Source organism: Triturus cristatus, chromosome 7, assembly GCF_964204655.1.
Source record: "Triturus cristatus chromosome 7, aTriCri1.1, whole genome shotgun sequence".
In the NCBI taxonomy this organism is placed as follows: Eukaryota; Metazoa; Chordata; class Amphibia; order Caudata; family Salamandridae; genus Triturus; species Triturus cristatus.
In genome coordinates, this window is record NC_140590.1 from 1,128,218,174 (window position 1) to 1,128,290,262 (window position 72,089).

Here is a 72,089-nt window from a genome sequence, read left to right on the forward strand (position 1 = left end):
ACTCACGGGTATTACAGAAGGTTTGTCAAGGGGTATGGCAGCATTGTTGCACCCTTGACAGAGCTGACTTCCAGGAAGCAGCCCAAGAGAGTGATTTGGACTGACACCTGTCAGAGAGCGTTTGATGCCCTGAAGACTGCCATGTGCATGGCGCCCGTGCTCCTGCCACCCAACTTCTCAAAAGAGTTTATTGTGCAGACAGACGCTTCAGAGCATGGTGTGGGGGCTGTTCTATCACAGATTAATGAAGAGGGCCTAGATAAACCTGTAGCCTTCATCAGTAGGAGGTTACTTCCACTGGAACAGAGGTGGAGTGCAATTGAGCGTGAGGCATTAGCTGTGGTCTGGGCACTGAAGAAGTTGAGACCATACTTGTTTGGGACTCACTTCCAGGTTCAGACAGACCACAGGCCCCTCAGATGAATGATACAGATGAGGAGTGAGAATCCAAAGCTGTTGAGGTGGTCCATTTCCCTACAGGAAAGCTACCAAGGGGGTGAGCAGGGGTTATTTTAGGAGTGTAGCCCCTTACCCTGACTAGACGCAAGGGTCCCTATTTGTCACAGGTACCTACCTATGCCAACTAGAGACCCCCAAATCTACAAAGATGATAAGCAAAATAAATTGTCTTCCAGGGACGAAACAGAATGCTTGCAAGTCTGGTGTGGAAAAGCAAATCTGAGTCACCCTTTGATACAGAACCTTTTCAAGTGGTGTCAACCAAACGGCACATTATGACTTCCCCAGCACCCTGGGAAGTCTGTTAACAGAGACTCTTTTCACTTTCAGCATTTGATTCATCGTTCACCAGATCTTCATGCTGAAGGAGGGACTGATTCTGAACCACCAGTGACTGCTGCTGCCTTTCCACCATCATAGCAGATCTTGGGTCAGGTCCAACAATGACTGTATGTTGGAAAATGAGGCAATATCTGTGAGGCCTGCACAAATAACGTGTCACTTTTGTCCTTCACTGGGAACCAAACACCCTAGTGGAGTGCCTGACTCTCAGAGGGTAGTATTGCAGAGCAGTCTAAGGCTTACTCAAAGGAGGTGGTGTGGGCTAGTAATCCCCATTACAAGAGCTCAGAAATAACACTCAATAATTGATTGTACAGTCTGTACTTTGCTTTATAAAAGTAAGAGTACATTTATTAGACACGCACACTACTTAATACTATGCACCAATTTACAAATATACAAAAGCTGTTGGAATTACTCGGTGACATTGCATAACATCTCCACCCCTCCCGCGGGGAGGGGGTCTAGTACCACCACTCCCATGATTGCATATCATCTTGCCCCCTAATGCAGTGGGTTGACACAACCTGAAGCGAGGGCCTTGCCAACTGGCACCATCCCAGTGGCGACGCACCCCATCATCTCAACAAGCATTAAAAATAGGCACACCTGCCCTGGGGACACATAACCCTGACTCTGTTGTGGCCCATAGGTTGCGCAAGAGAGCACTGCCATTCCGAACGGCAACCAACCACGGTCGGCGGACATGACGGGAACTAATATTCACATGGGGCATTGCGTGCTGACGTGCGTGACGTCAGCACGCTGGACGCTCAGGCGAAGAAAAGGAAACATCCGGCTTCAGTCAGGTGCTGGTTATTTTGAATCCAGGTCGGAAGTACGAGCGGAGAACAGCGTTCTGGTAGGGGTGCTCTGCACCAAAACTGTGGTTCTTTGCTGACTTCTGTCGTTCGGTGTTCGTTTGTTTTCTCTGTGGTACCAAGCGAGGTACGCCTTGTCATTCAGGGACCAAGTACAGTGGCCCCGTTGGATGCCGCGTTGAGGCGTGCGGGGTCGCAAGTTCCGTTGAACTGTGTTGGTTAAAGTCCAGCACTCCTAGCTAAGGGAAGCATAGCCTTGTTTGTCCCTGCCCTAATTTCTGTGGCCCCGTTGGATGCTGCGCTAAGGCGTGCGGGATCGCAAACACCGAGGTACGGTGTTCGTTCCGGTCATTGCTCTCAGCTGCCCAAATCCGCCCCTTGACATATAATAGGGCGGAGGGCTGCATTAACCTTCCGAGTGCGATATACTCGCGGTGGTGTTGTTGGCATACCATACAGTGGAGTATGGTCGCATCAGGGAACGTATGGTTTCGTCTCTGTATATCGTAAACACTGCCAGTTGGTATTATAACAGTGTGACAGAGGTTCGTCTTGAAAACCTGTAGGGCGACCAGGAGAAGTATCCTGTTCACGTGCCCTGCTGCATTTTATGTGTGTTCGTTTGTACTCCATACAGGGGTGGAAAGGTGACTGCTGGCATACGTCCTTCCCCCCTGTACAGAGAAGAATCCAGAACTCATGGTAGGTCCTGTAGCTGAGGGGATATACGTGGGGTGCTAGTATACTACGACCTCTGCTGATTAGTATCCTGTCTGTAGGGTTCCAGTTGCCTTGCGATCAGGTCCTTCCAGTCTCCTGTTCCCCGAGTACATTCTTTCTTTTACAGGTAAAAAAGGGGGAGATAGGGAAGAACGGGGTGATAGAGAGATAGGGATTGATGTAACCATTGCATGTTGTTCTTTCTCTTTCAGATCTCCCTCCCTGCTGTCCCCTTCCTTTCCTTCCCTCGCCTGATCACCCTTCTGTGTCTGTTCTATATCTATCAGACCAAGGGGTTATCGGGAGGTGGACTCCTTACAGCATCGTGCGACTCTGAGGACACTTGGACGGCGACAAAATGACCGGCCCACGGATAACTGTCCTCCCAGTCGCACGGTGGGATGGCCACCTTAGAGGGTGTAATAGCTGCGTTGGCCTTGTTGCAGGCTGAGGTAGCGGCTTCTAGAACCGAAACAGCAACACTACAGGCGCAGGTAGATCGCATGGAACGCAATCCCTTTGATGCAGGCTTACCCCGCGCCACCCCTACAGCCCCCGTTGTTGTGGAGATTCCCACGCCAGTTCCATTAGCTACCCCTGAAAGGTTCAGCGGGGAAGGCGGGAAGTTGCAAGTCTTTCTCACACAAGTAATGTTACATTTTACCTGTAGGGCTAGGGCGTTTAACACCAACCATTCAAAGGTTGCCTTTCTTCTCTCGTATTTATCTGGGGACGCAGCTCAATGGGCAGTCCCATTGGTGAGAAGGGACGATCAACTCCTATATGATTGGAATGCCTTTCTGGTGGAATTCGAGAAAACATTGAACCGTCGAGCCGCCACGCTCTCGGCCGATAGAGATCTGCTAGAATTGCGACAAGGCAATAGGGACGTTATCTCCTATATTAACGATTTTAGGAGACTGATCACGGAAACCGAGTGGCCAGAAGAGAAGCATCCGGCTCTTTTCCATCAAGGGCTAAGCGAAGACCTGAAGGATGTGGTGGCGCAGATCGACCCGCAACCTGTCACCTGTGATGCGCTCATCAGTTTGGTGTTAAGGCTGGATCATCGCTTAAGCATGAGAAAAGGGGATCACAGACGGAGGGAGAGACCAGTGCCTAGTGTGGAACCTACTAGGGCAGCAAACCACCAAGTTTCCTCAAAACCCGAGCCCATGGAAATTGGAGCCGTCCGTTCCCCTCTCACCTCCGAAGAACGGGAGCATAGGCGGAAGAGAGGCCTATGCTTGTATTGCGGACGGAAGGGGCATTTCATTCGCGAATGCAGTCTGCGGCCCAAGGCTCCACGACAGGAACAGAAGGCTGCGGTTACCAGAACCACCCTCTCAGAGGCGGGAAACGCTCCAGCTTAAAGGAGGAAGAAGGGAACCCTTTGAGCGCACTGTACATCCCTTCGTTGGAAGACTTGAAGACCAAGGAAAGAAACCATTTTTATGTGGACGTACACATTTTGGTGCAAGACATGTGGTTGCCAGTCCGGGCGTTATTGGATTCTGGGGCCACGGGGTGTTTTATGGACCAGGATCAGGTGGTACGGCTCGGAATAACGTTACAGGAGAAAAGTATGCCGGAGATGGTGTTTGCGGTTGATGGAAAAATGTTGGATTCAGGACCGGTGAGATACCATACGGGACCCTTATCGGTAAAACAGGGGAAGGAGCACCAGGAGTTGATTTCCTTTAATGTTATTCCAGCACCCCATTACGGATTGATACTGGGGTTGCCTTGGTTACGCCTCCACAACCCTCTCATAAATTGGCTCGAAAAAACCCTGAGGTTTACATCCGACTACTGTTTAGCTAACTGCAACATTCCCACAAGAAACCCTGCCACGTCATTGGCAACTTGTTACCAGGTGGCGACCGCTGTTGAACAAGTCGTAACATTACCTGAGGTCTATAAAGAATACGATGATGTCTTCGACGAGGACAACGCCGAAGTCCTGCCTCCTCACAGGTCGTACGATTGTCAAATAGACCTGATACCTGGGGCGGTCATTCCCGCGGGACGGGTGTATGCCCTAACAGAGCCAGAACATAAATACCTCAGGGAGTATTTGGATAAATATTTGGGCCTGGGGTTTATAAGAGTATCGAAATCTCCAGCAGCGTCGCCTCTCTTCTTTATTCCTAAGGCCAATGGCGAACTTCGCGCGTGTGTGGACTACAGGGCATTAAATGCCATTACCGTGAAGAAGTATCCTCTACCGCTAATTAATGTTCTGCTGGAGCAGGTAAAAGAGGCAGTGATCTACACGCGCTTAGACCTGAAGGGGGCATACCATTTAGTCCGAATGAGGAGAGGGGACGAATGGAAGACCGCGTTTAAAACCAGATTCGGGCTCTATGAGTATTTGGTTATGCCCTTTGGGCTGTACAATGCCCCCGCGGCCTTTCAATTCTTCCTAAACGATGTGCTCCGCGAATATCTTGACCACTTTGTCATAGTGTACATAGATGACATTTTGATCTACTCACAGGACACCAGGGAGCATACGCAACACGTAAAAACCATCCTTCAAACCCTACGAAAACACCACTTATTTTGCAAAATCAGTAAGTGTGAGTTTGGGGTGACGTCTGTAGAATTTCTAGGGGTGAACCTCACGCCCTGGGGACAGGAAATGTCAGAAAGGAAGGTACTGGCAGTAAAACAATGGCCTACTCCCCACAATCTCAGAGATGTACAGTGTTTCTTGGGGTTTGCCAATTTCTATCGTCGTTTTATCAACCACTTCTCAGAATTGGCAACCCCTCTCACCCAGCTGTTGCGCAAGAAGTCGGTGTTCCAGTGGACCGCTGGTGCCCAAAAGGGTTTCGAAGAGCTAAAAGAGGCGTTTTCTACGGCCCCGGTGTTGGCTCATGCACACCCGGAATATCCATTCATCGTGGAGGCCGACGCTTCCGACACAGCGTTGGGAGCTGTGTTATCCCAAAGACACGTCGAAACAGGGCAACTGCATCCAGTGGCATACATGTCACGAAAATTGAATCCCGCTGAGTGCAATTACAACATAGCCGAAAAAGAGCTGCTTGCCATCAAAGACGCCTTCAGTGAATGGAGGCATCATCTAATGGGTGCCAGACACGTGGTTACGGTCTATACCGACCACAGGAACTTACAGTTCATGACGGCAGCGAGACACCTAACCCCCCGTCAACTGAGGTGGACTCTCTTTTTTGCGGGACATAACTTTCTAGTTACTTATCGGCCAGGAAAAGCAAAACAAAAAAGCAGACGCTTTATCCAGGCAAGCATCCCAGGCCACTCTCCCTAATCCCCCTAAAGGAGCCATCATCAGCCCTGAACACGTGATAGGGGCGACGTGCACGGATCCGTTCTTGAGAAGTGTATCCCGGAACGTCCAGACAAACAGACGGAAGAACTGGCTGAGAAGCAATCCTAGCTGGAGCTTGATACATGACATACCGATACAGGGAAAGCAGATACTCCTGCCCATTCGGGCCTTACGTCTTCAAGCATTTAAATGGTGTCATATTCTACCCTGCGCAGGTCACAATGGCAGGGAGAAAACCCTTGACAGAGTCCTGAGGCAATTCTGGTGGCCTTCGGTACGGGAGGATGTGGGCACGTGGGTAAAGGAGTGCAGAGTATGCAGTCAAATGAAGGCCTCACATTCCAAACCAGCAGGTTTGCTACAACCTCTCCCCACTCCTAATCTCCCTTGGGAAAACATTTCAGTGGACTTCATCGTGGGAATGCCTTGCAACAAAGGATGTACCGTTATCACGGTCATAGTGGACTATTTAACAAAGATGGCACACTTTGTAGCCTGTGAGAAACTACCCACGTCCGGACAGTTGGCACATCTACTTTTAGTTAACGTGGTCCGCCTTGAAATGTCTGCCTCGGAGGATTGTCTCAGACCGCGGGGGCCAATTCACAGCAAACTTCTGGGAAACCTGGTGTTCGTCGTTAGGGATAGAGTCCAACATCTCCACTAGTTTTCACCCGCAAACCGATGGACAGACCGAAAGGGTCAATCAAACCCTTAAGCAATACCTAAGGTGTTACTCCAGCGCTTCTAAAAACGATTGGGTGGACTTACTATGGTTGGCAGAAGTGGCGTATAATAGCGCATCGCATGCATCCACCAAACTTACTCCTTATTATTGCACATATGGTTTCCATCCTTGGTTTTCGCCCTTCCTTAATCCAATACAAACAACAAAGGTTCCAGAAGCGCAGAGTAGAATAGAGCGCATACAAACCACCTTACAGGAGGCAAAAACCAATTTGCGAGAGGCTAAGCGCAGATACAAGGCTTCCGCCGACAAAAGTAGATGGCCGGGACCAGTATATAAAGTGGGAGATTACGTGTGGTTGTCCACAAGAAACATCCGGTTCAACCCCAAGTACATAGGTCCCTATCGGGTGGTGAAATTGGTGAATCCGGTAGTGGTTAAACTTTCTTTGCCCTCCTCCTTGCGCATTCATCCGGCTTTTCACGTGTCCCCCGTGAAGCCAGCTCTGGTGAAGCCAAATAAAGCCCCTGCTCCAGTCATTGTAAATAGCGAAGCAGAGTACGAGGTGAGAGGGGTTCTGGATTCCAAGATATATCGCTCCAGGTTGTGGTATTTGCTGGCCTGGAAGGGATATGGGGATGAGGAAAACTCTTGGGAACCAGCTTCCAGTGTCCACGCCCCTGCCCTGGTGGCTCAATTCCACAAAAAATATCCTAAGAAAGCTTGTTTATGTCAGTGCTCTTCGGGGGAGGGATGTACTGTTGTGGCCCATAGGTTGCGCAAGAGAGCACTGCCATTCCGAACGGCAACCAACCGCGGTCGGCGGACATGACGGGAACTACTATTCCCATGGGGCATTGCGTGCTGACGCGCGTGACGTCAGCACACTGGACGCTCAGGCGAAGAAAAGGAAACATCCGGCTTGCTTCAGTCAGGTGCCGGTTATTTTGAATCCAGGTCAGAAGTACGAGCGGAGAACAGCGTTCTGGTAGGGGTGCTCTGCACCAAAACTGTGGTTCTTTGCTGACTTCTGTCGTTCGGTGTTCGTTTGTTTTCTCTGTGGTACCAAGCGAGGTACGCCTTGTCATTCAGGGACCAAGTACAGTGGCCCCGTTGGATGCCGCGTTGAGGCGTGCGGGGTCGCAAGTTCCGTTGAACAGTATTGGTTAAAGTCCAGCACTCCTACCTAAGGAAAGCATAGCCTTGTTTGTCCCTGCCCTAATTTCCGTGGCCCCGTTGGATGCCGCGCTAAGGCGTGCGGGGCCGCAAACACCGAGGTACGGTGTTCGTTCCGGTCATTGCTCTCAGCTGCCCAAATCCACCCCTTGACATTTAATAGGGCGGAGGGCTGCATTAACCTTCCGAGTGCGATATACTCGCGGTGGTGTTGTTGGCATACCATACAGTGGAATATGGTCGCATCAGGGAACGTATGGTTTCGTCTCTGTGTATCGTAAACACTGCCAGTTGGTATTATAACAGTGTGACAGAGGTTCGTCTTGAAAACCTGTAGGGCGACCAGGAGAAGTATCCTGTTCACGTGCCATGCTGCATTTTATGTGTGTTCGTTTGTACTCCATACAGGGGTGGAAAGGTGACTGCTGGCATACGTCCTTCCCCCCTGTACAGAGAAGAATCCAGAACTCATGGTAGGTCCTGTAGCTGAGGGGATATACGTGGGGTGCTAGTATACTACGACCTCTGCTGATTAGTATCTTGTCTGTAGGGTTCCAGTTGCCTTGTGATCAGGTCCTTCCAGTCTCCTGTTCCCTGAGTACATTCTTTCTTTTACAGGTAAAAAAGGGGGAGATAGGGAAGAAAGGGGTGATAGAGAGATAGGGATTGATGTAACCATTGCATGTTGTTCTTTCTCTTTCAGATCTCCCTCCCTGCTGTCCCCTTCCTTTCCTTCCCTCGCCTGATGACCCTTCTGTGTCTGTTCTATATCTATCAGACCAAGGGGTTATCGGGAGGTGGACCCCTTACAGCATCGTGCGACTCTGAGGACACTTGGACGGCGACAGACTCAACATCTCATACTGACCATACAGTATGCATCTCTACATATTGTGGCTAACAGTCTGGGTTGTTCCTCCCCTAACGCAGTAGCAAGAATACATGTTTGGGCATCACTTTAAACCAGGTACTTATCATAGATGATAACAATTATACGGCATTGCAATTAAAGCTCCTACAAGGCATCAGAGTTAAAATCACAGGATTGCGCAAATACAGCCAGATACCCTAGCAGGAATGTCTGGCAGCATAACCCCATTTGACTTATGAGATCACCTTACACAGGTACTTCATATAACACATGTGACTTTCAATCCCTCTAAAAGAAACAACATTAGTAAATGCATTTCTGGTGCAATTACACCTCTTCACCTCCAGGGAATGCCCTCTTCCAGACATCCCCAGCAAAGCCTTCCACACATCGAGGCAATCCTTAAGGCCCCCCCCCCCCCCCCCCAGCTGCAGAACCAAAGTTCCAGCCCAGGGGAAAGTTGATTGGTGGCTGCGCCCTTGAGGGGTTGTTTCTTTTAAGTCCCCATGAGACTTAGGGAGGCTTTCCTCTTCGTGCTGGCGGAGGCTGTGTTGCTCCTGCAGCTCCCCCTGCACCCTTGCACACCAACAGCGGTGGCCCCAGTTTTTGTATGCATGGCAAGGCATTATGGGGCACTCCTTCCTTTCTCGCTACATATTATAGCAGCAACTCTCCTGCTGCTCTGGGGAGAGCCGCGCTGCCCCCGGCAGCCTCACACCGCTTCTCCTGGCTTCGGTGGGAGGCCCGGTCCCACCCGGACCCCCAGATAAGTCCTGCAGCTCAGGGAGCCCACCCCCAGCTGCTCTTTATGTTCTTCAGGGCCTGGTCCCACCTGGGCTCCTCGCACTGCTTCCTTGTTCCAAGCGTTGGAGAGCCACCTGGGGAGCCCACCGCAGGTGGTTTTGCCAGCTCCCCGCTCGGCCCGCACCCTCTGGTGCAGCCGCGGGGACCCGGAGAGTAGATTTCGGTCTGGCAGACACAGAGGCGGCCTCACTCTTGCAGGTCTTTGGGGGAGTATGATGGCACTCCCCCCGCCTTCCCGCTGTCGTGGGGGAGTGCGGCAGCACTCCCCCCCCCCTCCTCCTCCTTCACTTCGGGGCCCAGGGATGGGGTCTCCAGCCCCAAGGGGACTTCTTCCCTGGGATCGCAACGGCACTCCCCGGCTTTGCTTCTGGGGGTTTGGGCCCGGAGTTGGGTTCCCGGGCCCCAGAGACATCGTTGCAGGGGGCGCGTTGGCGCTTCCCACGCTCCTTGGATGCCGGTGGCCAGGGTGGGCTCCTGGCAGCCCAATTGGGCCCCTTCACGTCGCGCTCCCCAGCTTTCGTCTACTAGCGGGGCGGCGCAATGGCGCTCCCCTTCCTCCATTTTCGGCGGGGGCCAGGTTGGAATCCTGGCACCCCGCAGGGCATTTTCAAAGAGAGCGCAACAGCGCTCTCTTGCTTCACTTCTGCTGGGGGGCAGCCCCCAGGACCTGACCCAACCCGGGGGCATTTTCTGGACTGGCGATTGAGCCCCATGCGCTTCATCAACAATCGGCCAAAGGTCGCCTACCTTCTGGGGGGCATATCTCGGCCCCCAGGGGACGATCTTTCTGATTTTGGCCTCTTCTTGCTCCTGGTGGCGCTCTCCAGCCACTGGGAGCACTTTCTCTCACCCTCTTGATCTCCAGGAGGGTGAATGCAGCTGGGAGCGGTCCTCACTGGCTCCCTGCACCAGCCTTTCACCTGGCCCTCTTCCTGTGCCTCTCTTCTCCTTGCACAGAGGCCCAGGCTTCAGATTACTTGTCCTGATCTCCCCTTTTTGCGCAAGTCAGGGTCCTGGGCAAGACTGGAGGTTCTTCCTTCCAGCTGCCCATGGTGCCAGGCTCCAGCACCAGTCGTCCTCAGCAGACCACACCCCAGAGAGAGCTCCTCTTCCTGTGCTGACTCTTTTTAAAGAATGTGGAGGGGGCTGGCAGGAAGTCTCTGTTTGCCCTATCACACAGCGACACATCAACTCTCTGCCACTGCTCCCTCCTTCCTGTCCAGGCCTCTGGGTTTGTTCAAAATGGTGTCGTCCAGGGGTTTCAGGCCACATGGTCTCTGACAGCCCCTTCCCCCCTCGCTGCCTTCCCTCCAGAGCAGCTTGGTGCCTGGCACCAGGTGTCAGCTGCTGTTGGATGGACCTGTAGCTCCACCCATCTTCTTTTATTGGAGTGGAGGCCTTTGCCATTGGAGTGCCTGTTGTGCAGGGCTGGGCCTCTCATTCTACAGCTTGGGGAGGAAGGTCATTAATTCAGCTTGGCAGGGTCAGCCCAACCAGGCCCTGGTTATGAGCTGACTCAGAGAAATATGACATTTCTGGATGACCTAAAAGCAGTACAACTGTGACTTTGGACTCTGCATAATACTTCTTCTCACATAAGTTACAGTGGACTTTAGTGCGTGTCTGGAATTTGTAGGCCCTAGGAAAGTAAAACTAGCCCATGTGCTCCCCATCATCATAGGAGAATAATGGAATAAACACAGTAAAGCACACTGACTTTCCCTCAAACGTTTCTTCCCATTGTAGAAAGCCTATTCCATGTCACCACCCAGTTCTGCATAAGTCCTGCCACACCATTCAACTTGTAGCTGCTCCTGGGCTGCGCACACCAGGAATCTCTCCTGCGCAGCCCTTACACTTGTGCACACGCATGTACACACGTGTCTGCATGTAACCAGCCCAGTGCCCCTTACTCTGGCTGCCGCCCAGTGGCCTACTCGCACCAGAGGGACACCAGTAAAATACACATGCAGTCCCTTTCATCATGAGTTCACTGTGGGTGAGTCCCAACTTATGAGAGTCTCCCACAGTAAAAGCTCAACAAATAGGTGTTCAAAAAGCAAAAAAACAGGTGGCTCAGGTGGTCAGAACCACCTTCTAACACTGCACCAAAGAGATTCAATGAAGAGATTTAAATGTATATATGTGTATATATTATTGTAAAATAGGTACATTTTTGTTTAACAGAAGGGGAGATGAGGTGTCTTGAGAGTTAACAATGACGGAAGCCTTTTGATTCCTGATTAAATCTGTAGAGCTCTGATGTAATTGACAGACTGTTTTGGAGAGAAGTTTGCTTAGAATGTTGATTTTGCAGTTGCATGCAGACGAATAAAGACATGTGATATGTTATGTTATGTTATGTTACTGCCATTTGTATAGCGCAACAGCTGCCCCAGCAAAGGGGCGTCTCGGCGTTGTCAGCAAGCCAACGAATGCGAAAGAAGACAGAAACTACATGCTGGGAAAGAGGTGGGTTTTTATGGCCTTCCTAAACATCAGGTAGTTAGTATGGTTTTGAATGTGAGTGGGCAGTGAGTTCCAAAGGAGGGCTGCCCTACTGCGGATGGAATGGCCTCCTGCCCGCACTCTCTGGAACCTAAGGACCCTCAGCAAATGCTGTCCAAGTGACCAGAGCTGGCGTGTAGGAACATAGGGGATAACCAGGTTAGCCTGAATACCAGGAGTGTTGAACTTCAGGGCCTTAAAAGTAATACAAAGGCCTTACATTCTATTCTCCTGACCAGCGGTAACCGGTGAAGCCGGTGAATTGTAGATGACACCGGACAGGACCTACGCAGGCCAATCAGTAGTCTGACCGCTGCGTTCTGGACCCGTTGTAGCCGAGCAATCTCGGCCTTATTTGCCCCCAAATACAAGGACCAGGCATAATCCAATCTGGACATTATAGCTGCCTGGATAATAGTCTGGCGCGTTGGAGGGTCAAAAAACCCCAATAGGGGTCTAAGCCCCCGCAAGAGCCCATATCAAGCTCTGTGTGTGGTGTAGTCATTTATGGGTACCCCAGCTGGGAAGACGCTACAAGAGGTGTTAGGTGGCACTGATAGCGAATAGAAGTTAGTCGTGGATGTAATGTGGTGTATATAACAGTTTGGGGCAATGATAGCTGTGGAAAAAGATGGTTGATGCACATAAGAATGGGAGAGGTGCACTGAAGTGTAGGAAAAGGTGTCCATTGGGCATCCAGGGATGTTGATTTTAGGGGACTAATAATGGGGATGTTGGTGCGTTCGTTGGAACTGAATGTTGTGTATGAGAACTGGGGATTTGGGAGGTGCTGATAATTCTATACCAGCACCAAGAGTATGTTGGGTGAACCTTAGGTTTGCATTGGGAGATGGGGTGTCCTTCGAGGCAGGAACTCAAGGATTTGATACTGATAAAAGTTGAAATATTTAAGGACACATGCCCTAATGTAAAGTTTGACGGACATAGGAATTCTGCAAAAAAGCTGCAAATCTTCCTTTTTTCCAATTTAGATCGTATTGACATCAGCATATCTGGAACTGGGTGAACAGACATCCTCCATTTTTGGCAGGTGCCCGCAATCCACCAAACTCTAAATACACCTCAACTTCTCTCTACCCACTCTATTTCACTCCCACTCTGTTGTCTTTAAGCCCTCTTCCTAACTTTCTCTGTACCTGCTCCATCTACACTTAGTCCCTCTTTCCTTTCCCTCTCTTCCCCCTGCTTTAATAATCTGTTACTAACCGTTCTTAAATCATACCACAAAATGTAACTTTAAAAATGCACAAATGTAAAAAAATAACTGAACTAAATAAACTCTGCCTCTGTAGAACATAGCTGAATAAATCATGTATATTTGGTTGTTGAAAAGAGTGCATCCAATTTTCCCACTGCCGTAAAAATGACAGATTTATCAATTTAAATGTACATTCAGCCCTAACCAGTAGAAAAAAGGCATCCTTGTGGAAAGGTGCCTGAAATCTTTACAGTGGTAAGTACACTCTTCACCCTTGGAACAGGGGTGGGAGCACACCGCTTCACCTCCCAGCAAGGTTCGCCCCGGCATTATGGTAAATGCAGTCTTATGTTGCTTGCTTTGCTAAAATATTTACGAGTGTTTCGCCGGAGTTGGCGCAGATGGTGCTGATCTCTAGACACGTGTTTCTGGTTCATCAACCGTCATCAGTAGAGATTACAGGCTTCAAATTTGGGGTTTGCTGAGAAGGCTGCCAAACATCACATTAGGTCAGGTACCTCTCACTGGTGCGCGGGGGCTTCTTCCACGAGCTCATCAGCTCAATGACTCACAGGAGTGCTTTTAAACAGGAACAGGGGTGGGAGCACACCGCTTTACCTCCCAGCAAGGTTCGCCCCTGGCATTATGGTAAATGCAGTCTCATGTGGAGAGGCACCTGCACGCCTTAAGAGGTACTGTGACCCGAGAATACTTTGGCAGCCTGCTCAGCAACCCCAAATATATGAAATGCCTAATCTCTACTGATGACGGATAATAATCCAGAAACAAGTGTATAGAGATGGCCAGCACCGATCTGCACCAACCTGGTGAAATACTCGAAAGAACTTTTTTGCAGGTATATATGCTTGGCGAACTGCATTCACCATAATACTTAGGGGCGAACCTGCTGGGAGGTGAAGCAGTGTGATCGCACATTTGTTTCCTGTACTCTTCACCCTTGCTCTGTCCCTTTTTACCCCGTTAGAGCATTTCTTCACTTTTTTCTGTCAGACCCGCCGTGGTGGTCGGTCTGCCACCGCAAGTATGGCGGTCCCAGGACCACCATACTGGTAATAAGCCCCTTAGTCTTAGAACTGTCTGTATTTGTGGTTGGTTTGCTTTTAGACTGTGCTTCATGCACTTTCTGATGCATCTCCACCTTTATGACAGATTCATCCTTCTCTTGATGCTCCTTGACTTCGTACACCATGTCCGATGTGGATTATTTAATTTTCTTAATGCATTTGTCTGTATGTTCTACACTCTTAGCAGCCTCTATGGCATCTCAGAGATCAGGATTGTGGGTAAGTAGTTTTCTTGATTTCCCAAATTGTTTGTGCACCTGGCAAGTTGGTCCATGATTTACGTTTCACAGAGTTCCAAATTCACAAGTATTTGGAAAGACCTCTTTGTACTGCAATGTAAGTATTTACTTTTTTATTTGTTTCTTGTATTTCACTGAAGAATTTGTGCCTTTCTAGGACCACATTAATCTTTTATCTGAAGTGCCCTTCTAATGTGGGATATTTAAGTTGGTACACATTGACTTCTTGACCGTCTTCTCCTTCTATAATGGGATTGTAAAATTTTCAAAGACCTTTCTGCCCTGAATGCCTAAATTATGCAACAGAATGTGTTGTTTTCTGAGCACAGAAAATCTTTCTCCGCCTATCGCAATCAAGTATGACTCAAAGAGTTTTAACCCCTCCTTTCAAGATAAATTACTTCATCAATGTACTGCAGATGTGGTTCCTGTAGTCCTCTATATATATAGAGTGAGCCATTTTTGCTATGCCTGACTTGGTATTTGGACAAAATATTGAGTTAAAAATATAGAGTCACACAAATATAGAGTTTTTAATATCATGATGCAGAAATATCGTGATGCAGAAATCTGGTTTACAAAAATGTCAAAAATATGTTATTAATATCATTTACAAAAATATGGTTGTAAAAAATATAGTTTTCTAATAATCTTTATGTAGTTTAGTTCATATTTTAATTGTATTTGTTATAAATTGTTTGTATAATTGTTAATGTTTTTAAATATAGTTTGTAATTTATAGTTATTTTTAAATTTAATTAAATTTGCTAATTGTAATTTATAGTGTTTATTGCAAGTTATGAGGTTTGTAGGGGTACAGGAAGTTAATTAATGATTCATTTTTAATCTATTAATTGCTCACTTGAGAATTAATTATGCAAATTAGGTCATATTTTTTTTAAGTTATATTTTAGGGTAAGGGTACAGGATGGGAAGTTGATTATAATTAATTCATTATTAATTTTTTATCATTAGTATGATTTTAGGGATTCATTTCCCAAAAATAAATCTAATCATGATTTTCTCACTTAATTTTTTAATGAAAATAAATGCATTGCCTACCATCCATTATATAAGGAGAGGATGTGGTGCATACTCCATTGTCCATTGTCAAGGTGTGCAAATGTCCTCTAACAAAAGTTGTGCCTCTTTTATTTTGTGAACCACAGTTATGATTTAAACTTGTGTTCAGTTTGGGGTTTCATCTTTGTTCACACCTCTTTCCATTAGGAGACAGCCCTCCAAACCATTATTGCACATAACATGTATTATGTCTCACTGGGAGACACTTCAAGATGGAAGACATCAGGCCATTAAAATTGCAAAATGTTTGGAATCCTCCAAAAGTTTTAGATCAGTCAGTCAAATATCTTTATTCGGCTGACTTGCAGCCATAAAAGAATACATCAGAAAAATATTTAAAAAACAGATAAAAAATATAATACAGACAATGTATGGTGCACTTCATGAAGGTGGTAATTCATAATCATAGTGTAACATAGGTGATTAATTAAGTTGTTAATTCTACGAAATAGCAGCATGACCTGCAAACAGCGTGTAATAAACTTTGTGATAAGCCCCTGTCCCAGGGACCAAAAAATCCAAAAGCAATTCATTAAAAACCAAGTAAAAGGAATCATTTCCCAACAAATTTACGTAAATTGACAGCTGTAGAGATATATCTGTAGACCATTAGACAAATAAATTCATCAATTAAAAGCTGGAGGTGATATAGAGCTGGCCGACACTTCCTGATATTTAAAAGTTTTAAAAGGGGAATAATAAAATTGCGCCTTGGCTTGGAATAACAGTTACAAAAAACAGGAAGTGGGGCGTGCTCTATGTAGATTTAGATTCACAAGGGTAAAGATCCAGTTTAGCATCACAGTAGGCGTTACGAGGATAAGAAAACAAAAGGTGCAAGATACCAATCCAAGGGATACCAATCACCTCAACATAGTTTTGAAAAGCCCGTGTAGATCAGCCTGGGGGATGTCAGTACTTCGCTCGTCTCCTGTGCCGCACCCGGACAAGTGAAGTACTGACATCCCTCGGGCTGATCTACACAGGCTTTTCAAAACTATGTTGAGGTGGTTGGTATTCCTTGGATGAAGTCTAACCCTCTTTGCATCCAGTACTTTGGCTGGCTTTAGCTGGGTTCTTGGATAACTATAGTATGGCTTGCCAATACACCACAATTGTGATGCGGACTACCCACCCCTGGGAGCTGCGATCAGGGCCATCAACCTACAGGCACCTATAGTTGGTTGCCTCCCACTCTACCCCTGTCCTGAGGAAGACCCGCAAGCTGAGGATGTAAATTACCCTCCACGCAATAAGTTGGGTCAGAACGTTGACATTCATCCCCAAACGGACCTGTACTATTTGTCACCTTCCTCCCTTTCAACCAACAGGTGATACCTCTCTGCATTTTTTCGGAAATCATTGAGAGTAACAATAAAAATGATTAATGATGGACAGGCAAGAACTAACTGGTGTTGATGCTACTTATAACCAGTTTCGATTTATAATTATTGTAATCATTCTCTATTGAACTATCTTCACTCTGTGAACCCCTCCCCCTTTTTTATCTATTTCACAAACGAGCACTGTTCCTTCACACTCCCCTCTTTGGAGCAACCTCTCGAATATTATACAACGTGGTGATATGTTTACCTGCTGAATATGTTGCTGTGATTAAAACAGATAGTTTCTTGAGGAACCAATGGGTGCCTTTGTTTCTTTTTGAAGGTGCATTTTTTGAAAGCTTCATATGTATTGAGTACCTTGTGCTGATCTCATGCATGCCTAAATTGTATTTTGAACTATAAACGTCTCATGACTTATTACGTGTTAAATTAGTCTAGGAGCAACTATTTTCTATACTACATGATACCCAGGTCCGCAGGCAATGATTGGGTTACCCCATTAGTTTATAATGGCCATGCTTGGAAGTACGTCAAGAAAATAAATGTAGTTTTCAAAATGTAACTATCCTATTGTTTCTAATTGCAGTAATCTTCAGCGCCCTGCACCAGGGGGCGCATAGATAACTCGTGTCAGCAGGAGCAATACAGCGTGTTGCGTAAACAACAAGTTTGTAGTTTTCTCATTCCACAGAGTACGGAGTATTGTGGTTAAAATTTTCCAAATATACTCTGACATGTTGAAAAATTAATTAAAAGAGGAGCAAGTGCATACACTCTTGCTACATCATGACAGAAGCTGAAAATTTCTCCTTAGGATCCCAGAGGTTCCCATAGCGAACTTTTGTTTTCCTTTGAAAATACAGTACCTGCAATGGCAAAACCAGGGATTTATTCAATCTTTGCTGATTTAAGACAAGACCTCATTGGTCACTATTTGTATTCCTTTGATAACTGTGTAGGCAGTAGAAGCATGACTCTGAATGTATCATTTTTCCACCCTAATTGTTTGTTTAATATATCAGTGTTTTATGTTTGGACAGCTTTGGAAATGGATTATTTCATGTAAGTGGTGCCTCCGTAGGAGGTAGTTAGATCCACCACATATTGTTACATTGCCAAAGGTGTTCCCATTGCCCAAGGGGGGTCAATGAATAGTCCAGCATACAATGTTGAATTTTAACACAAGAGGCATGGCAGCCATCTTGGAGGAGAAGGGAAACCTTCTACTCCATTGTGACTAGCCTTCACCCGTTCTCTACTTCTCATTTTGATATGTTTCCACCAATGTCCATATTGGGTCTTAGCTGCCACTGAAGCATCCTCGGCAGAGTATATTAGATCTAAACCAGGGGCACAAGCACCACCTTCTGCAGCCCCCAGCCCTGGCGACTGAACATTAGAAACTACTCAAAGGAGTTAGCCAGGACAGGCATCAGATGGAGTGTAAAAGTTAAATAACGATTGCAATTCTCACCATTAAAAGAGACTTACAATAATTAATTATTTTCTTTTGTTGTTGTATTAATCCATGATAGTTACAATACATTGCAGTTATATAATCAATGGTATAAAATGAACTTCAACTTCATTATCAATAAACATCCTAATAGTCCTATAAGAACAACAGACTAGGTAAAAATAGTGGTTAGCTAGATTGTCACTTACAGTACATACAATATTATTGAAGCTCTAAAATGCAAAGTGCAGGGTATAACACAGTTCCTTAAAAAGCGAATGCTTAAGTTTGTCAGACAACACATCACTCATCCATATAGGAGAGCACCGACCCCAAAATTTCCATACCTAATTTCCTCTTTCGAGCCCCTTTTAATGCATATAAACTATGTTTTATGCTGTAGCCATAAAGATCAAATATCGATATCTATAAGCCAGCTGGCCACATCCATTGATCTCCACTACCGCCAACAACACGTGAGCTGCAGCCAATTTTATTGGGCCCCCCAACAATTACGCTAAAAACATGTGCTCCCAAAAATTACTTAAGTGTCCGCATGAAAAAAAAATGTGCACAATATCCGCATCATCAGTTCCACAGCGAAAACACTTGCCGTCATTTACTCCACCCCACTTTAACAACCTGGCTGGGGTATAATAGAGGTTAAACAGTCTTATAGTGTTGTGCACGGAGATTAGCAGACATCAATAACCTCTCCGCTAGTTCAATAGAATATTCCACCCGAATACCTTGACACCCAAGCCTGTTGTCCCATTTAGTGTTGTGTCTGTCTAAATCCCCACCCTTAGTCTCTAATAATAAATTATATAGCGAACCAATGCATACATTTTCCTTACAGCTTCAACTACAGGATTTAGATCAACTTTCCATTGGCTTTTGCATAGGTAATCTTGAATTTGTAAATATTTTAAAAATTCGGATCTAGGAAGGTGATATTTCTCGGCTAGCATCTCAAAGGACATCAAACCCCCGTTAACATGTAAGTCCCTAATGCGTTGGATACCTCTGATCCGCCATCTGTCTATGGTCCTATCCCAAAATATAGGGGGCAAGAGTGTTATGGCTGTAAACGGGGTATATTGGAAAACCCTTCGCACCACTTTCCACATCTTGTAAGCTGCATTTAAAACCTTAAACCTGTTTTTTTTGTTGTAATAACTTGGCTCCAGACTAACAAATAGCCTTTTTTTGCATCGCTACCCAACAGCATTTGATACATGGAGGGAGCCTCGGCACTGCTAAACGGTCCTACCCCCATTGGTAAAATATTCATATGTTGCAGCATACACACCAGATAATATAAAGTATAATCGGACACTGCCCAGCCACCTTTCTCACGAGGTAGAATCATGTAGCGCATAGCTCTTCGAGGTTTCCCTTGTGCCCATAAGAACCCAGCGCATATTGACTGTAGTGCTTCCAGTTGGACACGAGAGATTTCTAGTGGAACACATCTAAAAAAATATAAGACTTTGAGTAAAATTAACATTTTGAGAACGTTGCCCCATCCAACGAGTGAGAGATGTAAACATTCACACCGGTCTAACTGCTTCCATACCGAAATTAAAATATTGCCCCAATTGACATCCACCAGTGACTTTAAACATGTCCTTATTATAACCCCTAAGTATGATACCTCACTCAGGACCCGTTGATCATTATAGCCGGCTTGATTTAAGCACAAGATTTGTGTCTTAGACACATTAAACTTGTATCCTGAAGTGGCTCCAAACTCAGCGCTAGCTGTTCTATCTTAGACATAGCCCCCATAGGGTTTGGAGTAAGCACTGCCACATAGTCTGCATATGCAAACACTCGATAGTGCTCTTGTTTCCAAATTACCGGCTCTATCCCTGCACTTTATTCCAACATCATTAAAAAGGGGTTAATATATAATGAAAACAGCAAGGGAGAGCAGGGACACCCCTGCCTTGTACCCCGTGTTATGTATACTGAGTCTGATTTAAGACCCATTATACAGATCTTAGCTGTTGGACGTCTGTATAAAACTTGAGTAGCTGAGATGAAATTTTGCTTAAAGCCAGCTTGTCGTTGTTACACCTTAGATTCTGCACCCGTTCCTGAGCCCCGTTTCGACAGTACACTACAAGATCCAGAAGGCTGTGGGAGGGGGGAGGAGGTTGTGTGCTCTTGTAAACATCACCTGATCTCATCACCTGATCTGAGAGGCGTTTATCTACCACGCCTCTGCCTGCTATCAGTGCTTGACAATCCTTCCTTTCGGATGGACCACGCCTCCCTGCAGCTGCTTCGGTCTACGCCTTGAATACCTTTGCTTCGTGTAGCTCGTCTGCTACTGGATGTGTGCTTGCCCCGTGTATGTACCACGTTTGGGAAGTTTCTTTCCGCAGTACATAACCTCTGTTACGTTGGTGCCTATTTTCCCGTGGCACTGGTGTACACGTATTGCCTTCCACGCTCCCTCTGGGTTTGAACCCGTCGGACGCCCAGCGTTTCAATTGCCGTCCCCGCCTCCTCGCTACCAATTGACTTCGCTGTCCTGCCTTTTTCCTCGGCGGCTCCTCAGTCGGCCGCTTCTGTTTCCTGAACTTTCTCATTTGACGTCAGGGTGTTGTGCGTACTCGGACTTGCTACTCGCACGCCCCCACCTTCTCCCGCCACCCTTACTGAGCCAGTTGTGCATTTGGGACCAACAGTGCTGTGATATTTATAACAACTTGTGCCCGGCACCACCGCGAGTGTGAGAGACTTGTGTGTGGCTGTTCTCTTATATTCATTAGGACTTTACACCTGACACCGGTGCAACCGCCAGTCTCGCTCTGTTTGGACTCTGGGACCTCCTATCATCAGAACGCTAGTGACTCTAAAGTCTGGACCTCAATCCACAAAGCCATCAGCCCTTCTTTCACGGTGAGTTTGCAACAGCACACATCCAGGGAAAGAGTTCAGGGGCGATTATAGCTACTAGGGATAGGGGGGAAAGCTTACACTTGAGTCACCTACATATGCACTTATTCACTGTTTCTCTCTTTTCTATAGGAACTCCTCCTGAGACCCTGCTTCCTATTCTCCTCTGCTGCTTGATGGTCCACACTGGCTCTTCTCTCCCAGTGGGGTAGTTTATCTGGTTTGGTTGCACTAACGAACTAGGTGGTGCCCTAGAGGGAGAGTAGAGACCTGTCTTCGCTCCCGTGGTTGGAACCTCTGCCTGGAACCTCGAGTCCTGACAGATTGTCAAGCCCACGAAAATCCCTAACCCCTGAGCGAAGATGGATAACAATGAAATACTGGGTGGGGCCATGGCTGACCCTAACTCAGTGGTAACCATGTCAGAATTAGCTCTGGTAGTAACTAACTTACAACAGGAACTCCAGTCAGTTAAGAATGATAATTTGCGTCTTACGGTAGAATTAAACTCCTTAAGAGACCAACAACGGCCCAGTACCTCAGATGGCGCCGTCAAACAAAAGAAATCGTACATTCAGCCAGCTCGTTTCCAAATGCCCTCATTAGGGGCTGACTCCAATGTAGGGGTAGTACCTGCACCAGCCCCTGTGAACGTCACGGTTGTGACTCCTCCTCACACTCCTCTGGCCATGCCTGAACGGTACTCCGGAGACAGCCAGAAATTTTCCGTGTTCATGAATCAGTGCCATTTACAATTTTTATGCAGATCTGCTGCCTTTCCTGATGACGCCGCTAAAGTGGCCTTCATCATTTCATACTTATCCGGCAACGCAGCTTTATGGGCAGTTCCGTTAGTGGAGAACGATGATCCTATTTTGTACGATCTAGCTCGGTTCAAGGACAGCATGAAGAACCTGTTTGCCCGTCATGCCTATATGCAGGCTAGTGACAACGAGTTGTTGGGGTTGAGACAAGGTTCAAAAGATTTGGTGACCTATATCACCACGTTCAATCGGTTGGTAGCCGAAACCCAATGGCCAGAAGAAAAGAGAACGTCTCTGTTTTATAGAGGACTGAGAGACGAATTGAAGGATATCCTCTCTCAAATTGTCAATCCCCCAGAAGACTGTCCTTCATTCATAGATTTGGTAGTTAAACTGGATCACAGGTTAAGTGAGAGGAAAGGAGAACGCACCAAAGGTGACTTTTCCCGTCTCTTGCTGACGCGTGGGGAGAAGAGGGACGTGAAGGAGGGAACAGAACCTATGCAAATAGGGGGAATACGTGGGCCGCTCAGTAAAGAAGAAAAAGAAAAACGACGAAAATTGAATTTGTGTCTATACTGCGGTAAAGCTGGGCACTACGCGAAAGACTGTTTGGCCAAGCCAAAGAACAGCGGAAGACCAGCAGAAAGTAAGAGTAGTCTATCGGTTCAGGCGGAAAACTAACAGACTTGGAGATACGAGAGACCTATTCTTCAAGTCCGATGAGTCTTTTGGTCTCGTCATATTTAGCCAACACCTCCTTGGTAACTCCTACACATTTAACTATATCTGTAGTATTGGTCTTATCTGCTAGTAACAAGACTCCCTTATCACTCATGCTGGATTCCGGAGCCACGGGTAACTTCCTGGATATAGATTTGGCAAAATCCCTTGGCATAGAGTTCATACCAAAGACTCATCCCGAAACAGTTAAGGCTGTAGATGGTACAGAGCTTTCATCTGGTAAAATCACTTTCCAAACACAGGCAATGGTGATGGTCTGTGATAACGGTCATACCGAGAACATTCAGTTTGACTTAATAGCAGCTCCTAATTTTGGTACCATAGTAGGAGTGCCTTGGCTTCAAAAACATAACCCCCTTATTGATTGGGTCACAAGAAAAGTCACCCTACGATCTCCCTATTGTCTTTAGCATTGCTATCAGGATACACTCCCTACTACTACCTCTGTTCTCTGTGCTCTCAGTTCTACTGATGACTTCGCGTTACCTGCGGAGTATCGTGAGTTCGCGGCTGTCTTTGATGAAGTTAAGGCGGTGGCTCTTCCGCCTCATAGAGCATTTGATTGCCGCATTGATCTGATTCCAGGGGCAGAACTGCCGGTGAGCCGAGTGTATGCTTTAACGGAACCAGAAAGCAAGTATTTACAGGAATACTTGCAGGATATGTTACAAAAGGGGTTCATTCGCCATTCTACATCCCCTGTTTCCTCCCCACTTTTCTTTATACCTAAGCGGGAAGGCGGGTTAAGAGCCTGCCTGGACTATAGAGCTCTGAATAAGGTAACAGTGAAGAACAAATACCCTCTCCCTCTGATTCCGGGGCTTTTGGATCAAGTTAGGAAGGCTAAGATCTTCACCAAACTTGACTTGAGAGGCGCATACCACCTTATCAGAGTGAAAGAAGGGGACGAATGGAAAACGGCATTCCGCACGAAATTTGGACTCTATGAGTACTGCGTAATGCCGTTTGGCCTTTGCAATGCCCCGGCGGCATTCCAGTATTTTATCAATGAAATACTGAGAGAATACCTCGATGTGTTCGTTATAGTATACATCGACGATATTCTGGTATATTCTCAGAACCCACAAGATCACGTCTCCCATGTAACAAAGGTTCTCCAAAAACTCCAAGACAACCATCTCTTTGCCAAACTCGAAAAATGCCTCTTTCATGTAGAGAAGGTGGACTTTTTAGGCTTTGTGATTTCACCTGCAGGTATCCATATGGATCCCGCAAAAACCAAGGCCATTACACACTGGACCAGTCCTGCCTCCGTTAAGGAGGTACAATCTTTCCTTGGTTTTGCCAATTTTTACAGGCGTTTTATAGACCATTTTTCGGAGCTCATCACACCCATCACCAGACTATTAAAGAAGGGAGTGGTTTTTCAGTGGGATGAGACTGCTGAACGTTCTTTCCAGGCCTTAAAGGATAAGTTCGTTTCGGCCCCAATTCTGAGGCATGCTGATGAATCACAACCTTATTACGTGGAGGCTGATGCTTCTCAATATGCAGTGGGGGGAGTATTGTTGCAAAGAGATCCCTTAACCGGTACCCTCCATCCTGTAGCATACTACTCTAAGACGCTGGCCCCCGCCGAACAAAATTATACGATCGGGGAAAAAGAACTACTCGCTATAAAACTGGGCTTTCAGGAGTGGAGACACTATTTATTGGGTTCACCCCACGTCATAACCATATATTCAGATCATAAGAACCTTCAGTTTTTCAGGTCAGCGAAAGCACTCACACCCCGTCAGATGCGATGGGTGTCCTTTTTTAGTGAGTATGACTTTGTCATTAACTTCAGACCTGGGGCAAAACATGGCAGAGCTGATGCTCTATCGCGCCTAGGAAAGGAATTCAGGTGCACCAGTGATGCACCAGTCCCATTGATACCTGCCAACAAGATAGTGGCTGCGGAGGACAGACGAGAGAGCGTACCCAGTCCTTTTCTTGACAGACTGATTGCAGCATACACCTCCCTCAATAAAGAAAAATGGTTACAAGACCCGATGAACACAATTGAAAACTCTTTGTTTTATCACGAAGGCTTGTTGAACATTCCTTCTATGGAGTTACAAAAGGAAATAGTTCAGTGGTGTCATACTCTCCCACTGGCCGGACACCCAGGAAGTGATAAGACACTACACTTGTGCCAAAGGTGGTTTTGGTGGCCAAATATGTCTGTACTCATCCACGAGTTTGTGAAAGCCTGCCCTGTGTGTGCCAGACAAAAATCCCTTCGTGGTGCACCCGCAGGGTTATTACTTCCCTTACCAGTTCCTCAAAGCCCTTGGTCTTCCATCAGTATGGATTTTATAACAGACTTGCCACCATCCCAGGGATTCACTACCGTCTTGGTAGTAGTTGACATGTTTACTAAGATGGCTCATTTCGTACCCCTTAAGAAACTACCCACAGCCAAAGAGTTAATAGACACTTTTATCTGTCATGTTATTCGGTTGCATGGCTTGCCCTCCATCATAGTTTCAGACAGGGGTCCCCAATTTGTTTCTAAATTCTGGCAGGGTATTTGCACAGCCCTTCATTTAGATCATCGCTTGTCCTCAGCATATCACCCCCAGACAGACGGGCAAACAGAGCGCACTAATCAAACAATGGAACAATACCTGAGATGTCTGTTGAGCACCGTCACAGGGGAATGGGTACAAGCACTTCCATTGGCGGAGTTTGCCTATAACAACTCCACTCACTCAGCGTCTAAATTATCCCCCTTTTTCTTTTCCTACGGTTATCATCCCCGTTTCTTGCCTTTGTATCTGCCTCCTTCTGTTGCTCAATTCCCTACAGTAGAAGAACATCATGCCAGGCTCACTAAGATATGGAAACAAGCGATACATGAACTCACAGAGACTAAGGAAAGAATGAAGAGACTAGCAGATACACATAGAAAACCAGCACCAGAATATCAGCCAGGCGATAAGGTATGGTTAGCCACCAAAAACTTAAGATTACCAGGACCACGTAAGTTACAACCCAGATATATAGGGCCCTTTGTGGTACAAATAGTCATCAATCCTGTTGCTTTGAAATTAGAGCTCCCTGGGGAAATGAAGATCCACCCAGTGTTCCACACTTCTTTGTTGAAACCGTATCTAGAGCCCTCATGTACAGAACCACCCCCTCCTCCACTTCTCATTAACGGAGAAGAGGAATACGAAGTTAGGCGTATAGTAGATTCTAGACGGGTCCAGGGAAGATTACAATATTTAGTTGACTGGGTAGGTTATGGCCCAGATGACAGGACCTGGGAACCAGCTGCTCACGTACATGCCCCTACTTTGGTCAGACGCTTTCATGCCTTGAACCCTCGAAAACCCAGACCAGTAAGAAGGCCTTTAGGGGGGGAAACTGTTACACCTTAGATTCTGCACCCGTTCCTGAGCCCCGTTTCGACAGTACACTACAAGATCCAGAAGGCTGTGGGAGGGGGGAGGAGGTTGTGTGCTCTTGTAAACATCACCTGATCTCATCACCTGATCTGAGAGGCGTTTATCTACCACGCCTCTGCCTGCTATCAGTGCTTGACAATCCTTCCTTTCGGATGGACCACGCCTCCCTGCAGCTGCTTCGGTCTACGCCTTGAATACCTTTGCTTCGTGTAGCTCGTCTGCTACTGGATGTGTGCTTGCCCCGTGTATGTACCACGTTTGGGAAGTTTCTTTCCGCAGTACATAACCTCTGTTACGTTGGTGCCTATTTTCCCGTGGCACTGGTGTACACGTATTGCCTTCCACGCTCCCTCTGGGTTTGAACCCGTCGGACGCCCAGCGTTTCAATTGCCGTCCCCGCCTCCTCGCTACCAATTGACTTCGCTGTCCTGCCTTTTTCCTCGGCGGCTCCTCAGTCGGCCGCTTCTGTTTCCTGAACTTTCTCATTTGACGTCAGGGTGTTGTGCGTACTCGGACTTGCTACTCGCACGCCCCCACCTTCTCCCGCCACCCTTACTGAGCCAGTTGTGCATTTGGGACCAACAGTGCTGTGATATTTATAACAACTTGTGCCCGGCACCACCGCGAGTGTGAGAGACTTGTGTGTGGCTGTTCTCTTATATTCATTAGGACTTTACACCTGACACCGGTGCAACCGCCAGTCTCGCTCTGTTTGGACTCTGGGACCTCCTATCATCAGAACGCTAGTGACTCTAAAGTCTGGACCTCAATCCACAAAGCCATCAGCCCTTCTTTCACGGTGAGTTTGCAACAGCACACATCCAGGGAAAGAGTTCAGGGGCGATTATAGCTACTAGGGATAGGGGGGAAAGCTTACACTTGAGTCACCTACATATGCACTTATTCACTGTTTCTCTCTTTTCTATAGGAACTCCTCCTGAGACCCTGCTTCCTATTCTCCTCTGCTGCTTGATGGTCCACACTGGCTCTTCTCTCCCAGTGGGGTAGTTTATCTGGTTTGGTTGCACTAACGAACTAGGTGGTGCCCTAGAGGGAGAGTAGAGACCTGTCTTCGCTCCCGTGGTTGGAACCTCTGCCTGGAACCTCGAGTCCTGACAGTCGTAGTACTGCCCATAAAAATTCCCACTCAACCCGGTCGAACGCCTTTTCGGCATCTAATAAAATCAAACTGAATTTACTCCCCACAGAGTTAGCTATATCCAAAAGGGTTACCACCCTATTGATATGGTTGGTCGTACCCCTCTTAGGTATAAACCTGTGTTGTCGAATTGACACCAACGGGGCTATCGCGTCAGCCAACGAGGATTTTTGCACAAATTTTGCTATCTGAATTTAATAATGATATAGGTCGATACGAACCCGGCTGTTCGGCAGGCTTATCTTTCTTTATAAAAACTATTATGCTGGCCTCATCTCAGGTCAAAGGGGCAGCTCCTGCTTGCGCCTGCTGAAAAGTGGTAAGCATATCGGCTTTAAGCTCTCCGAAAAAGGTTTTATAAATTTCCAGCGGGAGCTTGTCGGGCCCTGCTGCTTTGTCAAAGGCTAAACTATTAATGCCTCCTTCCAGCTCTTCCATAGTGATAGGTGCCTCTAGCATTTCTGCATCTAGCGAATCCACTTTTTTAGAGTTAAGACTCTGCAGCAGCGTTTCCCCGACCTATGCATCAGAACACTCCCCAGTATAAAGTGCCTCATAATAATCACCTTTAAAATCCCTACATTTGTATCTACCATATTTCCCCTAGCGTCTGCTACTAATCTGATTCTTTGAGCCGCCTTCCTTGATCACAACCTTTGAGCCAGACATCGTCCAGTTGCCTCCCCGTATTCATAACATTGGTTCCTGTTCATAGAGTGCGTCCTGGTTATTTCTTTACTGCAGTGTAAATTTATTTTGGCCTTACACGGGCTACCTGCGTCTGCAAATCGGAGATCTCCTGTCCAGCATTAATCCCCTGCATAAGTTTTCTTCCGCTATTATTAGGCTGCCTCATAATTCCTGTAGAGCTACTTACATCTGCTTTAGCTTATGCAGCCCAAAGCTAAAAGTCTCCCCCCTAAAATCTACCTTAAAAGCATCCCACACAGAACCAATCCTTGCCGTATTGCGATTTATGGCCAATAATTGCTTAATCCACACCTTCATATGTGCCAAATATTCACTATAAAGAGGCAACTTCCTGTCAAAACAGAATGTTCGCAGCCTAATTCCAGTCCTATATATTAACACAATGGGGTGACCCTGTGTTCCTAGGAACCTGGGTATTTAACGTATAAAGAACAATGGTTCCCTTGGGTAGAAACAATGCGTATTGTAGTTAGCCGTAGTTACTTCAGCATAACATATAATACATTTCTGAAAGCAAAAACATTTCTTGAACAAAAGGGGAAAGAGGAACAAGAACACAGAGAAAGGATTTTCATTGATTTATGTATCAGAATTGATAACATTCGATAAACAGAAACACATTGCAGAATTATATACTTCCAAATTCATACAGTGATACAAAAAAGTGAGATAGTGGTGCTCAGTGGTGATATAAATACATAGTGCAGTGAGGTGAGGGTGGGAGGATGTGGTTTGTTTTTGAAAGGCCAGATTCAAAATACAGTAACAAGTAAGTTAAACAAATTAAATAGTTGGTAACAACTGTGTCCTGCAATCTGTGCCACTATAGATCGTCGACGTTTCAACCCTATGGACGCTTGGTGGAGTGTCACAAGCGGGTCTTCATCAGGACTGTGGAGGAGGAGGCCCTAGGATTTCAAGGGCAGTCAAGGCAAATTGATTGGAGGGGTATGGTTATTCTAACAGGATGTCAACTGTGAAATGAATTGCACAGAAGATCAAAGAATGATTGTTTTCTTGGGCTGGTAACATGGAGTCCTCACGAAACACTGTCTTACTAATTTCTGGTGTGGATGTGAGTAAAAGGTATACCCGGGGTCTGACCCCCTCAATACTGCCCCTGCGTCCACCAAAACATGATCCCCCAGTAGAGACTGAAGTGCCTTAAAAACTTAAGGTTTCCTCCCACTATAAGATTTGCTGTCATCCTGTAGCACCCCTGGCTCAAGGTGTATGTTTAAGTCGCCACACACGATCAGCGGAGTGGGCCATAGTGCTAATTCCACATTCAGCCCTTCTAATACTGAGGCCTCATCAAAGTTTGAGCCATGGATAGAGCAAATTGTGCACTTTGAACTACCAATCATACATTCCACAATGGCCCACCTCCCTACTTTATACGCCAATGCTCTTCCGGTACCGTGTATATGATTTTTTGCCAATATCGCTACCCCCGTATAGTAGTGGATTGTTCTGTGCATACCAACACATTAAACCCAAACTCCGCCAATAGTTTTCTTTTGCTCCATGGGATGTGGGTATTTTGGACACATACCAGGTCTGATTGGAGCAGCCGTAATCCAGTCAAGACCCTTTGTCTCTTATTATAGTTGTTCAACTCGCAAACATTCAGAGAGCAAAACCGTATGCCACCACTTTTTTACGCCTATCCCCCATCTATTTTCCCCATATATTTATGCATAAGGACCATATGTCTAAGACCACTGAATTTCTTACTTAGTCTCACTGCACCATTATCGATTATTTTTACTAGTGCCCCCACCAGACCCCCTCTACCCCCCTTCCAAACACAGCTTCAGCCGAAGCCATTACCCACCCGCACCCTTCCCCAAATTGGAGGCTTGGAGACACAAGGCCTTCGAGATGGAACGAGCTTCTGCACCCCCGGACTCCCCTGCCCCACCACCTACCATGCATAATCAAGCATTCTCCACACACCTCTACTGTAAGCAAAAGAAGAAAAAAAAAAGCCATACTTTACAATTGCACCCCTATGCAACACAAAAAGCAACACACAAAGAAAACCGTTTGCCGCTGTATCTAAAAATGAGTCTTGATCCAAAAATACCTAACACACTTAATCAGTGTAAATAATCTATAGCGCACACCCCTTTTGGGTTTCTCCCCTTATCCTCTTTTTTTTTTCGCCCTTTCCGTTTTCTTTTTTTTTAACTACCCTTTCTCCTTTCCTAATACGTTTTCTTTTCTTTTTTTCCCATTCTTTTACAGAGAATGCAAGTACTCCTTAGCCGCTGACTCTGCTGTAAAGAACTGCACGTGCTCATTATAAATAATCTTGAGCTTGGCTGGGTTCAGCAAAAAATCTTGTGCACCCTTATCTCGAAATGGAGTTATAAGCTGGCGCAATTGCCATCTCTTTTCAACAGTAAGGGGGCAATAGTCAGGGCGCACTTTTCTTTTGATCTGACCGCGCCAAATTGTAAACTGTCTCTCTCGCCAGAAAGTTGTTAACCGATATTAAAATTGCCCTCGGTCTACTCGTATTCTGGCCTGATCTATTGCGCTGTGTGAAAGGGAACCTGTGCGCCTGCTGGATCTCCCAATCTCAATCCCATTGGGTTAACCCAGGGAAAGCCTCAGAAAACAGTTCAATAACAAATTTCCGTGCATCCTGCCTCTCAGCTCCCTCAGGAATGTCCAATACATGGAGATTGTTGCGCCGCAGCCAATTTTCCAGGTCAGTGATCTTTCAGGGGGTGTCATCATTTGCGGTGCGCAGAGTCTCCGTTGTTACTTTTCGTGCGGCGAGTTCATCCTCTAGGTTCGAGATACGTGTCTCCTCCCTATGGGCCATTATTCTCTGATAGATAACAGCCAAAGAAATGTCTTCAGGGTTCTCCATGATATTTAAATTAGATTGTGTCCCACTGGCCACTCCATTGGTCCCGGCCTCGCCCATAAATGAGTAATCCCACTGGAAAGAATCTGTACTCTCCGCTATCTGGAGGCCTGCACCTGCACTTGAGTCGCTCCTCTTGCGGACTTTTTTAGGGCTATTTTCTGGAGTACCAGGTGAATCGGTTCCCCATTCTGTGACCTCCTTCATCTGCCTGTTGCTAAACCCCTTACGCCCCATACTACGGAGGCCACCCCTCCGTTTAGCCTGAGTGGTTGAATCGGTCTCATCCCCCGAGGTATCAGAAGGGTCTGACATCGAGAAAAAGGGAAAGTCCCCTGGGTCACTCTCCTATGTGAAATCCTGATTGAAAGAGTTTTTTCCATTAATCCCCACATCAGTGCTCTCCAGGAGCAATTCTGTACTTTTTACGCCTTTCTCCCCCTCTTTGGATATGTCTCTGGGGGATGACCCCTGCTGTACCCTCCTTATCACATGTTGGGTCAGAAGAAGAATTCTCCCCCAGCGTGTCAGTTCCCATACTCTGTGTATTAGCAAATGTAATTGGTGTGGGGGGTAGTTGTTGCTTTATTTTCCCAGACAAAAATGAAGCGGTAACAGATTTCTTACCGAGTGTCAATTTTCTCGGCATTTGGCTCGGGTTTCTTCATCTCGGCTTCTCGCACTGCTACATTATCAGACGGCTCCATGGTGTTTCTCGCTCTTCCGCGTCCTGCCTTCGGGGGCATAGCAGCGCTGCATGTCTCTGTCTCTGACTCAACGTCGGATTTCCTTTTGTCAACACTCTATGCTTACAGAGACCGACGTGCGCATACCCGGAAGCCCGCCTTGCCACTGCCAGCAGTCGCCAGAGAACCACGCGGGGAGCCTGACAAACGCTCCATAGCATCCCAACGAGTCGCGCTCCTTACACCAGCCACACTCGATTCTTCTCCTAGTCCAGCATGGTGATAGCGGAGCTCAGCAAACCACAGCTAGCAGTGCGGTAAGTGGAGCAGAGGGGAGAGCTTCCGGGAGCTCGAGCTCACACGACCGCGCTCACGGCCGCCATCTTGCCTCTCATATTTAATTATTTTTCAGTGACGATAATTAATTCTTAATGAAGACGTAAAAGGGCTGAGACAAAAAAACTTGAGAATTCATTCTGCATCGTAAAAGCATGCAGAAGTGAAAACATGGCAATGTGAAAACGTATCAAAGAGAGAAACAGATATTATTTACCTATGCATGTAATTCCACGGTTTGAGAAACTAAACTTAATTAACATAGAATATGTGCTGACGATAACTTTTAAAATGTGTCAAAATGATATAATGTCTACATAATAAAGGCCCTGAAATGATCAAAATGCTTCATTTAGCAATGACAGATAGTATGAAAGTTGCAGCTTATTCTAGTATTGTGTGATAAAAACTTTAGAAGAAAAACGTAAATATTTTGTTTTCAAAATGAACAACAAGCTAAATATTTTTGATGTAGTGCCTAATATTGACATGTAACCTTTAAAAGAAGAATAAGGATTGAATTAATTAAGAAAACCTGAAATACAATTATTAATGTGTACTGTATATTAATCTTAACGGGGCAATGATTCAGCGAATTTCATGTAGGCCTCAGACGCTTTTTTTCCCTTGCTCAAAAAGGCAGAATCTAGCTGGCGCTATAAGAACTTTTCGTGAAGTTTCTTTCCAGTACTCCAGGACAATGGACTTACTATTGATTCAGCAACACTTTTGACAAAAATGTATCGATAATATTACAAACCCAGAGAGACCGTCTGGGAATAGACAGACTGTGAGTAAAGTGAAGTCTCTTACTTCCGAGGAAAGGATGAAAATAAAAATAAATAAATTTGATTATTTTGCAAAACGATTACTTAATGCTTCGGGATTTCTTAGTGAGGTGTTGATCACACCTTGAACAGCCCACAGTGGACAACCAATGGAAACAATATGGTATGATGGAAAGGATACTTTGTGGGCGTGCACCGTGAACTTTTGGAAGTATAATTGCCCCATGAAGGCGGAGTCGGGGCTGGCTGTCATTTTCAATTTCCTTGCCTGGCATGCTGTCAAACTGAACTCAGATTTCCCTCTAATGCCAAACCATTGAACTGAACTTTCCTGACTGATTTGGAACGTGCACTTAGCCGGCTGTTAAAATGAGTAGGAAATAACCTTTCGGCTGAAGAGTTAACAGACTCCTCTCTGCAGCACGCTGTGCTTCAGTCCTGCATACTTGGTTTGATGATTCAAATGCTGAAACTTGAGGTGTCCTATGTTTCTCTCTCATTCCTTTTCTAGACAATAAGCAAATGTATTTTCCTCTTACTGAATCTGTATGAGATTGTGTGGCAAAAATGGTACTAATGAACTGTTATTAAATCCAATTATGAAATGCGATTTCATGTTTCTGACCATTCAAATTGAGGCTTTAGATAATTGATGTCCATGAGCAAACATTATAATATTTGAGTCATTCTTGAAGTGAACTTAATTGTCTTAGGATTTATGATTTTGATGACAACTGTGGATTGAAGATGGAAATTTGAAGGTATTTGGCATTTCTTCATTTCAGGTCCTCTTAAGGAATTGCCTCACTTTCTCTAAGTATCCAAGCCATTTTAGCTCACAAAAAGATCCTTTGGAGGACCAATGTCTGATGATTATCAAAGGTGTATATTTAAAGAATAAATATAGTCATGTTATGCGCCCAGTGGTAGTATCTGAAAAGATGGTAGTGAGATGAAAGGTTTGCCCAGCTTTCCGCTGCCTTACCAAGCATCAGAGGGGAAACCGGAGGCCTTGGATGGGAAACCAGGGCAAGGACTGGTACAGGAGGGGGCAACGTGACTAAGAGGCCACGTTGGAACAGAAGAGTCTATTGCATAGAAGAGCGTTGGTACCAGATATGGCCAAGGAGCTGCCCAGTATTAACCCATGAACCAGCAGAAAATATGGCAGAAAAACCCTGTTGCCACTCAGCAACAAGACCCATGAGAACTGCAATCAAGATCCTGCATTAGACAATGCATGTGCTGGTACCGGGCCCACAAGTTTAAAACAGACAGAGAATGGGAGAACACCGAAAGATGAGTTGATCTCTTACACTAAGCACATGAACGATTGCCGGACATTTCTCCTTCAGGAAACCTCAGACGTGATCACAGTTTACATTGCTAGCTGGTGAATTTCTCCCTCGCTACAGCCCCGTTAAAGGCATGGGATGGACATGGTTGTCGATTCACAAACATGCCAGGGGCCATGTAAATGACATCAATCACCATGTGACTCCAGTGACATGACAAATTTGATCCATTATTCCGCCTTCATCCTCTCATCAGCCTCATATTTGCTGCTGAGGTACTACAGTAAGGTAACCCGGGAAAACTAAAGAAAGCACACGTCTTTTTTTGAGTCCAGTTTTTTTTCTGTTGCTCATATTGCTTTCATCACCCTGGAAACCAGGAGTAACAGCAGTGCCAGGGGTATCTCGGAACAAGCCAACAGTTACAGCGTCAACACTCCCTCTCCCGTCCGCCCCTAGCTGTCTTTGGATTCCTCTCACGCTAAAACAAGCCTCTCGATGTATGGTCTCATTCAAGCACAATGCTTAGTATGGGATAAAAGGACTCTTATCTCTGTTCAATTGGTATTAAGGTGTCCCAGAGAGCACCTGTTTTGCTGGTGATGGAGGGCAAACCCCTCTCTGGCAGGCCTTGCAAAGTATGAATGTTTATGACTCTAACAAATCACCACTCTTCCGAATTCTTAATCATTTTCAGCACTTCACACCAGAAATACAAAAGCTGTAATTAAATAAACATTGGCGTCATGAGGTAAACCTTTGTAAGCGTTCAGAAGTCAATTCAATGGCATCTCTGTAGGCAGGTAATTACTACCACCTCTATTGCAAACTATTACCTGTTTACTGTTAAGCCTTCCCTCGCAAGGCTTAGCTCATGAACCCAGGACCAGGTACATTTGCAGCCATAGTGCAAGATTTCTGAATGCTAATGCTACCTTTCTGGGCGTTACACAAAATTTGGACATTTTTTCAGTATGCAAAAGACAAAGAGAATGGATTTGACTATGCTAGTTCTCTTAAGAAATTGGCACTCCTAAATGTATGTTTAAAACTAATAGCACAAAACTAAATATGCCACAATGCAAGGGAAGAGACACGTCTGGTTGGAGCCTCTCTTTACTTCCCACTGTGACAGGCCACCTAAAGCATGAACATTTTTGCGAGCTGGATATCTGCCCGCCAGTAGCGTCTGGCATCTACAGGGGGAGTGGGGGCAGGAGCGTGCATAAAAAATAAAATAAATTGCAATTAAAAACATTTACCGGGCGAGTGCGACGTCCTCGCTCCGAACCTCCACAGGAACTGGAAGCTGGAGCCTGGAACTCTCTAGACCAAACAGGGCGCTGTTCTCATGCTGTGAGAGCAGCACCATGATTGAAGTAAGGCGCCTTACACAGTGCTCTACAGTGCCCTGGAGGCCTGCACTGACTCTAATCCAGCTGTCTTAAAAAAGCTGGATTTGAGATGTTTAAATGCGCATGTGTGGCTGGCCATCTCAAGCCAGTCGGCCAAAAAGACATGTGCACTTTAAACATGAGTTCATCCACAGTCCACCCTCCTCCCTACTGCTGTCAATCAGCAGCTATCCCGCCCCTTCCTGATGCTTGGCTCCCAACGAGGATTAAAAATAAAATGGGATTTTGTGGGGATTTTAAGTGGGGTGACGCTCCTCCGCTCCACAGGAGGAGCCACCCCTGTTGCTCCTATGCCACCCCTCAGAGACAGTGTCCCAGGCTTCTGTTGCCAGAACACTGTGATCACTCTCCCAGGGTTGCACTGGGAAACCAAAACAGCCCTCGAAATCTTTTTAATACGAGTCTGAACTAAAGATGCACCTATCGAGCAACTATGCTCAATCCGCTGTTCAATCCTCCCTGTAGAGTTTTAGGGTGGTCCATTCTTAAGGAATTTACTGAAAATATGGGACAGGACCTTGCGTTCAATATCCCTCTTTTCAAAATATACTTTCTGAAAAGCAATGGGGGTGCCAAACAGTGCTGTGTTCTAAATAAGTCTGATTATCCCTAGCCCATACTTCATTTTTGTTTTACTGGCATAATCTGCCATAATCTCAGGAAATTTGCATTATGAAAATGTATGCTTAGCGCCCAAGATTATGCCACATTACTCAACCTTGCGTAAAATCGGGTTATCTCAGGGAACAATCCTAATGTTTCAGCACAAATAAATGTGACCAACAAGGAGGAGCATTGAAACTTAACCAATTATGAGCAATATTTATTTAAAACAGGCAAGAATTAAATACCCTGAAATGTCATCTTGCTGTAGCCTTTTTACAAGAGCGGTCCATTTATGTTAGCTGTGAGTGCAAAATTCATAATTTTTCATTTGAATTTTCCTTTTGATTTACAGAGGAAGTGCCATAGAGAGAGACCACTTCCCATACACTATCAACCTCCTCTTCCTGTTCTTTTGACTCCACCCTGTACTTTGCCCACCCCTTGGCCATTTGATTTTGGAGTTTGGAGAAAAAGCATCACTCTTCCTTTATTTGCAATCTCTGCTATATTATTCATTCTTGGAATCATAACTTTTTTTGGAAGGTCAAGTATATTCAGTGCAGCTCTTTGCAAAATGTTTTTGTTTAGAGACACCACTATTTTTGTCCCTTTTGTCTTTTGTCTTTTTTCTTTTCATTTTGTTTGTTTGCTTCTTTCCCTTCAATCCAACAGGTTTTTGTTTTTGAAGAGGAAAAGCAAGGGGCGCCAGCCAGGTTGCAGTGTTGCCATGTTCTCTTTGTTTTCCATGTCTCTTTCTTTGTTGGCCATGTGGGTGACCATCATTTGTTTGGAACCAGCGTGTGTGTGTGTGTGTGTGTTTGTGGGAGTGTCTGTGTGCATGTGTGTGTGCGTGGGTGTATTTGTGTGTGTGTGTAGGCCATATTGTCTTTTTTCAACTCATTGTCAGTTTTGCTCATTTTTTGTTTTTTTCCTAATATATTTGTGCTTCTAACTGACTGTAGAAGTCTGTAGAACACAGTAGTTATGTTCATTAATTTTTTCAATGTTATGCTGCCTCCCATAGAGGAAACAAGGTCCCTGAAGTGACACTGGGTATTTATATATTCATTTATTTAATATTTGCCTACCTCCTGCCCCCTGTTTCCCACTGGGATCCCATGGGACTGGAGGGATACCATCTATTTCATTTTTTGTTTAAAATATTTTAATTGATTTTTATAAATCAATTAACTGTAAGTCAATAGCACAACTATTTATAAAGCATAGTATGGATTATTACCAAAACAGCATACAAATCTAATTAGGTATATCTACTTGATCCACTTGCAAAGACAGTCTAAGACAAGAGGCTCCGTTTTCACAGCAACAAATCTTAAAGCAAGTGGGCTCTGGAACTATGCTAATTCACAGGCCAAACATTCAGATTAGTTGCAATAAAATATGGTGTTTAGTACATGCAACAATCACATTTATTGTGATGGATATCCAGTACACATATTCAGCATTGCAAATTACATGGAATAATATTTTTCCACTAGCGACAACCTGTTCAGTTTACCTACCAACTGAGTGAGGGATATTCTAATACTCAAACAGAAGGGATATACCTGGACTTCTTTACCCACCTATGGTCAACACTCCCCCTCTGGACAAGTGATGTTTTTTTCCCTCAGAAAGACATGTCATCAGATTAGGCTTTCCACCAACTATTACTTTAATTAATATAATATATTTTGCCTGCCTCCCCCTTTCTCCCATGCTCCAGGGGCTCTGAAGTGACATCACAATTTTTTTATTAATATATTAATACTTTTCCACCTCCCCCTGGCTCCCATAAGGGCCCTATGAGCCATAGTGAGAAAGAGAGAAGTGTGCATTAGCTGAAAGTGGAGTCCAGAAACCTTTCTGCTAAGTTCTTCTGCTTCTGCTGCTAACCAGCAATAGAAGAAGTAAAGAAGATTTCCCCAAAGAGGCAGGCTTTTGCCAAGAAAGAGGCCCATTAGAAGAGAAAGTCTGTTGCCACCAATGGATTTAAGCCCTCATAATTTTTCAGGCAACACGGCATACCTGTTGCACCCTTTTCTGATTAGAGAGATGCTGAGACAAAGATCACTACTGAATCAACAATTGCAGCACTACCACCAAAATCAAAGCAGATGTCGCTCAGCGATGCAGTCCTGGCTGAGAGCCTTGAATCTAACATTTTATTGCCCCACCAGCAAATCAAAACTCCACAAAGCAGGAAGTTAAGCTTGCTGCATAGGAGTGGAATGTTGTGACTGTTGTTTCACTGGGCACTTCATCTTCACTATCTCCTCAGAGGAAAAGAAAATTCCCCCGCTCACTCATTTACAAGATTTGGATCACCAGGGAAACCAAGTGTCCACGCAGATGAACAATTGCAACTTTGAGGCCATACCAGAACTGCAGTGTTGTCTTTAACCACTGGACAGTGCAGGGGTAGTACTGAGTCCAAAAGCATGTCACAGCTGCAGTAGCAGCATCCACCAGTAGTAACACAGTCACCTGCTACTAAAACTACAGTAGCACCAGCATCACTTTCACTTCCAAAGTCTGCAGTGGGTTGGTTTATGAATGTTCCAGGACTTAAATCAATAACACAGGCACTGGCAACTTTGAAACAGACAATATCCACAACTGTGATGACAGAGAAGGAGAGATATAGCTACTAAGGATGACTAAATACACATCCACTTGGATCAAGAGCTTTTGACTTATTGATATGGGAAAAATTAACAGTGGCTAGAAATCAGTAGGCTGCCAAAACGTTTCTTGCACGTCATGCAGCCAGTGTATAACGGAGTGAGTATTTAGTGCAGCTGGGGGAATTGTCATAATCAGAAGAACCAGTCTTTCTCCCCCAAATCATGAAGATATTGACAATTATTAAAACTTATGGGGCTCCACAAGACATAACCCAGGATAGGGGCAATTTCTCAGACATCACAAGAATCCTTCAGATTAGCTATGCTTTCCAGACTAAAAAAACTAAAATTACAAAATAAGCGTCTGCTATCAAAAAGAAAAACAATACAAAAACAGGAAAAAGATTTCTTATTATACTTGGTATATAGTAAATGTAAATAAACTTAAATGCACCAGTGTGCATGGCACATATAGACAATCAAAGAAGAAGATACAGCCACTATTGATTTGGTGACTATGTGGTGCAAAGAGACGGAAAAAATATTAGTTCAGCCTTAGATTCAATCATAGATTGCAGAAAGCAATCAATAGTATTTAAGGGCCTTCTTTACAGTTTGAGGCACAGGTCACCCTGTCCCAAACATGACGGATATCCTGTCCGCTGTATTACAAGTGCATTATATCCAGTGATACTTGTATATGGCAGATGGGATACCCATCACATTTGTGACGGAGTAACCTGTCTGCCAAACTCTAAAACAGGGACTAAGCCAGCAACGGATGACTCCAAAACATTTTGTGTGAAAACAAGATGCCTTCTTCCCATGCCTAATCTTGCATTCCCATGCTCAACTGTGAGTGAAGATGCAAAGACAGCACAGTATGTTGTTTCCATGGAAAAAGAGACACATAGAAATTACATTGTCGTGGAGTCTGGTGGCTCAGGTGTGGTGGGAGACGGTGTCGAATGGAGCAGAGAGGTCCAGGAGGATAAGCGCTGCCATTTCACCCTGGTCGAGGAGGGAGCGGATGTCGACGGTGGCGGTGAGTAGGGCTGTCTTGGTGCTGTGGTTGCTTCGGATCCACATCGGAAGCTGTCCAGGACATCGTTACCTTAGATGAAGTTTGCTAGCTGGGTGTCGACGGCCTTTTCGATGATCTTGGCTGCGAATGTAAGCAGGGAAATGGGCCTGAAGGTGACGGTCTCGAAGGACAGGTTGATCATCTGACTTAGTTCAGGTGCAATGGCAGAGGAGGTTCTGTGTAAGATGTGGTGTGGGCAGAGGTCTGAGAGTGCTCCAGAGTGGGTGCTATTCATGGTCTTCAAGGTGTTTTCTGTAATGAGTGGGATCCATTTGAGCAGGGTCTGTTGGGTGGCATCGCATGGGAGGAGCTGGAGTGGTGAGGTGGTCTTGGTTGGTGAAGTTGTTGTCGATCATCTTAATCTTGTGGTGGAAAAAGGTGCTGAGTCTGTTGCAGGGGTCTTGGGAGGTTGGGACGCCTGTTGTTTCGCTGCAGGGTTTGGTGAATTCCTTGATGATGGTGAAGAGCTCTTTGGTGTTGTGTGTGTTGGTGATGATTCTGTCTTGGAGGGATTTCTTCCTTGTGTATTTGATGAGTTGGTGGTGTGCGGTGGTGGCTGCTTTGTAGGCGGCACGTGTTTCTGGGATTTTGCTGTTTCTCCATGTCTTTTTGAGTTGTCTGCAGGAGCACCTGGATTCTTGGAGTGCAGGGGTGAACCAGCTTGCTTTCTTGATTTGTCTTCCAGTGGCTTTCTTAAGGGAGGAGAATGTGTTGACGCAGTTTGTGATCCAGGGGTGGAGGTTGCATGCTGCAGTGATTGCGTCTGACATAGTCGGTGGTGGGGTGATGACGAGGGTGGAGGTGAGCTGGTCTTTGGTGACTTTGTTCTCGCTTCTGCGGGGGAGGCGGTGGGCGTACTTGTGTACGATTCTTTTTTTCTGTGGTGTGGCTGTAGGAGACTGTTTCCTCTGGTGAAGACGGGGTCGAGTGTGTGTCCCTCTCTGTGCATTGGGTTGGTGACTCATTGTTTCAGTCCTATGTTGGCAAAGTTCTCTAGGAGGGAGGCAGTGTTTGAGTCATCGTGGATATTCAGGTGGAAATTTAGGTCTCTGAGTAGGATGTAGTCTGTGAATTCAAGTGCGTGGGGTGCGATGAGGTTGGTGATGGCTTCAGTAAAGGGAGCTATTTTGGGGTTGGTCCGGATCATGAAGTGGGATTGCTCCATGTGGGTCATTGTGTTATCCGGGAAGGTGGTCATGCGGTGGGTGCTTTTGTGAACGAAGGCAATGCCTCCTCCTGGACAGATGGGGCTTTCCTTGCGCAAGATCTTGTATCCGTCGGGAATGGCGGTGGTGATGTTGAGCGCAGAGTTGGCGCTGGTCTAGGTTTCTGTGAGTAAGACAACATTGAGCCGTTAGGTGTTGAGGAGGTCCCAGATTTCCATGGCATGTTTGTGTAAGGAAAGATGTCGAGGTGGATGCAATCGAGTGGTTTTTGAGCGGTGATGTGTGGTAGGCTTGGAGATGCTGCTAGGGTACAGAGGTGTTGGAAGGTGCGGCGGCAGCGTAGACAAGAGAGAGGGTCATAGGTGTTAGTTGTGTCGGGAGCTGGCAGATGTTGTTACATCCGGGGTTTAGATCGTGGTTTGCTGGATTTGTTGCGGAGGCGGATCAGAAGACCAGGGTCCCTGGCGCTGGTCGGGTTGTGGACGGGCACAAACTGGCTTGTTATTGGAGCTCCTTCTGCGTGCCAGTGGTATGGCCACACGCTGGAACCATTAAAGGGGATCGGGGGAGGGTAGGTTAGCTGGGAGTGGAAAGGACACACTGGATGGGGGTGGAACCATAGGGGCAGCAGCGGCGGGGGAACATGAAGGAAAGAGTGAGAAGTGAAAAGGAGAAACGTGACAGAAGGGCAGAACAAAGGAAAGAGGAAAAGGTGCACGAAAGAAAAAAGGCAGTAGAGGCAGAGCAGCAGAATAGCAGGGGACAGCACTTAGCGGTGGAGCTGCACAGGGGAGAGCAGTCACACTGACCCGGTCAGTGGTCCTTCTCTTCTTGCCGCATAGTGGGTGCAATAAAGTAGGTATTAGGGGAGGGTGGGTCAGCTGGAAGGCGAGAAGGACACACTGGAGGGGGGAGGGGTTACGGGGCAGCGGGATAAAACAAAGAAAAGAGTGAGACGTGAAAAGTGCGAACGAGGGAAAAAAGGAAAGAGTGAGAAGTCAAAAGGAGAAAAGTGGCAGAAGAGCAGAACGAAGGAAATAGGAAAAGGGGCACAAAAGAAACGAGGCAGTAGAGACAGAGGCAGAGTAGCAGAAGAGCATAGTGCTCTCCTACTGACCACCAGGGATGAGGTGCAGGCCGGAGCCTGCAGGTGGAGGAGGGCCTTGAACACCCTGCAACAGATCTCAGGGGGCAGCACTTAGTAGTGGAGCTGTGCGGGGGGAGAACAGTCACATTGACCAGGTCAGTGGTCATCAAATCAAAGAACCCTTGAATCTCAAGTTCAATCCAATGTTGAATGTAGTTTATACATTTTCAGTCAAGAATGACGAAAAGTTGGTGAAACCATCGACAAATTTGTTGAGAGACTGGATATAGTCATGAAACACTGTAAGTTCAATGAATTTAATGATAAGGAAGTTATACGAGTTATTGACGGATGCTTCTCATATTCATTCAGATGATAAATGCTGAGAGAAACTCTTAGTCTGGAATGAGTTCTAATGGTGGCCAGAGTGAAAGAGCATGCCGATCGACAAGCTGCTAACACAGAGACCAGAGGTGCCCATAGTGAGTCAGTCATGAACATGAAAAGTAAGAAAAAGCACAAGGCAGAAGGGCACAGTGTGATGTCTCGAAGAGTTGTGCTTCAGGTGTGGATTTTCATTTCCAAACAAAGGCAAATGTTCTGCCATTGGATAGTTTGCAAAGGCTGTGGGAAGGAGAATCATATTGAAACAGTTTGCAAGGCGAAGGAAAAAAATTAGTGCGTCATGTCACACAGAGAAATGACTGCCTGAACAACTCAAACATGATATCATTCAGTGTTCCACTGGTCCAACCCTATGGGTTTCTCCCATTGAGGTTGTACCAAAATAGGACAGTGAAGGAGCTGGACACCACTGTGATGATATGAATCAAGCAAACAAGGCGATGAAAAGAGAACAATATCAAGTCCTCAAACTGCCGACATGATAACAAAATTGAATGGTGCAAAGGTCTTCTCTCTCCTTGATTTGAATAAAGGATATCATCAGTTGGAACTCAAGGAGAATTTCAGCAGGGTTTTTTCAAGATGTCATTCGACGTATCATACATCCTGCCATGAATGCTTTCAATTATAGTGATGACATATTGGTTTTCAGAGCTACACAGAAGGAGCATGATAAAGTTCTCACACAAGTCTGTTGTTTACTTGCTGATGCAGGTTTAACTTTGAATGCTGAGAAATGTACGTTCCATAAGACAAGCTAAAATTCTTTGCCCATGTCTTTTATGATGGGGGTATGTCACCCGATACAGCTAAAGTGCAAGTGTTGTTAACTGCCAGTCCCCCACAAGATATTTCCATGTTATGTTCATTCCATGACATGGTCAGTTACTTTTCTAGATATATATGAGACTTTGCCACTGTAAGTGCTCCCTTGAGAGACTTGATGGAAAAGAATGTTTCATTTCAATGGTCACAGGAATACGAGCAAAGCTTCAAGAAAATCAAGCAAGCTATTGAGAATGCTACTGAAATGGCATACTTTGATCCAAAGCTTCATACAGAGGTTGTTGATGCTAGCCCATTCCAGTTAGATGCAATCCTTGCACAGCACAGTGGACACCCAAATGTTCCAAGACATATTATGGCATATGCAAGCAGAAGTTTGTCCCAAACTGAACGTGCTTATTTACAACCTGACAAAGAAAGCTTAGCAGTGGTGTGGACTTGTGAAGATTTCTACATATTATTATTTAGAACACCTTTCATGCATGTGAGAGATCATAAAGCATTGCTGACCATCTTTGGCAATCCAGAGTTCAAGATGCCTCCCCACATTGAACTTTGGGGTCCACGATAACAAGAATACAACTACACAATCATGCACCATCCAGGAAAAGATCAAAACCCTCCTGGCTACTTCTCAAGCGTGCCTCTACAGTGCCAAGGTACCACTTTCAAGACAGCTGAAGCCTCTATAAATTTCATTATGAAATCAAGCACACCAGCTGCCATTTTGTTGGAACAAATCGTCAATATAGTCACATGTTAAAACTAAAAGACATTATTACGCATCAGTCTTGGAACCAGCACACTTGACCGCTTACCACTGGCAGTGGATGCCAGAAGTTTAAAAATGTCAAAGATGAACTGTCCATTACTCAAGAAGGCATTATCCTGAGAGGCTCAACCATTGTTATTCCGGAGAGTCTGCAACAGCAGATAATTGAAGTGACCCATGAAGGTCATCATGGAATTGTCGCAATAAAACGATATCTCTGAGACCGAGCCTGGTTTCCTCATCTTGATAGGAGAGTTGAAAGAGAATTGAATGTCTGTCATCTATGCAACTGCCTTTCATCGGAAACCACTCAGCACACACCTTGAACTTGTCAGGGTTGACAAAGCATGGTTGGGAAAGAATTGGCGTTGACTTCTTCGGTCCTCTTGACAATGGACATCACCTGGTGGTGATTGTTGATAAATACTCCCACTTTCCATTGATAGAAGATCTCTCATCTATCACTAAATCGACAGATTAGAAGGCATCTTCGTGACATGGGGTGTTCCTGTGATCTTAAAATATGACAATGGCTCACCTTTCAACAGTCAAGAATTCAGAGACATTCTCAGTCATCTTAATGTGAAGCATCATAAGAGCACACCTCTTTGGTCCCAGGCCAAGGGCCTTTTTTAAACGTTTCATGAGTACTGTTAAGAAAGCTGTATTGGAAAAGCTCAGCCTTAAAACTGTCTTGCATTCTACTCTTCGAACTTACCATTCAACCCCTCACCCGACCACATGTGAAAGCCCTGCAACCTTGATGTTCGCGAGAGCCATGACAACAAAGTTACCTCAATGGACCAACAGAAGATCAAGTACTGAGGAAGAAATCCTTATAAAAGATTTGGATTGTAAAATGAAAATGAAGGCCTTTGCAGACAATCCCTGACCTGCAAAAGATGGATGGCCTTATTTATGAGAAGTGACACACAGCGATGCGTCACTTCTCAATACACCCTAGTTGGGACATGATGGATGCATCATATTTACTGTATGACACATCATGTAGCAAGGAATGACAGATATGTCAGTATTACTGACATATCTTTGGCGCAAAACTGATGCATTGCTGGAGTTGTCGTAAGCGTGACGCAACTCCAGCAGTGCAGGGGGAGGGTATGAATATAGCACTACGTCACCCTTATGCCTGCTATGAGGTAGGCATAAGGATTTGATGCAATGGCGTCCTAGAAGTGGCGCACTGAAATCTTAGAGATTTAAATGCACCACTTCTATGAGGCTTGGTTACTGGGGAATGCCCACCCTGCATACATTATACGTGATGCAGGTATATTGTGGCACAGGGGTTTACAAAGTGAGGCATCTGCCTAGATGCGTCACTTTGTGAATAGGGCGCAACGTGCCGCATATTTTACGCCACCGCTGCGTCACAAAAAGTAATGCAACGGCGGCGCAAATGTTAAGCAGGGGCACATAAATAAGCCCCAGTAATTTCACTAGAGGAGATCCAGTGCTTGTCCATCAGTCTAAAAATGAAAATCTGATGCTTCCTTCGATGCTGAGTCATTTGATGTTGTGACCTGCAAAGGACACATGGTGTCTCCACAACATTCTGGGAAGTCCATTACATAAGATTCCTCGCGTTTCTAACATATGGCTCATCACTCGTCAGGCACTGATGTCAATGTAGAGACTGGGTCTGAAAGGACAATTTAAAACCCCCTGACTGCTGTTGTTCCCACATCACCAATGCAAATCACTAGCCCTTTTACTGCCTGTCCCCAGTTTCCGATGGCACGATCCGGAAGTGTGATCAGAGCATCAAGAAGACTCATCGAAGTGATATGATTGTATATATATTTGTAAAAGAATTACATTTTTTATTTAACAGAGGAAGATATAGTGTTGTGTGAGTTAGCAATGACAGAACCATTTTGGCTTCTGATGGACTCCGTAGATCTGTGACGTAATGGTTAGAGCACAGTGAAGTGAATGCAGGTTTAGAATGTAGAGTCTGTGGATACACGTAGACGAATAAAGACGTGTAGCACCGACCTCCATCAGTAGCATAGTCATTGGCGGGTACCCAGCCTGGGGAGGATGCTACACCATCCAACTCCTTAAACCCTCAAAAACACCACCCGCAAAAGATTCACCCCCTGTGTAAACCATTAAAAACAATCCTAAATACTTAGCTTCCCCTTCCCCAACTGTTCCCAACAACATTGTGGAAGAGGTGTGGTGCAGCGGCCAGGGCGACTGCCTCCAGATCCTGGGGTTCACGGTTCAATCCCCGGTGCCGGCAGCAGATCAGCCCAGCACCATGTGACTCTTGGCAATAGCTCGCTTAATCTTCCCGCCGGCCTCCAGTGCCTGGACACCTCTCCGGAGGTAGCTGTGCGCTTTACAAATACTCGACATTTACATTTACATCCACCAAACCCCATCTTAATGAAAATGCCTCTGTAAAGTATCCAGTTTATGTATAATTTACCTCTGGGCCTGTTTAACAGTTGCCAGACCTTTGAATGCCCTATACACGAGGGCCTCTGTGGTTGAAGTAGGAGTGGTCATGGCTGCTGTGTCTTCTAACAGTCAGCTCGGCCACCTCTGTGCACTTTAGATAGAAGTAGCTACTGCTGCCACCACATCCTCCTTTTCCTCTAGGATCACCAGCCGATGGAAGGCCACTGTGATGGCCTCTGTTGTCTACTGGTCCAGCCAAGCAACTGCCTCACATTGGTGGCTGCCCTCCTCAGTGTCACTGAAGCTCGATGCTGAGCATCTGACTGGAACAGAAGGCTCTTGTGAGGAAAGAAGAAAAAACTGCATGAATTGTAGTCCCCATTGCAAGAACATTTCTATAGCCAGCAAGGCACACAGCCGAATCGAAATAAGCAGTGGAATCTGTGATGTTGTGACTTTTTTAAGCATTATTTACTTAATTGGTATGAGAAATAGTTTGCATGTATTAATCCATGAGTGCCTGAATAATTATTTATTTTTGCTCAAACAGAAGAAAAAGCAAAATGGAAACATTTACATAAATGATTTCAAGGGGTAGCACTTTCACCAGACACTTAACATTTGTTTTTATAAAAAGAAATTACTAGACTTTAAAGTTATATACATCGACAAAAAAATTAGCACTTTCAATTTATGCTAGACAATTTATTGTACTGTATTATGCAACAATATCTTATCTAACCTGGTGGGGCAGCCTTTTTTAAAACAACTGTTGGTACATAATAACAGAAATACTAGTGGCCCTACACTTTCCTTTCCCTACTGATCCCACTGACTCTCACTCCCCAACACCACACCCTTACCTCTAATTCATTGCAGTACAACAAATATTATACCTTGGTCAAAGAGCAAGTGAGTGTTAGGAAAGATTGACATATAGGTCAGGGCTTGGGATAAGTTTAGGTTTAGCATTGGACATGAAGGGTGGTTTATGGAAGTTAGAAGATCTACCAGTGTAAGAGGTGACGTACAATATAATGAAGAACGTTAGAGAGATGTTGGGAGAGAAATGCTGCATGTGTCACAAGGTGATGTCATGGGAAATGATAGAAAGTGGTAGTTATGGGTGGAAAGTGAGCACTGGAAACACACCTCTTTTTAATCCCTTAATTTAAATGGCTGAGATGCAGAAACAGAAAGATAGGAAGGTGGATTACTTAAAAGATTGTGGACTGGGCTTAGGAAGGAGCAAGTAAGGAATAGCTTAACAAACACAAGAGAAATGCAGCTGTCTTTGAAAAAGGAACTTGACTTACCACTACTCTCAGCAGTCACTTACTCCTCTTCCTCCTCCCCATGATGTTCTGGAAACTCTTCCCAGTCTTTGCCTCTTCATGCTTTAGAAAACAAGGCACTTATTTAGTAATATCATCACCAACCACTGTATATACACAAGTAAAACGAAGAACCCAACAAATCTGAATTTATTGCTAACCAAAGTATCACTTTGAAAAGTGAATTTCTACATTTTAAAAATAAAATAGTGCAACATTGAGAGCTATAAAAGTTTAACAATGAGGAAGGGCTAGGAAAATAAATATTTAGAGATGGAGGAGAGATTGGACAGGAAAAATGAAAAAGGTGTAAGGGAGAGGATGTTGACACTACAGTAAGAAAAAATGGGGAATACAGGAAAAAATTGGAAAAGAGGAAAAATAGGTGAGGAACAATAATGTAAAATAATAGAAAACACAAGAAGGTGTGCTGATAAATGGACACTAACTGAAGTAGATAGGGAGGAAGTTAAGGAAAAGTTAGGAATAACACCTAAAAAAAATTTCAATACAGTTTTACAGAAGACCGCGTTGTACATTACTATAGGTGAGACTGTTAAATTAAATCGAAGAAGACTAAATAAACAATTACACATGATGTCTGGGGTTCCTCCTCTTTGGAGTTCCTGAAAAGAGAAAAGAAAAAGAAGACACTGATTCTTAGTATTGCTACCTATCATGAAAATTGAAACAAAAGTACTCTGGAGTAAACAACGTAATTTACAGCGCCATGCATTGCTTCTGACCTCACATATTACATTAGTCATGGCTTGTCAAATGACAAATGAGCAAAGTTTAAAGTTTCTCATGGAAATTAACATAGGAAATCACAGTTTTAGCAACCACGTCCCTTTTTCTTGGCCCCTGCCTGTCACTAATACATTGTGTTGTTGGAACTCTGGAGTGCCGGCTGTTTCTTCAAAATGCTGAGGTGGCAATTTTGGATATATGTGTGTATTAGAGCGGGGCAGGAACACAAACACGTTTCAGTACTATGGAAACTTCTTACAGTTGTAAAGAGAATCTGGATTACCTACTACATCTGCACGCAATCATGATGCAGTTATTGCCAGATGAGGGTATGCTGCGCTAGCAAAAGCTAGGTAAGCAGGCCCTTACGTGTTCTATTTCAACACTTCTATAGGAAATGTAAGATTTAGGGCCTTATTACAAGTTTGGCGGTCCTCTGGGGTGGAGGCACTGTGCCGTCTGCTGGGGACCGCCCAAGTCATGGTGTGCCCGCCCATTAGATTACGAGTGTAATCCTGGGTGGGCGGGAGGTGCAGATCCAGTCTGATAACAGCAGTCTGTTAGGCTCATAAGAGATCCTAACATGCATACCGCTGCTGTGAGAGCATGGCACTGCATGTTCCTGCACCGTGTGGAATGCATGCCACATTGTGCAGGAACTGAGGGTGAAATACCAGGGGACACATGCAGGGCACAATATGTGCCCCCCTTGCATGTACCACAAGGCCCAGGAGCAGCAGGGGGCCCTGTGAGAGCCCCCTTAGTTGCCTCTCATCTACCCTTTTCATGGCAGGCTCACCCCCTTGAAAGGGGCTGTGGAAAGTCAACTCAGAATATGCTCTGCAGTGCCACAGCACCACCACCAGCATATTGTGGCTCTTGACCCCTGCCCTAACCCTGCAAGATCCTGGATTCCTGGTAGTTGCAGCGGTCCTGTGGCAGTTTGATCTCCAAACTCGTAATAATGCGGGTGAGCCCGCAGTGTGGCAGTGGTCAGATCGCCACCAAGAGTACAGCGATCCTATGGACTGCGGTAATCGTAATAAGTCCCTTAGTATTTCAAGGTTAACCATGCAGGATGTTACAAAGTGAGTAGGTTGATTTGTTTTTAAAATAACGTTATTTTATGTCACTTAAAACGTGAGTGGGGTTTAAGGGTTAGGGGAAGGTGTATTTAGGGATCAGAGGTGGGGAGTTGTAAAGGGAGAAATGGAGATTTTACGGTTTAGGGGTGGGTAGTAGTAATGGGTGATTTCATGAGGGGAGGTAGAGGTAATGGGAGTAAGGAGGTTTTTAGGGTTCAGAGTTGGATAGTGGAAAATCGTTTTTATGCTTCAGAGGTCGTTAGTGATATAGACCAAAACTTAAGTTTAAATGAGACAAAATCCTAACTTTACTACTCCTAAATGCGCTTTGTGAATACAGAAAGTCATAAAGTTAGGATTTTGTCTCATATTACTTTTGTGAATCGTGCCCAAAGAGACCAAGATGATTACAAAGAAGGTAGAATCTTTACCTTTGCCAAAATGTTCATAAGTTTAAGGCAACACAAACCCTCGATAAACTTACAAAGTAGTTAGAGGACCAAAGCAGCACTTCAGAATCAGACATCAGTAATGGTGAGGGAACAACCACAGCATCTAAAGGACATGCATATAAGCCTCCTTTTTGTAGATAAAGTGAGATCGGTACATCAAGATCAAGCAGCAAGAAACAGGGGGTGTTAGAAATAGGGTTTCTGGTTGGCAGAGGTATGCACTCTGTCCAAGCAGGAACCACAATCCTAGGCAGGGTAAGTCACAACACACCCTAAATAATCCTGTGCTCACCCTCTGGTAGCTTGGTACAGATCAGTCAGGCTTACCATAAGAGGTAATGTGTAACGTATTTCTGCAACACTTCAAACAGTAGTACAGTAAATACACCACAAAAAAAACTCCACACCAGGTTAGGCCTCATTTACGAGGTTTTGGCGCAGGGCAGCGCCGCAAGGAATCTTGCTGTTCTGCCCTGCGTTCAAAGAAAATGGCAGGAATGTGCTGTACCTACGAGATATGGTGCATTCTTGGCCTTTTTCCCTGTGCTGGCGCACAGTGGACTGCCATGTGTCAATGCAGGCTCCCTTGTGCCATGGCACAAGGGTGCCTGCATTACAAGCTGAGTGATATTGTGCAGGAAGGGACACCTTTCTGTACAAAATCAATCAATTGATGTGATTATCTCTTTCTTTGTGTGCAGAACAATGCATCACACATAAAAAGAGGAAAAAACCTGGAGAAAGTAAACATTCGCAATAGGCAAGATTTGTCCATATTCTCTACGCTATGGTGGCCATGCGTCAGTTCTGAGTGCGAGGTGCCATTTCTGAAGGCGATGCACGGCTACTGCAGCAGTTGATGCGTTGATTCCGAAGGCGATGCGCTGGTTTTGAGTCGATGCGCCAGCTCCGTTCCATGCTTTCACAAAGGTGCGCCAGTTCTAAACCATGTAAAAGAGAAGATGTGCCTGTTGCAACCCATGTAAAGACAGATATGCACCGGTTCCGATGAGGATGCACGGGTTCTGATTGGTAAAGCATCTAAGGCCTCACTTCTAAGGGTCCATTTGGCAGTGCAGACTCACAGCTTGTAGAGTCCAGATGCAAATGCAGGTATTTGAAGCCTTTGATATCTCTGAGCCTTAGAACAAGAGGCAGGCTAGCATGCCATGAGAATCACTCTGGGTTCAACTGACACAGGTCCATTCCTTCTCCCCCAGGCAGGCAAACATCAGGCAGCAGGGCAGCTCAATAAGGAAAGAGTCCAGCAAAGCAGCAGTCCTTTCAACAGCACTGTAGTTCTTCTTCCAGGCAGAGTCTTCATAGGTCCAGAAGTGTAATGAATGAGGTCACTGGTCCTGTACTTATACCCAGTTGTGCCTTTGAAGTGGGAGAGACTTCAAAGATAGCTTTGAAGTGCACAGAGGTCCTCCCTTCCTGCCCTGTCTCCAGACTCACTACAGGGGGGTATGTAGCCCTTGTTATGTTGGCAGGACACAGCCTATACAGTTGCGAGTGTGAAGCTGTGCTCAGCTGCTCCCTTCCATCTCCCAGGAAGGCCCATCAAAACACACTTCGGTTCTCTTTGTGTGCGACAGTCTAGAGGGAATACACAAAGCCCAGCTGTCACCCAACCCAGACTGAACAGAGACAGACAGCACGCATCAAATCGCATTTGCTAAACTGTAATTTAAAATCCTAATTTGCCATAAGTAGTGATTTTAAATTGTAAGTCCAGTGACACCAAACGTAAACATCCTATCTCTTCACAGTTTGGATTTACACTTAAAGAGGTAATAAGGTAATCCAAATGTCATATGGGAGAGATGGTAGTGAAAAACAAAATTGGGGGGGTTTCACTACCAGGCCATGCTTTAATGTAGATGCCCTGCCTTATAAATAAATTTTCTCACTTCCCTGTGGGTCATACAGAGCCCACCTTAGGGGTTAATTATATGTATAAAAAGGGGATTGTTTAAGCCTGGCAAAGAGGCCTATCCTGCCAGGTTGATGTGGCAGTGTAAACTGCACATACAGTCTCTCCAATGGCAGGACGGAGCCATGGTTAGAAGGCTACTTAGGTGGGTGGCACAATGAGTGCTGCGGGCTCACTAGTAGCATTTAATTTATAGGCCCTGGGCATATGTAGTGCACTTTACTATGGATTTATGAGTAAATTAACTATGCCGATTGGAGTTAAGCCAATGTTATCATGTTTAGGGGAGAGAGCACGAGCATTTTAGCCCTGATTAGCAGTTGTAAAGTGAACATAGTCCTAAAACCAGATAAAATGAGGTCAGAAAAATTAAGGGAGCCAAGCAAAATGTTGGGGGAAGACCACCCTAATGCCTTCAGGTCTAACAGGGGGGGATATGACAAACTGATGAAGAATAATAGACTGAGGAAGAGGAAAACCAGGAGAGGCACACTAAATGGAAACACAACAAATACAGGAGAATTACAAGAGGCACGAAACAAACAGACAAATAAAAGAAACTCTGAACATGAAATGTATAAAATTATCTATCTACAACCTTAGTGAAAAAGAAAGAAAAATACTTGAGAAAGGATTGAACTTTTGCCCCACAAGGTATTTGGATTGCACTGAGTGAAGCCCATCGCTGCCCTGCGATTCCGTGCTGGCCCCACGATGGTGCTGGCAACAACGGGAGACAGGCAAGCTTGGCGCCATTTACAGGGTGGTGCTGTTCTGATGTCTATTTGGCTTCTGAGAAAGCTGGGCAGGCTGCTGCCAGGACTGTGCATCAACCCACTTGGGCATGAATTGTGTTTTAAATTTCAAGAGAAGAAAAGCAAGCCCACTCGGGATTACATTTAGCGCACTACAATCACCAGAAGGCCGTGGCGACGGCCACACCCACTGTGGCAGGTGGTTTAAAAGAACGCTGTGCGCGAGAAACTTTGCTTTCAGTCTTCAACTAGTGCCACTGAAGAAGGGATCAAGGAATCCTGAAACGTGTCTGGTGTAGAATTTACATCGATGCCTGCATCCTGTGAGTTCGCCTGCTTGCACGTTGCCAATAAACAAAGAGAACTTAACCATCTGTCTGAGGCTTCACTCCTTTGGGGCTTACCTGTTATGTTGGATATATATAGATATGGATATATATAACAATTGAAATTGGTGAATTACCATGCATAATAGAAAGAGAGCCCTACTATATTAAGAGGTTTTAGACCAACCAGCAATTTGATGATGAAATATGCAGAATTGATTCAAACACTAAATGATCTAATAAACTGCAAAGACCCATTACAGCAAAGAGCACTCACATCATTATTGAAATAGGCTGGAATAGAGCTGATAGATGTAGGTGAAAGTTGCTCTAAAATAAAATGTTGTCCAAATTTACCAGCGGGAAATAAAATTGACTGATACCATGCAAGGGTAATGGATGATTTGGCCAAACTTATACATAATTGTAAAGTACAGGATAACATGGCCAAAGTATAAAGAACAGCCCTGAAAAATCTACAACATGAATAATCAGTTCCAATCAGTCAGATGGGGGGGGGGGGCATTGTGGTCCGAGAGGCCCTTAGACAATTTATGAACACTGAATGGTACTCAAAACTACAAACAAATCCAATATAAGTCCCAGAAAAATGGTACTCGGAAAAACTTACAGATTGATGAGAGAAAAAAATCTTTTGGATGAGAATGAATTTAAATTTCTGTTACCTAATGATTCAGTGATGCCCACTAAATATATTTTGCCAAACATTCACAAAAGCAAAATCAGTCCATGAGGGACACGAATAGTCTCATCGCAGGTTTCAATATTAGAGAACACATCAACTTACATTGATTACTTTTTATCCCCTCTGGTAAAAGATTTGAGCTCATTCCTACAGGGCATCACAGATTTGATATGTCATCTACATGATAATCCATGGTCTACTAAGTATGAACTAATAGCTATGAATGTGGTATCACTCTGTATGAGCATCAAACATTAACCAGTCTGTTGCTACTTCCTGAATCAGAGAAACATACAATACTTTGAACACACCCCTTATGGCCCTTATTATGATGTCTATCCAACCAAAACCGCTGACTACCGGAACCGCCTGACCACAGGTTGGCAGTTCTGCCTGCTGAATTTGGATGCAACCACCCCATGAGCGGTTGGAAACATCCATTTTACAATTGTAGCTTGTGTGGCGGGCAGAAAAGGTCCACAGCACAAGCTAAAATTGTGAAATTGATGTTTTTAAACATCGGTGCATCGTGTGGCAGGTAACAGTCGGTGCCTGCCACTCGTTGCAGGGATGGTTAGGGGAGCATCGTAGGTGCCCCGCCAGGCTGCATAGCAGACGACCAGGGGCGAAGGGGACCCTGCAAGGGGCCCACAATGTCACTATCTGACAGCCTTTCCATGTCGGAAAGGCCGACATGGAAAGGCTGTTGGAATGTGACATGATAATCCCCATGGAGGAGCTGAGGGTGGCTCCGCCCTCATTATGGGAATATGATGCCTTCCCAAGCTCAGCAGGATCCCACCGAGGATTTCCGTCTGACCGCTGGTATTGTAATACGGCGGTCAGAGGGAAACTAACGATGTCGGGCGGGAAGCCTCTGACAATCGGGCCCTATGTTGATTGAAATTATGATGATTTTCCAGAGAACAATATCTTTCTTTTTAATGGGGAGATATACAAACAAAAAATCTGAACTGCAATGGGAGTATCACTTTCACCCAGCTTTGCTAATCTCACCATAGTACATTCGAAGAAGGTCATCTCTTGGGGAAAAGGAAAAGATTCCCAGTAAAATTGTGAAATGGTTGAAATGTATTCATGACTTTCTAGTCATATAGGATGGGACAGAATAAAAGTTTGAAGAATCTCATAAGAGCCTGATTCATTATGACCTAAAGCAGAAATTCACATTTGAAATCGACAGAAACACAACAACTTTTCTAGACATTGAACTCCTACTTGAAAACAGTAAGAATCAGACTACTTTTCATCGCAAACCAAAATCAATAAACAGTGCTCAACATGTGACTAGTTTTCATCAAGGAAACTTACATTACAGTATTCCATATGATCCATTTTAAAGAGGAAAATAAACTGTTCAACAGAAAAAAGAACTACAGAGATGTCCAGAAGACACAATGGATAGATTTTCACAAAGAGGTTATGCTTGCCAAATTGTTAAAACATACTGCTTTAAGAGCCCTAACATGCAATAGATCTGAATTGTTGATCACTAAAAGAGAACAAAAACATGAAACAACTGAAAAATAAATTACAAACAAATGTGAAGTGAGAATGATAACAAGCTACACCATGGAAGCTTCTGTAATCAAGAGAATAATGAAGAAAAACTAGCATATCCTCTTCCATGTCTCTTAAGGCAACAGATGTTTTGAGTATACCAGTAAATGCAAAGGGATGTATTAAGTTGTTCGAGTTTCAGTTCATAAAAAAAGATGGTCACAGGAAGACAGCGCAATTTACCCAGATCACACAGTTATCACAAGTGGGGAACCTTGAATTTGTTGGTGCAATAGCACTGTCTCCTCCTATGAACACCTATATTGACTTCTCGCTCTCTCCATACCACTCTACACCATTTCCTAATCATCTGCAAAATCGGCCATCATAAAATGAGATCTGCACAGATTTTCATTTGCTAGCGTAAGGCAGTTCAAAGTCTAGATTAATTTAAGGGTGTTATTCCTTTTTGTGGCGCACCATGTGCCCTCAGCTGGGTTCTTCCGAGAATGAAGCGTGTGGATTTAGGGCCTATGAAAGTTCCTAACCCATGGTTCCTGAAGATCGAAGCCCAACTCAGCAGTATCCGCTCCTCAAGCAGCAAATTTGTGTATAGCAAGCCACTCCTTGGTAAAAGAAGCTTGTAAAAAGCCTGGACAACATTTTAATTATGCTGGTATAGTTTGTGTGATTTCAGGAATTTTTCATTGTGCTTGATATGCAAAATTTCCAAAATTGGGCCATTATGACGTGTCAAATAATGTATTCTGCAGTTCTCACCAAAATCATAGCCCGGGAGCACTGAAGCATTGTGAAAAACAAAGTACCATCATGGCAAAAGGTTCCCCCCCCTTAGCATGAATGCCCGCAAATAAATACACACCACACAAGATTAGTCTTGGGAAAAACTGCTGCAGGTTTATTACATACAACGTCATGTAATCTGGTGGGTTAGCTCACGGGCGATCCAAGGGCAGGCAGCATTCTCACCACCTGCCCGCCTGATGAGCCTAGCAGCACCGTGGCGAACCACCTTTATACTGCACCTTCTGTGATCCCCTTCCCGGATCACATGACCATTGGTCCCTTATACTCACACCCCTTTCAGGGCAGAGCGTAGCTAGGCAAGCCCCCGGTTGCTCAGGCCCACAACCACCGAAGGAGTAACGGGGCGCCGACACAGATTCCATGAACCTCCCATGAGGCTCCTGGGGTTAGGCTCTGGCACGCCTATGTGCCGCGCAGAGGTACCCTTCTGTACCCATTTGCTTCCAGATCACCCTGTAACTCTGCCACAGCCCTGGAGATGGCCACCGCCATCGCCAGGGACCCCACCAAACCGCTCTTGTCTTTACCTGCAACCCTTTTGTGCTAACGCCTCATGTAAGTCTAACAAGAACAAGTCCATCCCTACCAGTGAGAGGTGTACCCCATCTGCCTCAAAGAATTCCTTGACCCTCTCTTGGATCATTTCATGTCTAATGAATCCCAGGCCCCTCTGCTCAGTGAACTTGCGCATGGAGCTGTTCACGCGCCTCCCGGAGCACTCCACCGCCTTGCAAGACTTCGCCCCCTGCCACACTCTACATGGCACAATCTCTGACCACCAGAGCTCACACTGCCCCATGCGCTTGCTAATGACCCCAAGTCAGTTTTCATGGCTTGCAGGATTAATGTCCTCCCAGAGGTAGTGAGATCATTGCCCCCCAGGTGGATCACCAAACAATTGAGCAGGGCACCAAGCGCAGCTAACGACTGCTCAAGTCTGTTCATGAGGCTGCTCCATCTCATTCCAGGGAAACCAACCACTCAAACTTTGTCTGCGAAAATCCACCCATCCAGTTCCTGATCGATGCCCAACGGGCCAACCTGGAGATGGCTGAGTGCCCAATGACCCATACTCGGGACCCTAATAAAACAAAGGACACATTTAAATTCAGTTTTTTATTCTTCAAAGCCATTGTGCCATTGCACTAAACCACTGCAAAACACAGCAAACCATATTAGCACACAACACAGCAACACTACTTTCCACTACACGGACGCCTTCAAGGGTGGATATAGCGTTTGTAACACTGGGACTCCCAGCGTCCCACTTTTTTCACACCTGCAGGTTCCATGTCTGCATTAAATGCAGTGGTGGCTGCACCAATCCTGAATGTGTGGCTGGAATATTTTTTATCTGTCTGGAGGAGGCCGGCCCTGGACAAGCACAGCCCCATTAAATGCTCCATCTGATATTTGGTTAGAGGCACCACGTTGGCGTGGATCAATAAATAGCCAGGTGCCAATGGGCGAAGTGATACGTACTCCCTGACCTTGGAAACCGGGCAGTATCTGGGGTCTCCCAACGGCATCAACACCACCTCCACACCCTTCCCTGCCTGGTCTGTTTTAGACCTCCTGAGGTGGACAGTCAACTTACTCTCCAACCCAATATCCAGTATGCCCAACGCGTCCCCTGACTTGTCAGTTTTGGACCGGGCCACTAACTCACTAATGCGGAACACTCCAAAAAACGCCAAGCAGAATGCAGCTGCAAAGAGGAATGCCTCATAGGGCGAGTGGGTGACTCCTCCTAGGACGTCCAACATGGCCTGCAGTAGGGTAAAGTCGATTGGGGACCTGCTGTCTGGAACCTTGGGCTCCTCTCTGGCCCACCCTTTCAGGGCCTCCCTGATGATAAAGGACTTAGCTGGGTCCTGCCTTCCCCTCAACTTAACATCGTGGCTGACTTCCGCCAAATGTCCACAAACCCAGGAGTGGCTCTTCCCATGTTTTTTGGCCCATACCACAAACGCCTGTACTTTGCCTTCCATGGGTTGCCCAGACAGGCCCAAGGCATCCGCCACTTTGTTGAAGGAGGCGAACTGGGCCAGGTAACGTTTCCTAGTACCTGGGGCCAAGGACCGTTCCCCCAGTGCTCTCAACTGATCCACTCAAAGATCCTCCAGAGGGTTACCAGGAAGGGGGTCATCTCTGCTCTTGCCTGTGGCCAGGCCTCCCAGAAACAGAGCCACTGAAAACAAGAGAGCGTCAGCTGCCACGTTCTTGACCCCCTCAATAGGTCTAGCCCTACACTCTATGTTGCCGCACAGGCTCCCTCTGGCTACTTCCCTGAGCAAGCAGATCACCAGCGGGCACTTGGCTGTCTGCCTATTGATGGCCTGCACAACAGCCATGTTGTCAGACCAGAATAGGACCTTTCTGTCTGACAGGATCTCTGGCCACAGGTGGAGTGCAATAACGATGGGGAACAGCTCCAGAACGGTGATCTTGGCAGTAATGCAGAGCTTGCGCCAGGTGTTGGGCATTCCTGTGCACACCATTCCTCGCCCAGGATTGCCCCAAATCCCTCCCTCCCTGATGCATCTATAAAAAGGCCAAGCTCTGGACTGTCCGCCCATGGAGCCCTCCAGATAACAGTCCCATTGAAATGAGACAGGAACTCACCCCACATGGCGAGATCCTTCTTTAGGCCTAATGCCAACTTAACAAGGTGGTGCTTCTTGGACACTTTTGCTGTGGCCATGGCCAATCTCCTGGCGAACACCCTCCCCACTGGAATGACTCTGGCTGCAAAGTTGAGCTTGCCCAAGAGGCTTTGGATGACACCCAAGGGAGCCTTGTCTTTCCCCAGCAGTGACTGGATGTCCTGTCGCAACGCCTGCACCTTCTCAGCAGGGAGTCTAGACACGCCCATCACCATGTCTAGCTCGATGCCCAAAAAAGTGAGAACCTGCGCAGGGCCTTCCGTCTTACCAGGTGCTAACGGCACCCCCAGGTGTTGGGCCATGTACTGAAAGCATTGTAGCCACCTGCTGTACTCCTGCATACCCACACCCCCGATGAACAGGAAATCATCAAGGTAGTGGATCACCCCTTCCACGTTAAACCTTCCTGAGAGTGCCCACTGCAGGAATTAACTGAAGGACTCAAAGTAGGCACAAGACACGGCACACCCAATGGGGCACCTGTCGAAAAAGAATTCCCCTTCCCACTTGAACCCAAGGAGGTGCTGGCTCTCAGGGTGAACTGGCAGTAGATGGAATGCTGACTCGATGTCAGCCTTGGCCAACCACGCTCCCCTGCCCGCTCTCCTGACCATGTCCACCGCCATGTTCAGGGAAGAGTATGAGACCGAGCAGGAACCCTACTCCAGCCAGTAGTTCACAGAATCACCATCCGGGTAAGACAGGTGCTGAATCAACCAGAAGGACCCTGGCTGCTTCTTAGGAACCACACCCAAGGGAGAGACCACAAAGTTCGGGAGAGGAGGTTGCTAAAAAAGGACCGCCACCCTCCCCAGGGCCGCTTCCTTCTTAATCTTAGCCCTCACAACTTCAGGATGATCCCTCGTTGATTTAAGGTTCTCAGAATCCCTGCAAACCAGGGGCCCCTGATAAGGAATTCTGAAGCCTTCCAAAAACCCTTGCGCTAGTAACAATCTGTCCTTAGCATTTGGATAATCCCGTAACAGAGGTAGCAAGTTAGAAATTACAATGGGGAACGGACCTTTGTCCAGGCGCTTCCCAGGAAGCGCACCCGTGGAGGGACATGCAGGGCTAGCCAGGGTGGAGGGAGGGGGGGGACTTGGCCAGGGATGGCCGGGCCAAGGGCCTACTTGTCATGTCGGGCAAGCACCGTAGAGGGCTCGCGCTTATCGCAAGTGGTGGCTGAGAGTGTGGAGCTACACTTGCTGCAGGTGTGGGAGAATCCACAGGCCTTACCCCAAGAGCATGCCCCTGCATTATACAGCCTGCAAGTTCCATTGAAGAATCTTCTGGTTCCCTGCTTCTGCCCTCCACCGCGGCCTCCCCGAAAGGGCTGCCTGAACTGACCCTTCTTGTCCTGCCTCTGGCCCTTGCTCATCTCCCCCTTCTTATTGTTAGTGCTTGACTTCTCGCCATCCTCAACCCTGCCCTTGCCCATTTGCTGAACCCAAAGACGCACCTCTATCTGGTCCCACCCCAGTTCCGTGCATATGGCCATCTTTTTTCTAAACTCACAGTCGTACTTGTACCAGCCCATCCCACCGTTTGTCTCAGTCTCGTTGTTAATGATGCTGGCATATTGGAACAAACCAGGCCCTTGTTCTGGGCATCGCTCCATCACTACCGCTGCCAGGATGGCAAAGGCCTGTCCCCATGTCTTAACTGTTTTTTCCGGCCAGGCCTGGAAGCGCACCTTCTTGTCCTCTTGCTTGTCACCCATTCTCCTGCTGTCCACCCCCTCCGCCCCATGCATCAGCAAGGTAAAAATATCGATGAGTTCCCTCCTCCAAATTCCTTATTTAGCCGCTAGTGGCACCTCCCATGCTAAGGAGCAGCGGCCTGACATCAGGGGGGCCAATGTGACTAGTGGCCAAGGCGCAGGAAGCGCGGTGGGCATCACTGCGGCATGAGTGGGAGTACCTGCTGCCGGGGGTGCGGGTGGCAGGGTCACGACGGTGGCAGTTACTAGGGGGGTAGGATAATGCTGTGGGCGGGGGGGCTGACTCTGCCCGATGCTGGCTGCCTAAATCGAGGGCGGTCCCCACAGCTGCTTCACCACCTGTAAGGATGATGTGTGTACTCAACTGCCCCGGGCTCTGGCTCAGCCCCTGGAACCCCCTGCCACAGGCACCCTCGTGGCATCCTTGTTTGTTAACTGCACCCCCACCTCCCCCCCCAAACTTGCGTGATCGATGGGCTGCCCTGTGCCTGCACGGGTCGTGCTGTTGTAGCTACCCCCATGCCACTGTTTGTGTTGGTGAGGACACTGGGGTTGCTAGCAGCCAGGAGGCCAGCTCTGACCTCCGCCATGAAGTTCGATAACGTGTCCGTGAGCTTACCCAGGTCGTCACGTGTGGCAAAGCTCGGTGACGGCGAGGCGCTGAACAGGGGTACCAGAGGTCCGACTGCGGGGGGTGGTGGGGCAGACACCGGTGTGGCTGCAGACCATGCATTGACCGGGGTCCTACTCTTAGCTGGCAGCGGGTCTGCTGGGAAGTCTTTTACTGTGGGCCTGCAAACCCTTTTTGCCTTGGTGGGGCCGGTCTCCTGCCCTGTGGGCGGGACAGACATGGCGATCTCGGAGTCGTCCGGGCTGTGCGCCTTCAATAGCTCGGTGGCCCAAGCCACTCCTTTAGCCCTGACCATCTCCATAATGGCTGCCAGCTGCGCATCTTGGGAGGTTCCTGGCTGGGAATCCTCCACCTGGGACATCTGCGAGAAAAGCAGGGGGGATCCCTGGCTATTCATACTGCTCAGTTCGAAGTCAGCTCACCTGGAAAAGAAATAGAACTGTAAGCCAGGGACCTAGCTGGTGGCAGCGAACTGACCTTCCTGTCCCGCCCCTCGAGCACTCGGTCCCAGTCCCCGATACCGTACTTACTTCACTTTTCGTTGCTGCGATTGTAGCCTGATGAAACTGGGGTTGGGGGGGAATAACGGGAAGCGGGCCTCCCGTTCAAGGGAGGCACGCAAGGTTTCCAGTCCACTCTACCCCTCCCCCCGACCCCGGGCCGCCCATGCAGCCTAGGGCTGCCAATCCCAAAGCTAAGCCCGGGGCAGGGACCCCTGCGAGCATAACCCCGCTGGGGCACTCACCAGCAAAACGGCGAGCACATCAGCGGCAAACAGGGGGCAATCAGCAACGGCGAGACAGCGTGTCCAGTTCGACAGCGTGTCCGGTGCAGCAAGAGGCAGAAAACATGGTAAGGGGGACTTATGTACCCCTCACCCTGCCTGGCGCACCGGACATGATGCGGCACGCCCGCAACCCTGGAGGGGACTCCTCCCCAGGCCAACCGCCCTCTCGGGGGTGGGAAGCCCGATGCCACTAGACGGCTGCACTCCTGAGTTGCCCCCTGTGGTGGCCTCGGGCAGCCGCAGAAAGTAAGGGGATGTTGTTTGCAGCAATTGTTTTTTCATGCTATTTATTCGGACAAAGTGCATCCTGGTGTCAAAGCGTGATGCATTTTGCACTAAAATACAGCGCTAAATGGCAAATTCTCATTTCATGTAATTGTGTATAATTTTCCCAAACTTCACGTAATAATGCAGAAACAAATCACATTAATTCTGCATACCCCTAGCTCAGACTGATGCACCTGCATTAAGTGACCTCTATGCAGAGTCTGCCCTTTAGCATGTAGTTGTGTAACAGTTGCAGGGGTGACTTGGTCCTGAAACCTTTGCAGGGAAATGTTTGGGAAAGAAGTAAAAAAGCATTCATTAACAGTACTTTTTGCTTAACCTTCTATTAGCCTCCTCATGAGTTTTACCTTAAATACAAGACTAAAAAGGGGAGTACAGGCATAACTAATGAGGAACAAACACAATTTGTCAGTCCTAAAAGAATGGCATTGTAATAGAGCGAGAAACGCCTCTCTCTGCTGGTGAGGGGAGTTTGTGTCCCATGTAACAATCCTCTGGTATATTTTTGTTTAAATGACTTGCCATGTGTTTCATAAAATAAGGAAAGCCGTTGGAATAGAAAGTGATTCTTGGACACTTGGCGAAAGATGCATGTGTTTTACTGTTAGATTTTGAATTGGTACATTAGAGGCCTTTGAACTGAAGCACTACTGCATAGTTCACCTTGTGCTAAACTGCTCAAGCCGGGTCATGCAGGTTAGAAGAGAGTCTTGGATGTAGCCAATGACATTATCAACCACCATTACTGCCAGTGAGGTATGTGTGAGGGAAATGCCAATGAATTTCCAGTATTCCCCTCCATCTCTCTCCACTTCATGGTCTCACCCAGATGTCCATCATCACCAAACCGGATCACTGACATAATATCGACGACAACAATATCGACCAACCAGAATATCATGTCCATAATATCGATGTCAAGAATATCGACATCCTATCTACAACATGGTAAGTACAAAAATATTGAAAAAAGATATAAATATATCGTATTTTTATGTTAAAATAATACTATTAACTTAAAAAGTAAATGATTTTAATTTATTTGTAAATGTAAAAATGTATACATATTACATGTATTTAAAAAAATAAACATACATATGTATAATTAATTTTGTAAACAGTTCGCTGGTTTCCCTGCCACTTTTGCGGTGGCGGGCTCAAGCGAGGTAGCGATCCTCCTTCAATTCTCCACAAGCCTTTCCACAATGAAAAAAGCGTTCTTGAGCCCAGTTCCTTAGCGTGCTTATTTATTTAGAAATAGCAAACAAACGCCCGACGCGTTTCGGTGCCACTGCACCTTGGTCACGGGTAGTCAGTAGTTTGTGAAAAGTGCTACATTTAGGGGCCGATTACGATCCTGGAAAAACCCGGTACAAACCGTGGGTCGGAGCTTTTTCTCCGTCCGACTCGTACCGGGTTGTAAAACTTTACAAACATGCAATTACGATTCGTTCGGAAACACCATTCCCGTACGATTCGGAAAAAAGACCAACCGACAGAAAAATACATACAAATGTGATCTGGGACACCGCGGACGTGACGTCCGGACGGAGTTAGGCATGTTTTTACGTACCAGCAATTACGATTCGCACCGACTGCAGTCCGGATGGGAAAAATTTTACGGCACCTAAAAAGTGCCGGTAAAGCTAAGTACGCAGCGATGCGAGCTGATTAGGGGGCCCGGTATGCGCCGTACCCCCCGCCCCCCGTATGTACGGAGCGTACCCCCCAGCCCCCCATATGTACGGAGCGTACCCCCCAGCCCCCCATATGTACGGAGCGTACCCCCGTACCCCCCAGCCCCCCGTATGTATGGAGCGTACCCCCCAGCCCCCCATATGTACGGAGCATACCCCCGTACCCCCCAGCCCCCCGGTAGCGCTGGGGGTCCGCACCGTACATACGGGGGTGGGGGTATGCTCTGTACATACGGGGGGCTGGGGGGTACGGGGGTACGCTCCGTACATATGGGGGGCTGGGGGGTACGCTCCGTACATACGGGGGGCTGGGGGGTACGCTCCGTACATATGGGGGTGGGGGTATGCTCCGTACATACGGGGGGCTGGGGGTACGGCGCGCCCATCCACAGGGGGGCTGGGGGTACGGCGCGAACATACGGGGGGCGGGGGGGGGGGGTACGGCGTGTACCAGGCACTTGTTTGGACATCTCCATGGTTGCTATGGGAGTTCGCTCCGGACGGTCTTTTTTCCATACAGTTGTACAATCGGACGGATGGGACGGATCGTAATTGCGCATTGGGACTTCAGTTTTCCCATTTGTACGTAAAAATGTCCGGGGACGTGTCGGAGACTTTTCCCGACCTGAGGACGTGTGGGGGAATTTTCCCAATGCGATTTGTATGGACTTTTTCCCATACGAATCGTAATTGGCAGTTTGTACGGCGCTTTTACCATTTGTACGGAAAAAAGTCCAGATTCAATTCGGTTGGGGAAATTTTTTCCAGGATCCTAATCGGCACCATAGTGTGTAAACAAAACATAAACATAAAAGTAGGACTACCTGACCCAACTCAACAAAAGGGCTTTCAAATTTGGCATCCATTTTGTAATGGTCAACTCGTCACAAGTTCTTATTCAAAACATTTTGTACTTTCACTGATTACAACATCTTGTAAAAGCAACATAAACATACTTGTGCAGATTGGATGCGTGGTAATTTCTGAACAAAAGTAGTGATAAATCCAGCTCAAGTGAGCATATTACTACAAACCAATAATTTTACGCAATTAACCAATCTCGCTCTGTTATACTTGATTAACGCCCAAGTGGGCTGTCTCGTGAGTTTATGTTCTATTTCTTCTCAAATAATGCCCCAGTGGGCCCAAAGTCATCAGTCGCTTATACATTTCATTCTTTCACTATGTGCGAACCAAATCATAATTTCATAGAGCCTTTGAAAGTTGATCTTCATAATGGCATGCTGACAGTTTGGTCTCCTACAAAACATAAACAAATTTTGCAATCACTATACTAATACAGATAATTTAAAAACAAACTTATGGCTTCATATTTACATCTATAATATCTTTTGATTAGAGTGTCAAATGTACAGCTTGTTGAAGTTAATTAGCCCAAATGAACCGACATCTCTTCATCTTTGTTTAAACCTGATGGTTGTACGGTGTCATATTTAATAATTATTTTGGACTCCAGTTTTCGTAGCTCCCTCACTCTGTCACCTCCCCTCTCCGATTTTGGAATTCTATCTAGGGCACAGAATTGTAGGACATTTATATTCTTTCCATGTGTTTCTTTAAAATGTCTAGCAATGGGATATTGCCTGTGTTCAGAAATTACCACGCATCCAATCTGCACAAGTATGTTTATGTTGCTTTTACAAGATGTTGTAATCAGTGAAAGTACAAAATGTTTTGAATAAGAACTTGTGACGAGTTGACCATTACAAAATGGATGCCAAATTTGAAAGCCCTTTTGTTGAGTTGGGACAGGTAGTCCTACTTTTATGTTTATGTTTTGTTTACACACTACATGTAGCACTTTTCACAAACTACTGACTACCCGTGACCAAGGTGCAGTGGCACCGAAACGCGTCGGGCGTTTGTTTGCTATTTCTAAATAAATAAGCACGCTAAGGAACTGGGCTCAAGAACGCTTTTTTCATTGTGGAAAGGCTTGTGGAGAAATGTATAATTTAATATATATATTTACTTTAAAATAAGTAATAAGTAATATTTTTATTTAATTATAACATATTAGAAATATATCAAAAAATAAAATTAAATATATATATACACAAACACCTGTAACATAAATATTATAAAATAAAAAAATATATTATAATTTTAATATATAAAATATTATTTACATTTTAAGTAATAATGAAGTACAAAAGTAGGGAAAATGTTAGATAGCGGGGAGGTAAAAATTACTATTCTCACTCCAAAGAGTGCAACAGTAGGGAAAGTGTTGGATAGTGTAGGGGTTAAAATAACTATTCAAACTCCAGAGAGTGCAACAGTAGGGAAAGTGTTGGATAGCATAGGGGTAAAAATTACTATTCCCACTCCAGAGAGTGCAACAGCAGGGAAAGTGTTGGATAGCGAAAGGGTTAAAATTACTATTCCCACTCCAGTGAGTGCAACAGTAGGGAAAGTGTTGGACAGTGTACGGAACAGAGTCAGCATTAGTCACCATGCTGGACTCGATGCGTGTGCGGGCTGACACTGGGAGCACCGCTGTTCTGGTGCTCCTGGATTTGTCAGCCGCATTCGATACCGTGAGTCATAAAATCTTGCTGGGGCGGCTGAAGGAGTTTGGTGTGGGAGGCCAGGCATTACAGTGGCTCCGTTCCTATCTAGCGGGGAGACACCAAATGGTGACTCTGGGTTCCTTCTCCTCAGATAACACCCCCGTAGATTTTGGAGTTCCACAAGGCTCCAGTATCAGCCCCATTCTGTTCAACATATATCTGCAGCCGCTATTTTCAATCATCAAGGCATGAGGCAGACCACTGACTGGCTTCAGAGAAACTGTCTGCAGTTCAAAGGAGACAAAACCGAGCTGCTGTGCTACACGCCGATAAGGCAGATTCAACATCTACCAGTGGACATCAGGCTTGCTCCGGACGCGGCCCCACTGGTCCCAGTCAGCACAGTACTGAATCTCTGGGTCTTATTCGACAGCAATCTCCAGTTGGACTCGCAGGCGAACAAAACATCTAGCACTTGCTTTGGACTATTGCGGCTTCTACGCCATATTCTTCCATTGCTGCCGCTGACTCTCGTAGTACGGTCGTTAGGAGTACGGTGCTAAGCAGAATGGATTACTGTAACTCGCTGTATCTAGGAGCCCCCCCAATACATTCTGCAAGGGCTACAGAGAGTTCAGTCAGCCGCAGCGAAGTTGGCATTAAATCGCAAGTTTGACTTTTCCTCTGCTCAGGCACTACGAGAATTACATTGGTTGCCTGTCAGAGAAAGGGTCCTCTTCAAGTCCCTCTGCTTGTTGGCACAGCCCAGGTTCAAACGAGCAAGGCTGGGTGGGAGGGCCTTCAGTGTGGTTGGAGCTCGAATCTGGAACGAGCTCCCATATGAGCTTAGACAGACGCAGCCGTTGATGGAATTCAGGAGGAGCCTTAAGACTTGACTCTTTCCAGCAGCATGATGTCCCCTGATCTGCCCCCTCAGTATTAAAAGAACCTGTTTTGTCCGAGCGCCTGGATACCCGTAGGGTCGCAGTTTTTTTTGCGCTTTATAAATATCTATACAATACAATACAATACAATACAGTGTAGGGGTAACAATCACTTTTCCAACTCCAGAGAGTGCAACCGTAGGGAAAGTGTTGGCTAGGGAAAGGGTTAAAATTACTATTCCCACTCCAATGAGTGCAACAGTAGGGAAAGTGTTGGATACCGTAGGGGTAAAAATTACTATTCCCACTCCAGTGAGTGCAACAGTAGGGAAAGTGTTGGATAGCGTAGGGGTAAAAATTACTATTCCCACTCCAGTGATTGCAACAGTAGGGAAAGTGTTGGATAGGGTAGGGGTTAAAAATTACATACTTATCAATTAAATAGTTCTTTTAATTAAATAATTAATTAATAATAAATTAACAATAACGTAATTATAAATATCAATGAATTAAAATTGATAATCACTTGAATAACATTACATTTCTTCCCACCCTATTCCCCTATAAATCCACAACCCGCTCCACATAAAAATTAACACAATATAATTATCAATTAATCAATTAATAAAAGTGAAGTACAAATTAATTAACAATAAAATAATTATCAATACCAATAAATAAAACTTAATAATTACTTAATTATAATAAATTACTACCCACTCTACTCCCCTATAAACACACTCCTAAGCTAAATTAGCACAATTAATATATTAATCAATTAACAAAAAATCATTACCAATTAATAACTAATAAACAATAAGTTATTTATCAATACCAAAAATTACTAATTATTAATTAATTTATTATAATTAATTTCCTTCCCACCCTATTCCCCTATAAACCCTCAACCAGCTCCAATAAATAATTAACACAGATAATATAATTATCAATTAATGAATTAATACAAATTAATTACCAATTAATAATTAATTATCAATACCAATAAATGAAAATTAATAATTACTTAATTACAATTACATTACTTCCCACCCTATTCCCCTATAAACCCACAACCCGCTACAGAACTAAAATGCAAAATGTATTTAAAAATAATAATTTCTAAAAATTGTGATTTCATTTACTATAATTAAATTACTTCCCACCCTCTTCCCCTATAAACCCACAACCACCTACAGTACTAAAAAGCAAAATGTACTTTAAAAAAAATTACTAACTTCTTAACATTTAATACATCTATTTAAATAATAATACAAAACATAACAAAAAATGTGGAACACATACATATAAAATACATACTAAAATACATAACACTAACATGAACATCGATATTATTAACAATGATATTTTTGCTAATGATATTACTAACTTCGATATTAACAAAAACAATATTTCTTACTTTCTGGTCGATATTCTGGTCACCGATATTCTTGATGTCGATATTCTGTCCCTCCGATATTTCAAACTCGATATTTCTGTAGGTCGATAAAAACAACGCGATATTATGTCTGTGCACCCACCAAACCACGTCTCATTTGAGGACTGAGTGTTAAGTGATGCAGCTGATAAGCTGTTATATCCTTTATTTGACACATAAGCCAAATAGGAGACATTTTAAGTGATCTATGAATAAACGTGGCTCAATTACACATTACAGAAAACATGGAAAATAAATACGGGAAAACTTAGTTAGTGCATCGTAAAAGCATGTGAAAGTGTATTCAATGAATAATATAGATTATAATTATATTAAGCAGCCTTAGTATATTATTTCTATATGCATTAGAGTGCTAAAACTAGGTACTCACATGTTATTGAATTCTTACTTATCCTCATTGAAACAGTAATGTGTATAAGAATTAATGAAATATAAAGTAATCTAGTTACTTTTATGTGTGAGGTTGAAGGGTTTTCATTCTTGATCACCTCATTTGCATATGTAAAATTGTGCACCTAATGAGAAAAGAGAAAGTGGTGCTGCACAGTCACATTGAATGCAAACAAAACAAAACCTTCAGATTATGATCTTCATAGGTCTACTAATGTAAATCACTTGAAATTATATTATTATTTTATGATTAGAAATAATTTTACACGTTGAAAAAGCAGTAATATGTCATAGTTACATGCGAATTTTGCACCGCAACTAATGATATTTTCTGAGTGCTTATAAGTTGAAAAGAATATTAAAGTCTTATTTTCCCTTACGAAATGTATATTTCCATTATTTTATATTCTGTATACTTTTAAATCAAATTTGAAATAGGCTTGCATTTTCTTATTCTGTCTTGCCTTACACTTGTGAGAAAGTTTCATAAACTTACAATTTGAAGCAAAACTGTGTCTTGATAAAAGAGTTCTCACTTGCTCACAAGGACTGATTGCAACAAAGTTGAAACCTTGGTAACAATTGTTATGTTAAACTGTTCATTTCAACTCCCTCATGTGCCTACTGTTAAAGGATCACTGTTTGAAATTTCACGTATACTGGATGATCTGACAATTTACGTGACCAGCACCACCTCTTTCTAAAGTATGTGTCTTCTTTATGTCTCATGACAAACCATCCTATACAAACTGACCAATGGACTGAGTGGTCTGACACGATGAGGTACCAAGGAGGTGCCACCACCGGAACTAGCGGATTACTATAATCATTGATTAGAAGGAGAAGGTGAGGCCTGTTTTCCTTAATTGAACCAGGTCTGTTCCCATAGAACTGCCTTTTGAGAACATTTGCGGACTTTACATGCCTTTCTTTTGGGCTGCTGCATACTCTGTGCACGCCATTCGTGGACTCCTTTCTCTATGGAACACTACCCTTGAGCTGTTGTTGCTTATGTCCTTGATGAACTTACAAGAGCTTCTTGTCATCTTATTGCAAGCCCCAAACTAATTAGGCTGTCCTGCTCTCTTTAGATCTTAAATGCTAAATAAGGATTCACTTGCCCTTTTTAATATTTTGATAAAATCTATCTGTCTGTCTCCCAATTAATTGTTTCCTCCAGTTAATTGTGCATTCCAGTTGATTTCTTAACGACGGGGAGAAATCGACATGGAGAAATCTCAGAGCGCCAAATACTAATATTATGTTGTTTGCATTGCCTTAACAGAATTATCATTTTGTATGATTCTGGTCCAATTAAATTTCTTCAGAAGATTTGTATTAGCAGTGGTAGTTCTCTACTTGTATAGTCTGGTTTTACGAGTCATATATGTGAATTTGATTACTAGCTTGCAAGTTGGTTGTCCAATTCCTGGTCCTCATTGGATAGCCTGGTATTGGATCCTCTACACTCAACCCATCATCGGCACAAAACAAGGTCCATCAGAGGACAAAATGAATGTCAGTCAGGGATAGTGACAAAAAAAACACATTTTAACAAAGAAGGGCCCAGTAACGCTGGAACACAAGTCCTAGCAATCTGGACCAGCTCATTTCCCTTCAATATCTAGCCACACTCTACTGCAGCATGGAAGACACGAGAAAGAGTAAAAGTTATCAATGTGGATGCTGACAGAGGAGCAGGAGGACCAGACAGGAAGAAAACCTCATTTTGTTGGAGTGATCATAGTGTCCATAATAAATCAGCTTACCAAACGTAAAGAGGCAAAGGAGTGAAGGAGGATGTTTTTTCACCCTTAGTGCTCCACCCTTGACATCGAGTGTCCCCACCCACTCCCAGTCAGTGACCTGACTTGGCCTTCGTTAATGCTTTGATTATTTATTGGTAGTCTCAGTACTCACATTCCAATCTCCTTTCCCAGTAGTTACGAAGAGGTGTGTGCACCTCCTAAATAGGCACCTCTCTACCAACTAAATCTCTTGGTCCTCCATGAAGAAAGCTCACCTAATCTCCCCATCCCCTCACCTTCCCAAGATGACTTCCCATGTTGCAGCACTCCGGTGTCCCTGTCAGCCAGTCTGACACTGGTTAACCCCTGGACCGTCTGCCTGTGCTGGAGTCACTAATGTGCTGTCTGAGCTACTCCATGAAGTCAGTATCTTCTTATGTCTGTATCTCTCTAAATAGACCACAACACACGGCAAATGGAGACAATGTAGGGAAGACATGAGAATGCTTAGCTGAACGCAGGAGAAAATGGGATACAGACTGTTAGGGACTGAAGTGGGGAAGGAGGTGGAGGGGATGAGACAGTGAGAGACACTAAATTAGGAAGAATGGCAACATGTGGAAGGGTACACTGTAGAGGAAAGTAGCAATAAAGTTATTATTAGTAGGTTCAATAGTAGGTTTAGATTGGGAACTTTAGTCTAGGAGTAGCGTTAGGAGGGCTGAAATGACAGATTCTTGCTGACTCCCCACTCTAACCTTGTCCCACGAGCCTTCCTGACACCCTGAAGGCTGTGGCAGGAGCCACATTTCAAAACTTGTCACACAATACCCAGATTTAGAAATGAAAATGAGCTCTGGCAAAAATGTTCAAATCAGCCCCGTTCTCCAGAGGTTGCAGCTAGACTGCGGCTATGTGGGTGCAGTTGGGTCCTAGCAGCCTATCTAGCGCTGAAAGCGGTCTCCTAGTGTGCAGCCCACTGGGAGTGGCAGAGTGGCCAGTCCATCCGGGGACTTGGTGGATAGGTAATCTTAGGATTCAACCATTAGGATTAGAGTTCGGCTTAAAGAAAACAGGCCTCACTGCCAGGTTAATGGATAAACCCGGTGGGAGGCCTACAAAAATTATAGGAGGTGTTACGTGGCACAGGAGAAAACGTAGCAAGCATAGACTTCTTCATGGAGTATAGGCAGGGGGGTGGAAGAACACTTCCTGCACCCAGATAGGAAAGATTAGAAAATAAAAATGGGGCATGCATATTCAGACACACTATTTAATTATTACCGCAATTGGCTTCCTCAGACCGCAATTTATCCTTGTAGCTGTCAGTGATAAAGAAACTAATTCCATTAACAAACATGTACAAGAATGAGCAATTTAGTGTGCCCTGA